Source organism: Manacus candei, unplaced genomic scaffold, assembly GCF_025592945.1.
Source record: "Manacus candei isolate 608988 ecotype Guabito, Panama unplaced genomic scaffold, ASM2559294v1 h1tg000041l, whole genome shotgun sequence".
NCBI lineage: Eukaryota > Metazoa > Chordata > Aves > Passeriformes > Pipridae > Manacus > Manacus candei.
Window position 1 is genome coordinate 3254704 of NW_026138089.1, and position 51130 is coordinate 3305833.

General features: G+C 41.2%; 1 protein-coding gene across 3 annotated transcripts; it reads left to right on the forward strand.

Moving 5' to 3' along the window:
- Positions 1-2836: 2836 nt before the first annotated feature.
- Positions 2837-33306, forward strand: APOO (apolipoprotein O). Of its 3 annotated transcripts, none has more exons than XM_051794845.1 (9): positions 2837-2914; positions 7239-7346; positions 9640-9759; positions 12430-12484; positions 13506-13601; positions 16001-16092; positions 21362-21469; positions 30051-30146; positions 32988-33306. In XM_051794845.1, exons 1-8 carry the CDS (start codon positions 2906-2908, stop codon positions 30117-30119), a joined length of 657 nt encoding a protein of 218 aa, XP_051650805.1. In that variant the 5' UTR covers positions 2837-2905; the 3' UTR covers positions 30120-30146; positions 32988-33306. The 3 variants fall into 3 exon arrangements, with proteins under 3 accessions (XP_051650805.1, XP_051650806.1, XP_051650807.1); XM_051794846.1 differs by lacking the exon at positions 32988-33306 and adding an exon at positions 32725-32973; XM_051794847.1 differs by lacking the exon at positions 32988-33306 and adding an exon at positions 31535-32135.
- Positions 33307-51130: the final 17824 nt, after the last annotated feature.

Genomic DNA, 51130 nt, shown 5'->3' on the forward strand with positions numbered 1-51130 from the left:
ATTTTTGGGACCAGAAAAAAATCATGAAGAGAAGATCTATGTTATTTTCCTGGTGCACCTGTGTGTCTCAGTTAGGAGTGTGGGCTTCTCTCCCAGTGCCAAGGAGGAGGAGGTGGTGAATGGTTGGACACAATGATCTTAAAGGTCTTTTCCAACCCAGTGGTTCTATGATAGAGTGCACTTCGAAGTGGAATTAGCTGCTGTGAACCCTCTGGTGGAGCCATGTCCAGCCCATACTGAGGCAGGAGAGGCTTCTATGAGGTTTCCATCATTAGGCAGCCTGAATCACCCCTTCACTACAAGGCCTGACGGAACAGCCCCCCAGCAGAACTGGGATGGCAAGTCTATGGCACAGCCTATGGAACCTCTGTTTTCCATACATAACAGTTAATCTAAACAGAGAATACAGACTAATGTTTGTAATTATCTTTGTGCCTTAAACTTCAAGATAGGTTTTTCACTGCTACCTAAAAATTTACAGTAGTCAGTAAAAGGAAGGCACTTGTTTGCATTGGAATGTGGGGTTATGTGACCGACATAAGTATGAAGATAAATAAATGTGAGGATAAATAACTTTTAAAATGTTAATAAGCATGTTGCATGAAGATCCATGTAACTGGTCAGAAAACAATGATATGTGAACATGAAATAAGTCACCTCTTTAGATGGACTTACTATTTTCTTGGTAATGTTTGTTGCCTTGCCATTGAGTGCTGTGTGAAATCATTAAACACAACAAAAGCTGGAAATTCCTGACCAGAAAATCAGAAGAAACAAAGAAGCAGTTTACTAGCTGGCCATATGAGAACAGATTTCCCATGATTTAAACCAGAATAGAGTATTGCCTTGGTTTATCTTATCACAGAATTGTCTAGGTTGGAAAAGACCCCTAATATCATTGTGTCCAACCTTTGGCTGATCACCACCTTGTCAACTGGACCATGGCACTAAGTGCCATGTCCAGTTGTTTCTTGAACACCTCCAGGGTTGGGGACTCCACCACCTCCCTGGGCAGTCCATTATCTGATAGGAACTTAGCACTTGTTATTTTTGATCTTCACCTCCCACTGAATAAGAAGTCAGACAGTGTGGGATGTATGCAAGACCCTTCCTCAAAGCAGATGTGAGCAAAAAAACTTGCTCCTGTTGCTCAAGTGAGCTGGGAGATGCTGCAGGGGATGCAGAGACCAAGGAGTAGAAAAACACAGAAAAAAGGGGTACTTGCTTTTATTTTTCTTTTCAATTTAATGAGATTAGAAAGGCACGGAACCCTGTTCATACACTAACCCCATTGTGCTGATTTTGGCTGGGGAAGAGTTAATTTTCTTTGCAGTGGCTGGTATGGGGCTGTGTTTTGGATTTGTGCTGGAAACTGTGCTGAGCAGTGCTTAGACAGAGCCAAGGCCTTTCCTGGTTTCCTACTGCCATGCTGGGCAGGAATCTGGGGGTGCCTAGGAGATTGGGAAGAGACACGGCTGGGACAGGTGACCCTAACTGACCAAAGAGATATTCCAGACCATATGACATGGTGCTCAGTATATAAAGGAAGAAGGAAGAAGGGCAGGGTATTTGGAGTGATGGTGTTTGTCTTCCCAAGTCACTGTTATGCCTGATGGGGCCCTGCTCTCCTGGAGGTGGCTGAACACCTGCCTGGCCATGGGAAGCAGTAAATTAATTCCTTGTTTTGCTTTGCTTGTGTGTGCAGCTTTTGCTTTTCCTGTTTAATTGTCTTTGTCTCAACCCACGACTTTTCTCACTTTCGCCCTTCTGATTACTCTGTTCCTGCTGGTGGGGAGGTAAGCAAGTGGCTGCGTGGTGCTTGGTTACCAGCTGAACTTAAAACATTAGAGTAGTTTGTATACTGAGCATGGAATATCCCTTTGGTGAGTTTAGGTCACCTGTCCTGGCAGTGTCTTCTCCCAAATTCTCATTCACCTCCAACTTTCTCGCCAGCGTGACAACGCGAAAGGCAGAAAAGGCCTTGACTTTGTTAATAATACTTGACTTTTGTCAACAATAGCAAAAACATCTCTGTATTATCAACACTGTGTTCAGCACAAATCCAAAACACGGACCCATACCAACCATTGCAAAGAAAATTAACTCTTCCCCAGCCAAAACCAACACATCCATCCAAATTACACTGGCAGTGCGACAGAAGGGCAGTGAAGCTGGTGAAGGGTCTGGAGCACAAGTCCTGTGAAGAGCAGCTGAGGGAGCTGGGGGTGTTTAGCCTGGAGAAAAAGAGGCTGAGGGGAGATCTCATCACTCTCTACAACTACTTGAAAGGAGGGTGTAGCCAAGTGAGGGTTGGTCCCTTCTCCCAGGCAACTCATTACAGGAGGAGAGGACATAGTCTTAAGCTGCACCAGGGTAGGTTTAGGTTAGACATTACAATAAAAATTTTCACAGGAAGGTTAATTATACATTGGAATGGGCTGCCCAGGGAGGTGGGGGAGTTGCTGTCCCTGGAGGTGTTTAAGGAAAGACTGGATGTGGCACTGAATGCCATGGTCTGGTTGACAGGATGCTGTTCGGACATAGCCTGGACTCGATGATCTCAGAGGTCTTTTCCAGCCTAATTGATCCCGGGATTCTGTGCTTCCGATTCTGTGATTTCTGAGTATCTGAATCTCCTTCACAAGCGCTGCGAGGTTCCATCCCGAGCCGTGCCAGCAGGTCTAAAGACTGGTGTGCACGTCCTTTCGGCCCTGGGGCACTCCACCTTCGCCCCACACGAGTCCCAAGGGACACTCCTGCCGGCAGGTACCGACGGTGCCCGCACCGGGACGTTCCGTGTCGCACCGGGCGGCGGCAGCACGCGCGCGCCGGGCGGGCCCGCCCCTCCCCGTGACGTCACGCCGCCGTGACGTCGCCGCTCCGTCCCCGCCCGCCCGGCGCCGCCATGTTCAAGGTGAGGGAATGTGGGATCACCCCCGGTCCGTCCATCTGTCCATCCATCCATCCCCCGGCCCCGCTCCGCCGGCAGCGCCCGCGGGATCCCGCGAAGGGGCCGCGCCGGGAGCGCTCGGCCCGCGGCGACGGCGGCCCCGGAGCGCGGCCGGAGCGAGACTCGGGGGGGGGCCCCCCGAACCGCCCGCGGGGTTTTGCCTCTTAACCCTTCACAGGCTCTGGGTTCTGCTCTCGCTGCAGCCGCTTAATCGTCCTTTTAACGCTTCAAACCCTCGTGCCCTCCGTGTTGCAAGGGAAGGAACCGCATTGCTTGTTTAAAGTTGCTTCTGGGGCACAGCGGCGCCGAGCTGCCTTACCGCAGAGCCTGGGTTCGTGCGTGCACAGCACATTCCGTATTTGCAATTCTTCTTTTAAAGTTGCGTCCGGCACCTCGGAGCTGTGTTACCGCAGAGTTTGGGTTCGCGCAGCTGTCGCGTCAAAGTCACTTGAATGTGACAACTCGGCCGTGAAAAGTGTCCCTTTGGTGCGTGAAGGTTGTCAGTGAAACCTGCGAAAAACAGGAGCCGGGACTTTTTGTCTCAAAGGTCTTTGCCTCCGATAAGAGGAGCCCCAGATCCTTTCAGGCCAGAAGCAAGCTGTGTGCTTCAGTCAGGTTGTTGCCACGGCCGCTCGAGAAGCAGGAGATTTTGGTTTGTTTTTTTTTTAAAAAAAAAAAAGGTGATGCTTGATTCTTTGTATTCATTCTCCTAGGTACTATTTTCTGTGTCAAATCTTGATAGTATATATCAATATACTAAATATACTAATGTAACTAAAACACAGGAAGTTCCACCTCTGCGTGAGGAAGAACCTTTTTCCACTGAGGGTGGCAGAGCACTGGAACAGGCTGCCCAGGGAGGTGGTGGAGTCTCTCTGGAGACATCCAAAACCCACCTGGACATGTTCCTGTGCCACCTGTTCGGGTGACTCTGCCTTGGCAGGGGGGTTGGACTGGGTGATCTCTGGAGGCCCCTTCCAATCCCAACAATTCTGTGATACTGATCTGCTGAGCAGACTACAACTGCTCTGCTCTTGTTGCAGCTTCTTTTTTCTTGTGATAGTTGCTGGAATTGTTTTGTGAGGATTTTATATTGGAATCATTGACAATTCCATAATTGATACTGAATTGTCATTAAAGGGGTTATGTGTGAACCTGTGGGTTTAGGCACTATGCATAATACTATTATTTTTATACATCGAAGTTAGGCAGATTTAGGTGCTTCAGGCCAACATGATTTTATACCTCTAAGAGCAAAATGGGAAGGTGGCTTTTTGGCCTTGATATTTGTGCTTCAGGGACAGGAGTGCTCAAGAGTTTGGGGTTTGGTTTTGTGTTTTTTATAGTTGGGGTTGGGAAATAGGAGGAAGAACAGAAAAAGAAGAGAAAAATGAAGTGGCTTTGTACATTAGGACAAATATCAGCCTTCTCAGAAGTATACTCAAGGTTTGGTTTTTTTTTCCTTTCTGTTTTTCCTTTCCCACCTGTTTTGACAAGGTGACAAAAGTCATAAATACATTGAGAATCCACAGACAAGAGGAAGAAAAGAAAAACGTTCTAGTTAATCTTTAGCCTTTTATACGCCTGTTTGAGAACTAATATGGGGTTTATGCTTCCCACAGACATTTTTTAGTTAAGAACTTAGAGAAAGACACTAAAGCAAGACAATAGAAAATAAAATATCACAGTCTTTCTCCCCTCCTTCTTTAGGATAGAATTTGCTTATTTTGTGTCTGAAGATAAAGTTGAATTCTTCAGCTAGAGGGAGGAGTAAACTTGGTATCTTCTTTACTTACGGTAACTGCAGAGCATTGTCAAGAGAAAAGAATGTTGGGTTTACTCTTTTGATATCAATGGAGTAAAACAGGCAGAGAAGACACATGTCAGTCAGTCAAAATGCTTTACTAAACCAGTTTAAATGGTTTAGGAATACGTGGTTAGTATAGAATTAAGAAATGAGATCCTGAAGGTAACTTTGGAAACAAAAAGTGCAGCGGTTGATCTTTCATACTCCCAAATAAATATTTTCATGTGTGTGGTACTTCAGCATCAGTTCTGTCTGTCCCATAGCTCTCTGTAGCTGATGTAGAGGACCATTGCAGTATGTCCTGAACAGCACATTCAAGGAGAGATTCAACTTGCACTTTTAGTGATTAATTTCATTTTGTTAAAACACAAAACCAGTGGAAAATGTCTGCATTTCAGTATCATGATAATATAAATGGTTGACATTTTCAGTCTGAGTAGTTCTATGATCACTGATACCTGTTTGTGAAACCAAGGTGCTTCCATTCTTGTGCTCTGCTGATTGTGTCTTTATATAAAAATCTCAAATATTTAAAACATTTGGATTTACGATTTCTACTGTTGGCAGCACCATTTACACTGTTTGAAAACATATTTCAGAATGAAAATGGATTTAGATTTTTGCCTTTTCAGTGACAGAACAATTGTGCAGTGAAAAAAGGAAAGATTGAGGAAATAATCTCTACAGTTACTAATGGTTAGTAGTGTTTGTGTTTTTGTCTTGGCCAACAGAAGTATGTGAAAAGTGTTTAAAAAAAAACACCATGAAAGTTTATTCCTGTCTTTTCTTAGCTGTGAAACAGCTCATCCAGTCATTGTGGTGTTTCGTTTGTAGTGCTGTAGTAATGCATCCATAAATTCAAATAAGGAAAAACTTCCATTTTAAGAAAGTTTTTCCATACCTTTTGACCCAACAGATCCCTTATGTCTTCCTGAAAAGCAATCCTGTGACCTAGTTCTTGTGTGCTGGTTCTCTACACATAAATGAGAAGGAAATTTGACAAATGTATAGTCCAATTTTTAATTTGAGGAGGCTCTTGGTTACATTTAATAAACATTCTATCTGCAAAGCAGTGGAAGAAAGTTAATCTGCAAATGCTTATCTGTGTACAGTAAGATGATGTGGTCTGGATAATTTTAAAGCTATTTTCTAACAGTTCTGCACTGGACAGGAAGTTTCAGAGCAATTGTCCTGTGGCAAGGCCAGTTATCATCATCACAGCATGAAGGATGTATTGGTCTGACCAAGGCTTCAGTGTCACAAGCAGCTAGGTCAGTGTAATGGACCCTTCTACTTCTGAAAAGGTAGAGGGTTTGCTGCCTTCTCCTTTTTCATCCCCTCCTCCCTGGCCACACCGTTCCTCTGGTGCTGTTTGATGTCAGGCTGTTTGATGGCCGGATTCAAGTTGCACAGCCCGCACAAAGCTCTCCGCTTCTCTTTCAGGACTGACCTTTTCCCACATTGCCGAGGTGAAATTGCTTCACGGTGGAAGCACCTGGCCAGCAGAGCTAGGGCAAGGTGAGCAGCAGGACTTCTGGAGCCTGTGCCAGAGCAGGGCCAGACGTTTCTAGTTTGGTGTTAGATCCTCTCACCTGTAACCTGACACAGCAAAACACTGGCTGTTGTAACTACACTTTCCCCTGAGCAGTAACAGGAACGTGAGATATTGAAAACTTTCCCGTCTGAACTGCCGTTTCTGGAGTTATACTTTGCTGTTAATAAGGATGTCCAGTTGTTGGGAAATGCTCACTGGGCATTCTGGATTTGCTACCCAGCTCAGGTTTTCATCTTCTGGTTTTTTTTTTAAGTTGAAGCAGACTTTCCCATTAAGAAATACAGTTTAGTGTAGGTCCTGAGTGTCAGAAGAATTATATCCACCTTCCTTGTGGTGGTTGTGTTGTGTGACTGGATTGAATCTGAAGTATTCAAAAACAGTCAAGTAATTCATGTTTCTCACAGAAAAGTTTCTCACAGAAAAGTAGAAGACATTCCTAAAATTCTTAGAAAGCAGTGATTATGCTCTGATATTTTCAGCTGTAGGTCTCAATCTTTTCTTGAATCTAGATGCAAATACTAACTAGAAGTAAAATGCTGAACGAAAAAATTGAAGTGTTATAGGTATTCACAAAGTTGCTTATAATATGAATATATTCTTAGTATTTATACTGAGAAAGTTAATAAAAATTTTGGTTTAAAATGAGAGAAAACAAGATGTTTTTTAGAGATGAAAACTGGTAAGTTTAGCATTTATATTTACTGTCTCCTTTAACCTTAGGCTTCTCCAAATACCATCTGAATAATTTAGGTGTTACCATTTGTGTGCCTGAGATTGTGTACTGCTGACCCCCTTTCTCGTAATTTCTAAGCTTATTAATATGTCACTTTCTACCATACATAGGTACTTTGTCTACATGGATGTGTTCAAACCTTACCATTTTGTTTGCACCTAGTGATGTCCTTGTCTCCCTACAATGTTTCCAGGTAATTCGGCTGGGGGCCACCCCTGTCAGCCTCAGCTTGCTCTCTGTCCAGGTTTATGCTGCTTCCTCAGAGAAGACTTCCAAAAAGGAGTTGCTGAAAATTGAGGAGGTAAGTGTGGTTAGAGCCTTAGTGCTCTTTTATCTAAAGAATTCTGAAAGACATTATATATTTAGGTGCATCTCTTCAGCTTTTGTATTCTTGCCTTTAAATTTGCTTCTCAATTTTCCATAATAGAGAGGTCTATATAGTTCTGCTTCTTTTACCTAGGGGTTGCATTTGATGTCCTTCACTTGATTAGCATCAGGCTTGTTTGTGTGTTAAGATCTTTTTCCTACATTAAAGCTTTCTGTTCTTCATTCAGAAATTACGTTTTCGTGTTTGTAGATTTACTTGTGGTTGTACTTCAAATACACAGGAATATTTTCTTTGCTTTTTGTCCAGATAACACTATTTATTTTTTACTGTAAGTGCTGTTGGGAAATTCTAATAAAATTTTGTTTATATTCTCCACTAAAACAGCAAATCAAAATGTTTTATTTCTAAAAACATCATCTTTATTTTATGACCAAAATTCTTGTCTGGCAATGTTTTGAATCTGCTATAGTAGCTTACAGAATTTGACCAGTTTTCCTTTCTTTACAGCATTTAGACCTAAGCAACAACAAATACAATAAGTCACCTTTTTATTTCTCTAAGATGCTACAAAAATCTTGGTTATATCACAAGTAGAGCTTTAAAACACCCTGTCAAACTATAGGCTCACCAGCATTGTTGCACAAACTTTAAAAAGTCTCCAACATTAAAAAAAATTAAAATAAGTAGTTCATAACTAAATACAGCTTTATATCCATGATAGTGTGTAGTTGTTAAAAAATTTCCTTGAAGTACTTCAATCTAAGTTGTTACATAAGCAGTAGAACTGAATTAAACTTACTTTTGTGTATACTTAGGCCTTTTGGAGTTGTCTGCGTGGGCAATTCACTCGTACAGTGTGGGAGGATCAATAATTGAAGTGGTCTCCTGGTTTTACCCCAGCCCAGGCTTGGGCTCACCTCATACCTCATGTCATGAGTCAGTCTTGAGGCAGCAGGGAGCACTTCCATGTGTGCTGAGTAATTGGCTTGCCTGTCACCTCCAGCAAAGCACCATGTGCAAGCCATGGAGTTTTGGCTGCCTTTCTTGCCATTCACAGAGCATTAGTTTGGATCTCTACTGTGTCAGCTGTCTAGTTGCATAAAATATATGGGAATTTCCCTGTCTCTGAGGCTTCTGTCCTTGTGCCAGACATGGCTGTTAGATTGTCCTACAGGATCCAAGTTCAACTTGTGACTAGGGTTGCAGGGATGACTAGATTTCATAGGGAAATGAGACTGGAAATACTTGTCTTTTGAAGTATTATGGGAAATCCAGCTGCATGAGCTACCAAATTATTGGCCAGATTCTATGTTGTTATATATTTTATTATGATTAACAGCTTTTTTGTTGTGATAGAGATGCAGTTCTTTTCCAGCTCATCATGAAAAAAGGGCTAGCTACACTACTTTGATGCAGCAATATTTGTAAACATCAGTTTATAATAACTACTAGGTGGAGTATAAATGTGGTATAAAATTTAAGCTCTTTATACTAAACATCAGCATAGTATTTAAACTGGTAGAAATTTTAACAGATTTTGTTTTGGTCTGAACTTTGCTGTTCATCTTCAATAGTATAGACTTTGTGTTTTGTTTTTTTTTAATGGAATACAATTTTAAATATGCTTAGGTAATCTTAATAAATGTCATGCTAAACCCCAAATAGGGTGGTTTAGTATTTATTATGTGAGGATGCCCATTGCTGGTTACAGCTCCTCTTTGCTCAGCCCCAGAGTGCTGTTAATGCTGTCAGTTGCTGATGTGGTTAATGACCACAGTGTAGGGATGTTGTACCATTTTCCTGCTCAGTAACAAACATTTGTATCAGATGATACCTTTGTTAGAAGGCTGCTCAGGCTCTTTATTGATGTCTTGTGTGAATATAGAAAATGATAGATTATGATTTCTAGTACATTTACTATGTTAAGTGGGAGCCATAAGTGCTGATTAAGGCAAGAAACATTTTTCATAATTACGTTTTGTGTTCTTATTAAACTAGTTTAATATGAATTTATAACTTGTGACTTGGATCATATAGCAGCTATGAATGAATTGCATAGCAGTTAGAAGTCATCTTCATCATAATAATGTACTGTATAATTAAACTTTGCTCATAATGGTTGTCTCACAGCTGTGTGAATTTTTATTATGCATTGTTTATGTAGTAACCAGTGTTAGATGTTCTCTGCTTAGACTGTTCGTGCCCTCAAGACCTACTTGCACAATTACACCTTTGTTATTAACCTCTTGTTTGCTAATATTCACAGCTGTCACTCTACTCCTCTCCAGCTCGTGAGACTAAATATGTGGAGACTCCACAAACGGAATTGGAGGAGGGGGTTTCACGTTTACGACATGCTATGGAGCCATATACAGCCTGGTGTCAGGTATAATGGTTTATATCACATCTGGTAGTGCCTCAGTGATAAGGGTCGAGCTGTGTGATTTTTTTTTTCTTTGTTTTTCAGAGTTGGAATTAACAGGTAGCGGCAAAGTAAAAGTTGATAGCTGTAAAAGCATTTTTCAAAAATGCTGCATTATTTAAAGTTTTCTGCATTACTTAAAATTTTCCACAGTTCAGGTCATAAATGTTTACTCCCTTCTCACACAAAACCAGTGGTTTCTTTCTGCTAATTTTTGGAATGAAACCCCTGGTTTTTTTTTCATTTTGTCTCCCTCCAAAAGAATTAAAATTAACTAAAGTGTAGAATTGTTATCTGAAATGACCTTTCTGCGTAAATATATCTAGGCATGTCTGGATTTGGTACTGTCCTGTGGCTGAGGAAGACAGGAGAATGATAATCAAATTTTCAGTTTCCATGCTCAAGGAGAAAGCCTTAAATTATCAAGAGGTGTGTGTTGGAGCGGAAATACTGAGTTACCCTCACTGCAACTGTGACAAAACAAAACTTTGCAAAAAATATATCAGTATGTGCTGAACTGGCAGTGGTAAACCTAATCCCCAGACCTTACCCCAAAACTTCCTCATACATATTTTATTAGGCAGCATGTTTGTAGTAAACAGTCATTAAATACAAAAATAGTCTCTGGAGCAGATAATGAAACCAAGATCTTTGTAATCAAGGCCTAAATTGTTGGTATTAGATTGCTAAGTCCTAGCATGGTTTTCTTGCTCTTTCCTGACACAGCAAATGTTGAGGCTTACTTAAGAAGCAAGGCCATCCTTGCCATCTGGTTGCCTTTTGGCAGCTTTAGACAATTCTCTACTTTGCCCTCTGGCTGTTGTGAATCCTCTTAAGCTGCAAACTGCCCGGTTCTCTGTAGAAAGCCAAGCTGTTCAGATCAGGGTGTCCTTTCTGCCTGGAAGTTCTGTGTGGTGGTACTCACCTCCTTTAGCAGGAATGCAACATTTTTTCAGAGGTATTCAGTGTTAGTCTAGTGTTGTGTTTCTAAAGTACCTGAGCACTGGCTGCAGTTTGGAAGCTGAAGGGGGTTTTTGCACAGGATAGTTAGAGCTCTGACCTCCTGAACACATGGGCTCTGTTTGTTGCCTGTGGTAACCTTAACCAGGGAATGAAATTTGAGAGCAGGGTAGTTGCCCACTAGGACTGAGGGCAGGTAAGCCCTGAACCTTGTTTTATGTCTCACTGGCCTGTTGTCATCCTATCTGTTTTATTTTTTTTTTGTCTGTGTGGTGATCATTTACATAAGATGTGCTCTTCTGCTCACACACAACAAGCCACTTCCTGGCAGTGGTTTACTGACTCATTTTATGAAGCGGGCATGTCAGCTTTATGTGTTTGGGATAATTTTGTTTGCTTAACTGTAGTTAGAGGTAACTTTGTTTTATACCACCCCCACCCCCACTCCCTGGTATGTTTAAGAAAATAATACTGAAGTGTGTCTTAAGTTGTCTTTAAAATTAAAAACATAACCTAGGATAATGAGAACAAAATTGGTTATGTTCGTACATCCATTTTACTTTTTCAAAATTACTTAACTGTAGTGGAAATTCAGTTCAAAACTCAGGTGTAGAAATGAGCCAGTTATGTTTCAGCTGTGACAGAAGATTAGACTTAATTAGTCTCTGGGGTCTTTAGACCAAGTTCTTTTTAAATTGGCTTTTAATAAGACCAACATCCATTTAGAGTCATGTCACATGTGACATACTAACACTTTTTTATTTTCATGACAAATTGGGGTTTTTTATGCCACTCCTGCCAGTGAGGAAATGAAAGTTCTGAAAATATTATCCCCATGCAGTATCCTAAACAAATGCTTTCACTTCTGTACAAATGCATCATAGGTGGAACTGTGAGACCATTCTCTGCTTCATCTTTGGCATGTATGTTTATGAATTTGTTACCTAATTTATAGACAGCCTTACACTGTCCCTCTGAAGGATTATTAGCATAAATAACAATTAGCAGAGTTCTTTCTATTGAGATTTTTTTTCTATTTTGGTAAAAGACAATGTGGATTCTTTTACTTACTGCATATTTTCAGTCTGAAAAAAATCTAGAACTAGTCTGTGGGGTTGGTGCAGAGTTCTTTGATTTACTTTGGACATTGTATGGACATCTCATTTTCCAAGTCACTTCAAAAATACAGTTTTGTTAGCCTAAGATAGTCTCCTGGAAAGTGGGATTTATCACCTTGCAGAGTGAATCACATATCCCTGTGAAGTGCAAGGAAGGATTTATTGCAGTGTTGGACTTCTTTTCTTTGCATCAGCTCAAGTATCTTTGCAATACCTATGTACACTGAGAAACCTGAGCTAATTCTGAGTTTCAGCTACCTGATCTTAATAAAACATTGAGATTGACTTCTTCATTTTAAAGTATTATATTTCATCTGTGTCCAAAGACTACTTTGAGACAAATCTGTAAGTTATGCCGAATGTAACATTGAGCAAGCATAGCCCTACAAGGGAAGGGTGGAAGTGGGAATACAAGGAGTTATTTTAATGACTCAGCACTTTTTTCTTTCCTGTTACAGGGTTTTTTTTCCTTTCTTTGTCAGGTCAGTTTCAGTCTATAGTTAATATTTCACTTACTTGGTATCTATTTACTGTTGTTCTCTTTTTTTTTTTTTAGGATCTTTATGCCAAAGCTATGCCCAATTTAGAAAAAGCTGTTGAGCATGGTAGAGGTAAATCAGCTGAGTTTTCTTAACTAGCAATTTAAAATGCAGGACTGTACTATAACTTCTGTTAAAAAAAATTCCAGTAAGCGTCATTATATGTATGAGTTCTACTGCATTTACTTTATTTGCACTGTGTATCTGTTTAAATTTCCTTTGTGGGTCATTTAGGACACTACATTTCTAAACAATTAAAATTTGAGACCAGCATCTATGTTTATCAATGTCACCAAAAATTAGTTATGCAGGAAAATAAAGGAAAAAAGCCTCACAATTTATTCCCAGCCAATAGTATTTACATGACTCAGCCTGGTAGCTGAAACTTCCTGTAATGATTATAATTTATTGCAAACATTAGGTCTTTTGTTTGTAATGTTTAACCTTTTCATTTTGGTTTACTTCCATGGATCTCCAAAGAATTTTGAATTAATCCAAAATAATTTGTATTTGTTTTTTATTTTTGTAAGCATCCTTTCATAATTAGGCTTACCAGGACTGAGCATGGATGCTATGTAGAGCTCAGTTCAGATACTGCACCTCTTTTCCTTAAATTTAGCAATCTCAGTCTTTTGAACTTGTTTGTATGGAAGATTTTTCATAGTTTTCCATTCCCCATCGGACTCACATCTTGGAGTGAACTTTGTTTATTCTGTGTCTTTCCATTGCTCTGTGATTTGTTTTTTGTACAGTGTTTTACTGAAACTAATTCCTGTTAACATGTAACTGTAAAATTCCACTTCGCAAAGGTTTTTATCACTAATTTGAAAAAGATATGATGGAGATGCAAAAGAGCAAAAGCTTCTATGAAAATTGGCGAATACAATATGATGTTCACTTTCATTCATGTGTCACTAGAGAACATCTCAAAGGCTTTGAATTTTATGCCAGCAAGTCTAAAATGGGCATGATAGTTAAATGTGTTTTGATAACTCTTTGTGTTTTGTAACAATTACCAGTGTCTATTGATGATTCCTTATCACAAACACACTTTCACATTACATTAAAGCACTTTGTTCTGACTTCTTTTCAGAGGGCTATGAATTTCTCCAAAAGCCGCCTGCTGGATTTTATCCAAGACTTGGTGTGATAGGTTTTGCTGGAATTATTGGATTGTTTCTTGCTAGAGGTAAGTGGGAACCTTTTGAACTGGTTATGTTATGATTTGGGAGAAGTAGTTTATTAGTGGGTTTTAAGGTACTAATTTTTAATTGTGACTACGAGATCTGACTTAAATGTACGAGCTGCACAAATGTTTCTACAATGTTCCTCCAGCTATAAGGAAATTTAATGTAAAAGGTGTGTAATAACCATCAATTACTGTTTTATGAATGCTGTATTTGTTACTGCAGTTTGTTACTTTGATATTTCCCAGTTCTAGCTTAGTATGACAAAAATGGGAAAGGATTAGTTTGGGTTTTTTTCACCTAAAAATCTTTTTAATTATTTAAGTTTTTGATCACATGTTACTGTAGACAACTACAGAGGAATGAACTATGGTAAAATACCGAGGTTCCTGAGCTATGATGTGTGTCCAATCAGTTGTATATTCAAGTTCCTTGTGTGTCCAGGCACAGAGCTGCTGCAGGTGGTGATATTCAGCAGATACCCTTGTGAACTCTGGGTGTACTATAGATACCTGCACCTTTTGCACTATAGAAAAGTGATACAGGTAATTTCATCACACTTGTTGAAGGAACGTTTATGCTTTCATAGAAAGACACATTAGTTTAAGAAATGTTAATTGCATTTTATGTTTGTGTTGAGATGTTCTTAATACAGTGAAGTGAAGTAACACAAGAAGAAAACTTGTAGGTAACAACTGTGAAATTGTAGAATTTAAATACTAGTGAGGATTTGCTTTAGATAAAAATACACCTTTGTGGGGCCTGAACGTGTTGAACAAACTGTAAGTGTGTGCTTGGCTATGCAGAAGTGGAAAGTATTCTGTGAATATATGCACTTCTCAAAATATTTAATTTTCCAGTGAAGATGGTGAAAACAATACTGTTTTTTTCCTTGCATATTTTTTTTAAATGAAGTCAAGTTCTCCAACTTTACCCTTTGAAGTTATTTCTGTTCAAATTCCTGCTTCTCAAGTTATGTGATCATGAATGTGATCAGCTTCCATTAGGACTGTAGCAAAATGGGGACAGAGGGATAAAGTGCAGTCTTGGAGCTGGAATTGAAATATTAGAGGATCCTAAGTTTATTAAAAATAAAGATACCTCATAATAAAAGTGATTAGTGAGGAGCTATAATTTAAAAACTTTTTTTCTGGTTATGCTTTACAATACTGACTGCTGTTTCTAGAAAGTATTCAAACTGTAGAAGTGCCCCTTAATTTTGATGCCACAGAAAGCTAGAACCAAATGTCCTCTTTTTTTCATCCCTTCCCCCATGGTCTCACTGGAAAAATTGTCCTCTGGAAAGGTGCAGATAAAATCCTCCAGGTCTAACCATAACACTTGAAGACACAGCTGCCCACTAAGTAGAAAATATGGTATTCAAAGTTTAATCCTATGAATATTGTGCAGTCACTCAACTTGATTTAAAATGCCATTGAAGATAATTATTTTAACCTTAATTTGCATATGGAGTGATGCACTTCACTCGTAAGAGAGAAGCAGTAATGTCTTTATTGATATAAAACAATGATTTAACAGGATTTGATGGCAAGGTACACTTGGTACTGCACAGAGTACAGGGTCAGACAGACCTATCTGGGGAGGATCCTCCTCTTGAGTCACAAGATTCAGAGATGACCTCCTTGCTTTCCAGACTCCTACTCAGAGGGGTCGAGGTGCAGCTGAGTCCAATCCTAGTCCCAGACTTGGTCAACAGTTCATGTCCGAAGGATTATATGTGCACAATCTCTCTAAGATACAATCTTAATGAAGCTTACAAAGTTTAGCAAACTATTAGTCACTTACTGAGGATTTGTTGCAGCAAGGAATCTCTCAGTATCGAGGACTAAGGGATCTCTGCAGCAGGTGTAGCCTTGAGAGTGGTCCCTCAAGGGGAGACCCTGTCGTGCAGCCAGCTACTGTGCAGGAGAGCTCAAAGGACTCTTGGGCTGCTCACTGATTACAGGGTAAGATCACAGAATCATAGTCATATTTGCATCCTGACTGCAGGTCTTAGTTTCTTTCATATTTGACTTGAAGGGAATGTCGACCAGCACTGCGCTTACTCAAATTAGCCCGTGGCTGATGTGTTGCTGCCTATCCCCCCTGAACCCACTTTGAGCTGGATGCAACCACTGACCAGAGGCATCCATGTAGTTATAGAGTAGTTTTCACTATGGAAAGATGTTAATAAAAACACTGTCTTAAAAAAGCTAAAAGAATAATTACTAGTTAGGGTAATTATGTTTTTTAAGAAAGCAGTAGGACTGAACAGAAAATATGCCAAACAGTATTTAAGAAAATTGTTTATAAATAAAATGTTAGGGTCATTCAGCTGTCTTGGTTAATGTATACTCTAATAATATTTTTGTTTGTTTGTTTGTTTTTTGTTATGGAACAGGCTCAAAAATCAAGAAGTTGGTGTACCCTGTGAGTCTCATGGGTATCGCTACCTCCATGTATTACCCTCAGCAAGCGGTTGCTATTGCAAAGGTCAGTGATTATACCTTTCTTTGGAGAAGTGTCTTTTATTTTGATTATTGGCTCCTTGCCAATAATTAATTTGCCTTCCTTTTAACTGGTAGTCCATTTTTGAAAGTCATTTCAGTGTTCTTGGCACTTAACAAAATTACAGTTATTCTGTCAAAGCACGTACAGTCTGGACTGAAAGACAGTCAGACATCCTGTTCCTTTTAGTGACATTTTTTTTCCTGACATCTGCAGTAGTCTCCTCTGTTTGAGGAATATAATTTCCTTTCTAAATCTCTAACCTCAAATAGTATTAGCGTAAATATGCTTAGTGAATACAGTTTGTGTGTTTACTTAAAATGCTAAGGAAGCCTGAAATATCTTGAAAACAGATGAAAAGAAAGAAAATCATAGAGAAATCATAGGAACGACATTTTGAGATAAACATTATTGATATTTTCTGGGTTTTGTTGATTAGGGTTTTAAGAAAGATAGCATGCACATTCTGGAAGGGGGTAAGAATGCTTCTGCATAATTATGAGATGCCATCTCTTTTTACAGATTTGTTGTTTTCGGCACATAAGAAGCATGTTAACTTACAGTTGCTTAAGTGGGTTTCCTGTAAAAGAAAGAACTGAAGAGACAAACAGTAGCCCCTACTAATGTCCAGTTATGTGCCTTGCTGTCCACACTTTGTTGTACTGGCAGATTCCTCAGTTCTCAGCACATTCTGTTTCCAATCCAGCTTTTAACCACTCACAGTGCACCTATTTTAATGTGTCAGAAATTCTTTATATTTTAGCCTTTGGTAAATTTGCCATCCAGTTATTGGCCACTTGTGAATAACTCTGAGATGTCAGAATGATAATATCACATTGTCAAGAACATATGATGTTCTTTGAAAACTAAAAGGTCATTGACTTAGGAGGAGTCAAAACTGCTGTGTTTATGCTCTGCCAGCAGGATGATACTCTGATCTTTGATGGAATCTTTTTTTAGTGCTCCCAGGATGCTCTAAACACATATAATTCTGCTGACTTATTCTCAGAGAGTGGAAATTATGCAAGTGGCAGGAAAAAAAAATCAAAATTTAAGAAGCTTAGACATTTCTGTTGAGAAGTGTGTATTAAAATTCTAGTTGCCTTCTGAACAATGAAGCGGGAAGCGATTGAACACTGTTCAAACTGATGTTATTGTTTTGAAAGAAGCTCAGTTCAGTCTTAACTATGGATTTGCTACTAACAGCTTCACAATACCATGTTTATTTTATGAGAACTTTGAAGTGCATGGTTGCTCTTTGATTAATTCACAGTTCTTAGTTTGACTGTAATGAAAAATCTGATAGGAGATTGGAATAGGTTTAGCTTTGTTGACTTGGTCAGGACACTAGACATATGAATTTGGAAACTTCTGTGAGGAGAGTGATATCCTGGATACTGTTTTGGTTCCTCTAATCTCTCTTGTGCTTTGCTTTTCTTAAAAAAGCAAAATTTTAAGTATATCAGATCTTACCATCAATAATTTTTATGCTTTAATCTGAAATTGGAAGCACTTTCCTCTCTTATTATTTTGAAATGTTTCATAGGCCTTTCAGAGAATTTCTGTAAGCCTAGAAAGGGATATCTGCAGTACAGGGCCCACTTGCCAATTTAATAAAACAGTGTGGGAAATATTCTGGAACATAAGTTTTATTTTTTAATCTATTTTTTATATTTTTATTTTTCTTCCACATTTAAGTACTTCACCACTACTTTTTTATTTCAGCCATATAATTCATTTGGTCTTGTGTTGTTTTTTATGTGGTAGATTTTTTTCCTTCCCACTTTTATTTAAGATTTTCCATTGGAGAGTTGGAAATAGACGCAGCAAAATACATTTGCAGTTGAGGTACAACACTTGGTCCATCTGGAAGTAAACCTTTTTTGTCAATTAAAGTGATGACTTGCTAGATGAAGTTACAGCAATGAGTTCATCATTGGTAATAGGTAATTTACAGACACTAATCATCTAACTGGAGGCTGAAGAAATGCATAGACTATTATTTTTTTTCCCCCTAATAAAACACAATTTCTTAAGGGATTTATTTCCTCACTGCAAGTATTACATTAATTTTTATAGCTTTGAACAAAAGGTCAGACTGTATATGTGGTAAGGAAGCTGAATTTAAGACTAAAGTTTGTTTTTTCTTTGAAACTTTAACTAATGCTTTGAAAATGTATATAATATATTCAAAATATTTTGTATTTTCTGTGGCTTATCTTTCATCTGGAAAAAATTTTCCATTATGTAGTTACTTAAATCACTCTATCATTAGAATTAAATTTTCTTCTTCTTGTTAGAATCTTTTAAATTTCCTAAAGTACTGTTTGTTATGCTTTCCTTCTTCTTGAAAGGAAAAAAAAGCTTCCTAATATGCAAGTTTTGTTTCTTCGACAACAAAGCACATTATTTCTATGTCCTTTGAACCTATACCTTGCCCAGTTCAGTCCACAAGGCATAAACAGCTGTACTGGCACAGCTGGGAGCATGACATGATTCCAGGAGCTGTGGGTTGGAAAGAAGGAGTTGGGGTTGTTTGATCCATGTTTACTGCTGAACACTTGCAGAATGACACTATGACTGCTTAGTTAACAGTGTCAGTATACAAAAACCAGTGCATTCCCAGTTTAGTTTCTCAACAGGCAATGTAGATAGAGAATGCTAATTATAATTCAGTCTGTATGTAATTCTGTATAACATACAGCATAGTCAATACTGCATGATTATGGTCCTACGTGGAATTAAAATATGGAAGCTCGTTTCCATGCACATTGGGCCTTGGAGACCACTGGTGCTACCCCAGTAGTGCCCAGTATGGGTGTTTGTGGCCCAAAGTGACTTTCAAACTTTCAGAGTCTCTATTGAGAACCCCTGCATCTGACTTTTGAACTTGTTTGTTCAAAATTTGGCATACAAACTTACGGTGTTGCACTGGACAGTGATGGTATTTCAGCATGTTGTAAGTTAACACAAACAAGCTGGAAATCATCTTCCAGAAATTAAGGATTCCAGGAGACTGAACGGAACAACTTGTCCTTCTTTGAAAGGAACTATTTGTATAGATGTTTGAATGAAGACTTTGAACAATTGAATGAACTGTTTGTTTTGTTATTGTTCCTGTTACTTTTCCTGGTTGGAAGTACCACTACCAAGAATAGTGGTGGCAACTGCAGTACTCACCTGCTTCCTCTTCAGCTGCTCCATGGGAGGTGCACAACAGAAGCCCAATGTGTGACTTGTCTTGTCCTCATGAGAGGATACATTTGGTAGTTATAAAAATGTCTTGTCAGTGTTCCTGTTGACCTTGACACTTGCACTTACAGTCTGTCTAGAACTATATTTTTCTACCCATGTGAACTGTGAAGGTGTGTACGGGTCCTGACTCTTGGCAGGTGTGCACAGTGTTTAAACATTGGTTGTCTGGGACAGAGTAAACTATCTGGGTTGCTGTACCTTGTAGTGTAGCTACTTCACTCCAGCAACATGAATGGCTGGAGTTTCTCATTTTGTGCAATTCATAAATCACTTGGTCATACGACTCCTGTAATAACAGTATTTTTAATTTTGTACTGTTAGGCATTTAGTGTGTTTTTAAGTATTTTAATGGACTACTTTTAAGCAGAAACAAAAAATAGCTTATACATAGTTCTTTTTTCTCATTTGATGTTGATAGCTGTGTCCTCAGTAACAGTGCAGACAAAAAAAACCCAAACCCTTTTTTTATTGTGGTTTTTTTTCAGTCCTGGGAGATTTGCACAAGGGATCACACCATCTTTTCAGATGAACCAACTGATTTGTTGAAGAATCCTGATACTGAAAAAGAAAATAACTATCTGTACCTGTAATGTTTGAATTGAACAATTTTAGAGATTTAGCTGGTTTAGTTGATGTGCTTTTTTCTGATGTCCTTTATCACCTTGAACTTTAGAGAAAACCCAGTGCATCCTACAGACTAAGTACAGCTATAATTGTCAAATATGGTGACAAACAGGCTACTTTTTGTTTAAAAGAGGCCAGATTTTTATTTTAGTTGTGACTTGGAAATGTAATTGCTGATTTAGGGTTTTTTTTTTAATTTTATTTATTAAATATTTTTTAAAATATATTAAATAATTTAGAACATGGTCTCTGCCCAGAATCACATCCTGTACCACTGTGGCACATAACTGGTGTGATCAATCTTGTTCAGACAAACTGCCCCACAGTAGAATCCCTTGGCACAGGGTGTTGTAGATGCTAAAAAGTTGCACTTCCCTTTGAACCCCATGCAGAAAGTTCATAGGAGAGAAATTCCTTGGGCATTGTTACACACATAGAAATCACCTCTGGCTCAGGAAATCTCTGAGCAGCAAACTGATGGAGACTGGAAGAAACTTAAAAATGTAATTCGAAAACTTTTTCAGAGACATCAAAAAACTGTTTTAGAAACATTTGCGCTTGCCCTGTTCTCATAGTTTGGGTTTTCCAGCTTTGCCTGCTGTAGGAGATAGGGCAATACCTTCTTATTTATTGAGTTCATAAGTTCTTTTTAGTTTAATAGCTGTTTATGTTGGGCAAAATGTCCATTTTGCTGTTCTTTATTTGTAAGAAAACTGATAGTGATATGAAAGGGAGTATAGACCTGAGCCTTGCAATAAAAATGTTCCATATCACATAAGGGGCGAGGGATACTTTTTATTAGACTTAGGGATTTTTCCTGTTATCAAGTACCTGATGGTGTAATATAGCACACACAGTCTTTCTTAGCTGTGTTCTGAGAGTTGACAGCTGGTTATTTATTACAGCCATCTATCAGCAAGTTCTAAACAGCAAATAAAAAGAAATAAAGGGGTACTCCTGCTGTTTGGCCAAAGCAATAAAAACATAAAATTGCAAAATAGTGACAAACTAAGTAGGGGTGGGTTTTTTTGATCTTTAAAATGAGCATGGTCAAATTAAGAAATGATTTGCATAAGTTAATTCTGTTGAATGTCAAATACTATGAAAACCAGAATTGTTTCCATGCAGCATCATTCCACTCCTCTTTGTACAGATATATTTTCAGGTAGTCTTCAAATAGTTTTTCAGCAAGTTGGTTTTTCTTATTCCTCATGTGTCATCTTTTTTCAAGATGTTTATTAATGCTGTACACCCTGGGCTTGAACAGAAAGAGTTAAACATCTTGTGTTTTTCAACTTCTTCCACTTAAACAAGAAGCAAAGTAATGTTTTTCAGATTGTTAAGTTCATGCTTTCTAAAAACTTCTGTTTCAAAGGTTGCTGGCACACAGCTGTATGATTGGAGTCTTCAAGGATATATTGCTGTAGAATCTCTTTGGAAGGATAATCCTAAGAAGAAGAAATCTGGGGAAAAAAGTGATAAGGTAAGAAGTGTGAGGAACTCGATTTCTGAATTTACCACTACCTTTTCAGACAAAAATTTTACAAATAATAGTGGGTTTTTTTCCACTGTGACTTGGCTTTTATTTCTGGATAAAAATATTTCATTCTATCTTTCTAAGCTGTGGAAAAATATTAAGCTTATTTCAAGTAAAACTTTCAGAAATGCTGTTTGTAAGTTTTCTTTAGTCTAATCTGATACAGGTAGGCAAACAGACTTCTAGGAAATATATGTACATAGCTTAGTGAAGCAGTCTCTGAGAGACTGGAGAATGTGCAAGGTGGTTAAATGTGTGCCAGAGAAAGCCTATAAGGTTTTTAGGGATTTTTTTTTTAACTGCTGCTTAAAGAAATGAAAGTTGAAGTGTGAAACATAAAGCTTCTGTGGTTTTAAATTCACTTCTAAACTCACTGCGACTTTAATTCCTGACTTCTAGGCAACTATGCTTGTTCTGTAGGTACAAACTGCTGCCCAAGCTGCAGGCTGCTTCCCATCTCTTATTGTAGTTGTTTAATGTAACCTGGCAAAACCAACAGGTGATTCAAAAACAACTTTGAACCAGCAGAAAGTCTTGGTCTCCTGCTCTGGACCCCCTGCTTGAGCCATAGCTCACAGCTGGAAACAGTTCAGGGTAACAGTGATGTACAGCTTCTGGGTTGCTGTAAACCAGAAGTCCCATCTGACCAGAACATGGTATTTTTAGCCTTGAGGCCCAAGATGTAAGGGAAATGTCCACTGGGAGAGAGATGTTTTGGAAAGACAGTTGCACTCAATAGACTGCAGATGTGGGACCAGTTCTCTAGGTAGGTCTAGGTGTAGGATTAGTTCCAAACAAGTTGGGTTGGAGAAATGCTCACGTGTCTTGGCAGTTGCTGAGTCTTCTGAAAGTGGAGACTTTCATCAGTGGATGCTCATCTTGTATTGGCCCCAGGCACTTCAGTAAATGCACTTTGAAAAAAGAAAGGTCAGTTAATCTTACTGCACCTTTCCTAAAACCTGGGCTGTCAGAAAGAATCTCAAGAAAAAGGGCAATGGTAAAATATTTCAGCATGGCAAACTGACAGCATTAGTAAAAAATAGCTGAGCTTTTCATTTTATTGTGTCTCAGCCTTTCAAAAGGGAACACGTGGTTGTTATTGGAAGGCAAAAACTTTTGACGCTTTCATCTTATTATAAGGCTTATTCAAGCACTTGCTACCTCAGCAGAAAAACAAACGACATGCAAAATTGCAGAGACCACTAAGTAAACACACTTCTTTCTCTTCCTCCTTACAGAATCTTTAAATCACACCCCTTAGTTGCTATAACATGTTACATGCACAAAGGAGCAAAATGCCATTGCTTGGTGTCCTCCTAAAATTCATCTCATTGTTCAGATGTTGTTAGTGTTAACTGTTGCCATTTAACTTGATGGATTAGACAAGATGCAGAAATCTTGTGACTCTAATGAAGAAACAGAAACAACTTGATGAAATTCCCAGTGTTTCAGATGCTCACTTACTGTGATGATCTCTTACCAGTGAGCCATACAGCAGTACTGCACATTGTCCTCTGGGGTTGTTGAAGGGAGGGTATTGTCTCCCTGGTGTGTAGAGAAGCTGAGCAGCAGTTGTAAAAAGTCACGTTTTTTGACTAGAATGTGAGCTGAGATGTGTTTCTGATGGAAGAAGTCTGCTCTGAAGTTTCCTTTGGTCTGCACTGGTGAAGCCATATAAAACACATAGTTGAGAATTTGGGTGGGTAGGGGTAGGTTTGTTTTGTTTAAGTTGTTTTGTTGTTTGTTTTTTAAGATAGCATTGTGATGTTCTGTAAGGATATGATCAGTCACAGTTAATAAAAATCTATACCATTTTTATACATGTAAGCACTGGTGTGTCCCTAATGTGAACTGTGAGATGTGAAGTCTACCCTGGAAAAACCTTTTCAGTCTGTCTCCAGTGCTGTGTGGTTATATCAGTGCAAAATAAGTAATTTTTGTTCATGTAGATGATAAGATCCACCAAATCAATATCAACTTTTCCAGCGAAAGAATTTCTGTTGAAGTTCCATTTTTATTGGAGTTTTTACTGGTACAGAAATGTCATGGAAGAAAATACTTTTAACTGTCGTGTACTTAAGTTGTCAAAGCATTCGAGGATAAATTCTGGGACTTCTGTCGTAATTTAACAGCCCTGTGGAAGACTTTGGTTGCTTTTGTATACATATTTCTTATTGTCATACTAGATTCAGCTATGACAATTCCTTAACTAATGAAGACAAGCCTAAATGTTATTCCTGAGTTGTTATTGCAGCAGATGTAACCCATTTCATGAAACTATGCCAGAGCAAAAGATGTTATTTTTTGTTTTTGTGACATTTACTCTAGCATTTTCCTGTTGCTCCACGAAGGATTCTTGCAAACAGTCAAGCAATGGGTGGCTCTTCTTGGCTTCTATTAATTTGTTACATTGCTCATAATTTGTTTGATAAGTCATAGGTACCACAGCTGTGCATAACTTCATGTTTGTGCAGCAATATGTCATTAAAAGAAGTGTGGTATGTTATTTTCTGAAGGTTTTATGAAACAAAAACCTGTGCCAAATTGAGGTCATATCAACTGAATTCTAAGTTCTGCCAAGAAAGATGAATTCCAGGACCTCCTGTGGCTACATTTCAAAATACTCTGGCTGCAGCCTCTCCATACAGCAAGTCAGTCTGATAAGTTTTTTAATACACTGTCTTGTTGAAGGATGGAGCTCTTCAGGATGTCAGGATGAAAGCCCTCTGCTAAAACGACACAAGTACCATAAGTAAAAATCAGTGTTCATACTTTTATTTCCAGAAGGATGAAACGTTTTCCCAATAAGGGACAGTGGGAGTAGTTTTTCAGCATCTGTATTCTTTATCTTGATATAAAGTGGGCAGCTTTTCTACCTCTTCCCCAAGGCAGACGAGATGGCAGGAGAAATGTAACCATTAGATGGGAGGCCCAGGTGTGTTTTAAGAGGGTTATCTTCTGAAAATCTTTTGCTTCCTGGAGTGATCTTTACTCACCAGAAGTAATTTGACAAAAAACAGTGGAACTGGTATTAGCATTTATATTACCACTTTGGGGGAAGTGATAGTAAAATGGAAGATATGTCCCTGAAATTTTGTCTATCTTAAGCTTAGTGTGCAAAATTTATAGAAAATTGTACTAATTTATGCCTTTATGCAGTTTTTTAGAATGAAGTGTTTGAAGCCATTTTGAGTAGCCTTAGGCATCAGACTTTCATTACTGGGGTTTTGAAGTTATGAAGGCTAATACTCTGCATGCCTTCAGCTAATCTTTGTGAGTCACTGGTCTCTCTGTTCTGCCCAATTCATGTAAGATCATCTTTTTCTACATTTCTTTTCTTCTGCACTTTTTCCCTTCCAGTGTGTACAGAACAACCTGAACTGTTAAGCCAGTGAATTGCAGCTTTTTTTTCCCCCTTTTTTTCTCTCCCCAGCAGTCTGTATTCAATACTGGCTGAGTTTATCAGCTTTAATGGCTTAGGTCAGAGGGATGGATAAACCCTAGCAGCTTGAGGATTTCGTGCAACAGCATAAATTTTTAGGACTGTAGTTTTCTATACAAATATATTCTAATTTATTTACAGAAAACTGCGTAAAGATAAATATTTCAGAGCAAAAGTTCAATACATCCCACCTGTGAGTTTCTAACAATTGGGCCTTGCTTGTCAGTCAGTTAATTTTGATGTTTATTTTAATGAAATGCAGCCTTTTTGCCTTTCCTCTTCTGCCTCTGTTTCAATACTTCCATAATTTGTACTGTTGTATTGTCCTGTAAGGTTTTGAGCTCTCACACTGGAATGACTTTGTCTTAAGTGACAAGGGCAGTGTTGTGGCATCAGGTCACTTAAACCCAGGTTTTGTTCCAGTCAGTGAGAAAATATGTACTGAAGCACATACAAACCCAATTTTCTTTGGTTAGTTCTCACTTTGTCTTGTCTGTATACCAGTCAAAGACTTTTGCTGTATTTTTAACAATTCTGGATTCTCTTTCTTCCCACAACACTGAATTGGGCACCCCTTGTTTTTACTGAAATGGTCAAATTGTTCAAAACCAGAGCACCACTAGAGCTCTAAAAACACTCTTCTTTTCATCCCTTGTTCCTTTCTTCTTGCATGTGCTCTTTTCCACTTTGGCCCAACTAGTAGTAAGATCTCACAGAAAACTAATTTCCCTTTCAGCTTTGGAGATTGAGAGAAATTCTTAGGGCTTATTATTTGGTTTTCATTCCTGTCTGGTCTGTTGATGGACACCACCAGTGATTTAGCAACACTAATATATAATATATATAATTTTTAACCTATATATGTTTTTATTACATGTGTAAAAGACATAAATATTAAAAATTTATCTCTATTACTACCTCTGGGGTTTTTTTTAAGTGCTAGCTGGTTACAGAGTGCTTCCAGGTGTAAGGAGGGCTCAGCTTTGGGTGCTGGTTTCCTGCACTTGCTCAGAACAAACATCAAGGAAATTGTGGACCTGAACCTTCCTCACCTGAAAGCTCTGAGGAAAGATGTGGTGTCAGTGTTTTGACTGGGGAGCTTTAACATCAGGATCACAAATTGTGACCATAGCAAACCTTAAATTGAGTTTCAAGAGAGTTTTTAAGTTACTTCTGTTTTGATTGTCTTTCAAACACAGCATAAGCAGCTGAGAGAGCTTCTTTCTACAGAAAATGCTTGTAAGGGCTTGTCTTCAGAACAGACAAGCTTCTGAACAGACAAGCAAAAGTTTGGTCACCTGAACTAAAAGATAAACATCTACTCTGGGCAGAAAATGCTGTTTCCTGTTAGATGTCCTCCTTTTATTGTTTGGTAGTAAGAACAACAAGAGTATAAAACTTGTAAAAATATTACTTCTTTTGGAATTGATCCTTAGTATGGGCAGAGGGGAATTCAGATGCATTAGAGGTGGGAAAGACAGAATCCACTCTACAAAAATTTGGGTTTTTTAAGGGCAACATTTTTGAAAGTGCCTCATATTTCTGTGAGAGTTAAGTTCAAGCTTAACTTAAAGAAAAGAAGAATGAGTAATTGATTGACTGGGGGAGGATGAATAGTGATGTTCTCTTTATTCTAAGCAATACATTGCAAACAAAGGAGGACAGAAGAAAAAAATAAATTATTAATCTGTGAGCCCAGGTGAGCCTATGTTTTTCTTTTGCAGCTGCTGGGTTTTTTTCTGGTGGCCAGACTCTCCCTTTGAAGAGTTCTCATAAGCCTGAGACATGTATACCTACCTTTGAAGTTATAATTTCTAAGAATATGTGCCAGTGTAAAAAGGCCTGGCCACCTGCAAAACTTCTTCAGAGGTAGCAACAGAAACTAACTTCTGCACCTGGCTTGGCTGTGAGGGAAAAAGGCACAGGGGGTTTGACATTAAGCTGGTTTGCTTTGGGGTGTTTTTCTTTGCATGGAAGGAAAATTTTCAGATAAATCATTGTGGGTTTTTTTAAAGTTGTTTAAAATTAAGGTCTTGATGTATCTCTGTTAGATACTGTGAGCTAAGTCAGGGTGTCTTTTAATCACTCATGTACTGAAACCATACAAAAAGCATTGTGTAATGTGAAAATGGTAGTTGTATCATTTTCAGTTTCAAATAATGATTTTTTTTTAATCCTATGGAATCCCAATGTATTGAACACTATAATGAGTGTGTTATGGAGATTTCTTGTCAGTCACTTTTCGATTAAAACCGTCAGAAGCATAAGAAGGGAAAATATTTCTCCTTTTACTGCAGGATAGAGCTCTGATGTGTGAACTCCTCTGGCCACCCAGATTTGTTATGGAGTGGTTGTGTTGAGCCAGAAAGTAGAAAGACTTTGAATATGTGCCTGCTTCTAATTATGAGAGGGAATCATGGCACAGAGGAGGTCTGTCTTCTGGGTCATGGATCTAAACACCTTTTTTGCTTCTGATTTGGTTTTGAGTGTGACTAGAGGACTTTGGCACTTTTTTGTAAAATTATGTGTGTGTATTTCCTGTGCCAGCTCAAAGGATGTCCTTTTCTGGCTAACCCATATTACTGCTTGAACAGTCTCTCTCAGGCTCATTTTGACATAGTGGGCATATGCAGTGGATGGAGTTAAAAGTACTTCTTAGTTGCTAATTCAGCAAATGAATTTTTGTGAGGAATGACAGTTTAGCAGTGGATTGGCTGAATTAAATAACTCAGGCTTAATAGATCTAGTGAAGACAAGCCCTGTATTGAGATCTGTTGAGCTCACAGAAACAAAGGAACTTAGCAAGCCCCCTGTTTCCTTACCTAGACGATAATTGCTTTTTACAAGTTAAAACAGGCAACCGGAAAAATACAGACCTCTCTGTGAACAACTTATTTTTAGTTCATTTGTTCAGGATTGAGTAAACCCTAAGGTGAGGCATCATTAGTCAGATTATTCATTATAAATTGTAATAAAACGTCATAACTTAAAAGTTCCTGTACAGGAAAATTACAGAATAGACCATTATTTTGAAATGGGTGTGGTTTGTGGCTGTGATTTCCTGTACTGTGAAATACCCAGAGTAGCAATCAAAACAAAATGGGTTTTTGAAAGAGTCACCTTTCAAAGGTCTTGCTAGGCATTTTTTGAATAAGAAAGTTAAGAATTATCTTCATAATTGAATCTTGATATATTGAGTCCATATCTCCAGCACAGAATGTACAGCGTCTCATAGACTTGGTGCCTTATTGTGTTTAGTTTGTAATGTATAAATTTGCCCCATCCTGTGAAATGTTTTCCAGTCTATTCTGGCTTCTTTTGTTACATTTTCCATCACATTTAGAATTATAGAATAACTGAATGGTTTGGGTTGGAAGGGACCTTAAAGATCATCTCGTTCCAACCCCACCGCCATGGGCAGGGACACCTTCCACTAGACCAGGTTGCTCAGAGCCCCATCCAGCCTGACCTTGAACACTTTCAGGGATGAGACATCCACAACTTCCCTGGGCAACCTGTTCCAGAGCCTCACCACTCTCACAGTAAAGAACTTCTTCCTTATATCTAGTCTAAACCTGCCCTCTTTCAGTTTAAAGCCATTTCCCCTGGTTCTATCACTGTCCAGGTCCCTTTCCTCCAGCGTGTTGACTGCACCACACAGCATGGTGGGGTCAGCAAACTTCCTGGGGGTGGATTCAATCCCACTGCCCATGTTGCTGACAGGAATGTAAGACAGAGCCAGTCCCAACACTGACCCCTGAGGATGCCACTCGTCACTGGTCTCTGCTCGGACATCAAATTGTTGACGGCAACTCTTGGAGTGTGACCATCCAGCCAATTCCTTATCCACGGAGTGGATAATCTGTCATATCCATGTCTCTCCAGTTTAGAAACAAGGATATTGTGCGAGACAGTGTCAAATGCTTTGCACAAGGTAGATGGCATCAGTCACTCTTCCCTCATCCACCACCACTGTAACTTTGTCATAGAAGGCCACCGACTTTGTCAGGCACACTTTGCTATTAGTGAAGCCATGTTGGCTGTCACCAATCATCTCCTTATTTAAATCATAATGGTAAAAATGTCTTTCTAGAATAAAAAGGATATGCCATTTAATTTTCATGTGTAGAATTAAAGAGCAATTGAGGCTGGGTGCCGTCTCTAATCATTTCACCCAGCCACCCACCATTCAAAGCAGAGAGAGCTTCAAAGTTAGATTTGGTGGCTCAGGCCTTGTGCTGAATATTTCCAAGGGTGGAGATTTAGAAAGTTCTCTAGAAAACCTGGTCCAGTGATCAGTCATGTGATACATTTATAATTTTTTGCCCTTTAGGTCTAAGAAAAATTTTCCATGCTCCTCTGTCCTTTTCTCCACGTTCTTTTGGTGTGAACCTCTGAGAAGAACCTAGCTTTTCCAAATATGTAAATGCCCATTAAGGAACTATGGATAGGAATTAGGTTCCCCCTTTGTCTGGTCTTCACCAGGCTGAACAGACCCACATCTCAGCCTGTCCTTGTATGTCGTGTGCTTCAGTCCCCAAGCCATGTGTGTGGCCTCTAAGTATTTTTTTTTATTGATATCTATTTAAAACTATAATCAAATGCCTGTTTGTTGTAGCATCTTGGCAAATAGATGGACCGGACACTGTAACAAGCTTCTCTTCATTCTTTGATTTCTATCATTTATTTTGGGGAAAGTGTGAGAACACTCACTCAAAGGATATGTGCTAAAAGAGACCTATTGTAAAAATCCACACAGAATTCAAAGAATGCAAAATAACAACTACTCTGTGGGTATTCATCCTCTGTTATTAGTGCAGGCAAAATGAGTCAATTAAAGCACTTCAGTTGAACTACTACTTCTCTCAGATCCTCTAATTGCTCAGCTAACTGCAGGAAGACCAAAGTCCAGAAAGTGTTTGAGAGATCATATTTGAGTGTATTATACTGAATTAGTCTCATCAACCACCACTTGATTTGCAAGACATTTTTGTTTCAGCTTTTGGAGAGGGTTTCTGTTTCAGTAAAAACATTGATTGTGGACTGCCTCAACTGAAATTTTGTGCACATTTTTCACTCCCCAAGGGTGATGCAGTTGGTGACAAGCCCCTGGAAGTCCATGCTGCTTCAAATAAAGAGCAAGCCCAGAAGTAAAACGCTACATCACCTGGCATCAGACAGGTAAAGGATAAAGACTGATAATAGTTTGTGGCTACAGTGGCAAAGTAACCAGGAAAAGCTGAACATTTGCAAGTTTGACTTGTTATGTTCTTCATACTGATGAGGAAAGGAGGGGACAGATAACTTTATTTCTTTTAACATTTGTCAAGAATATGCATGCTCCTTAACACTATTCAAGTTAAGGAATTTCAATTCTTTGTCTTCAGAGCATACAAAATAAATATACGTCTACTGGAAGGGTTCTGAGTTAATTGAGCAAGGCCTTGTGATTATATTGTTAGTTGGTTTTGGTCTTTTTATCTTTTTTCTTTCCTATTTCTTCCTCGCATACCAAAAACCTTTTTGTCTTCTATGTCACATTTGTGCAAGTATGAAGGAGGGAAAAGAAACCTCTTCCCTGCTGATAAGTTTTCTCTAAAGATTTGTCAGTGCCAGGGTACAGTGTTGTCTTACAGCCTGTAACAGTCAACGATGTGCCTGACCTTTCATGTTAATGCACTTCTCAAATGAGATGTTTCATCAGTTGGGAATAAATGATGGAGAAAATGGAGGCAGCATTTCCCAGTTCTCCAAGGCAGAAACTTGAGACACCCATTCTGTTTCTGACTTGGCCTCGGGGCTGCTTTCTAAACTCAAGCAAGTCCTATGGTTACAGTTTCTAGAAAAGCAAAACAAAAACATCCTCTCAACTTTTTCAAGATGGTTCAGTTTCATAGTACAAAAATTACTCTGTATTTGAGGCTAATTATTAATAATTATAATGGACATTATCTGACATCATTTAGTACAGAATGTCAGATAATGTCTGCTCTGTTATCAGTTGATAAAGGGTATCTTTTATGAACATGTTTTCTACTTGCTTGGTTTTGCCCTGTATTATTTTTACATCATGTTAAAAACTGATTTTTCATCAGAAAATGGTCCTGGGATTGTTGGGACTCCTCATTATTTTTCTATGCAGTGTCCCATTTAGTACAAAAATTCTATTTTTTTTCCCTTACTGCCAACTGTGTAAGTAGGGCCCAGATTTAGCACACTGCACCAGTTTTTTTCTTCCATGCTTTACCACCAGTCACATATGTTTGCAGGTGTGGTGGAATGCACACATCTGCTGAGCAACAGTGTTTCACTGTTACACAGCAACCTTTAAAAGCAAAATTATTTTTTGATGTTTTTTCCCTTAATGTATTTTTAATGGCTATAGCTAACTCTCACAAGGGCAAAGAGGTGTGTTGACTGGCTGATGTACTGAGCACATTAGTTTTTCCTTCAGACATTTGAATATAAATTCTTTAAGAATACATGTTTTTTAAGTATTTTGTAAAATATTCATGTGAAATAAAAATTGAAAAATAATAGGAAGAATTTTTTTTTTTTTTTGCTTAAAGATACCCAGGAGAACCAAGAGGAACAAAAGCCTCTCTGCAATTCACTGAAATATTATTGTGCTTATTGTCAACTGGGACAGAACAACTAAATGATAAAAAGCCAGGAAAATTGAACTTTTGTTTGACACACTGTACAAATATCAAGGTTCACCACAAGCAGAAATCCATAAATAGCTGTTATTTTCTTTTAGCATTCCTTACTATGAATATAATTTCTCTTAGGCCTTTATTCACTTTTTGAAATGTCAGCTTTTTGCTTCAGGCACGTTTTCTTTGTTTGGGGAAGGTTTTAAGACAGTGAAGATAAATTGCTCAGGTGCTTGAAGTATCTGGATGGTGCTGGTTTTGAGACCTACGTGCTTCACCACATATGGCTTCTGGAGGAGATATATAAAGGAAACTGATACATTTTTGACCTCAGGCAATAAATTGGTGAAAGTTCAATTCAGTATCAATTTCAGCTGTTCTGCGGGGGTGGTGATTTGTTACTTATATCCAGTTATTCAACTCCATACCCAAGTCCAGATGTTTTGTTGGATTTGTGTGTTCCCAAAGGTTGGAGAACATGGCTCTGGTCTTTGAAAAGACACTTTTTTTTTGTTGTTCTGAATGAGATCAGTCCTGAAAGTCTCACTGTATTTTCAACTGTTGGTAATATTCCTAGTTGAATGTGGTTACTAGAATAAAGACAATCTCATTTCCTCGATGATTTGCCACAGCATGGGTCTCTGAAGTGTGAGTGGTCAGCCAAGGACAAAATCACTTTGGGCCGGAGACAGCAATGTATTTCTCCATTCCAAAAACCAGCACCATTGCACCTCCTTTGTTATAGTTTGTCATCAATAATTATACATAAACTTCAGCTCAAACCACATCCCATCGTGGAAGAAGCAAGCTGTAATTTTATCCAGCTGTTGTGCAGAGGAGTTGCACAGAAGTGAGGGGGTTTTTGTATTTTTCCTTGCAGATAGCATATCCCATTTTCACTCTGTTCCAGTTCCATATTTATGTGATTCCATTTCTTTGAGTTAAATTACCCTGGTCTTACACCAGAGTAAGTAAGATAAGGAAGACATGCATTTGATGAGAATTTAAAAGAATTCTTTTTGAGAAAGTTGGTTAGTTACACCAGATTCCAGTTGGTGTTTGTTTGCTATGAAGTGTTCTTTCCCTTTTGTATTTCCACATAGGTCAGCTATGGGAATCGAGTCCTCTAGAACAGACATGATCATTAGTGCTCTGATGTCAGTAATATGAAGAGTTAAATATCTCTACTGCAACTGAGTTGGTATTGAGAATGTTTCTCAAAAAGATTTTGATCAAGTTGCCACATCAAAGGAAAAAAGTTTTAATGTCACTTTGACATTGAAAAGAAAAGGCCTATGGTATTTAATTCTGCTTTGTCCCTCTTTTCCTCTCCCCCATGACCTCTGTCCCCTTTCTTTGGCTATAGGTGAAGAAAAAAAATATAGATATAAGCAACAATTTCCCAAGAAAAAGATGAAAACCCATCTGAATCCATTTTGAATGTGACTAATCTGCCTTCTGCCTCGGGACAGTCTGACTGTGTGCTGCTCGGGCTTCTGGTATGGATTCTGTGAAAGGACATTACGTGGTTTGGGTCAGTCTGGAGACCTCGTCCTCCGTTCTGCAGTGGGACTGAAGTCTGCCCATGCTTGTCCCATTGCAGGATCAACATTGCAAGTAGCAAGTCTCTAAATCCCTGAGTCTCTTATTATTTATATATAAAATAAAATTCCAGATACACAAAATGGTCCAGTTTTTTCCCTCCTCCTAACTTCTTTAAAGTCGTGGATGCGATGTTTGCTCAATCTGTGGAAGGTTCTAGAGATGTTGTTGACAGTGCCTGTATTTTTTTTTACCAGTGAGGGGAAGCTGGAAGTAGCATGATGTTTTGGCTGACACAGGCTCATAGAATTAGGAATGGGAACAATTACAATGACTCTTGTGTTTTGTTGGAGTCTCCCCCTCCTTTCTATACGAGTCTTCTGCCTCATCAGTGCCAGCAGGAGGTATATAATGAAGCATCTGTGAGTTCCTGTCTCGTAGATGGATGGGAATGGAGCTGTTAATGCTTGTTCTTGTTTTTGTTTGAATGCACAGCACAATGGGAACCAGAATGTTGTGGTGGTGGGAACCAGCTATAGAATAACTTGGCTGTTTCCTTATTCCCAGCCAGGGGAGGGGAGGAAAAAGCGAAGTGAAGAGAAATACAAAAGGATTTCCAGCATTTTGAAATCTTTGCACAATAAAACCCTTTCATCATTTGTTGCCATTTCCGTGAGTCTCTCTTTTGGGGCATGATGCTTCACAAGTTACTGTAATCCAAGTAGCTCAGAGCATTTAAAGCTGTGTTGGTGAGTCTTAAATGCTCCTTAATTAAACAGTGAATATGAGGAATGGGGGAAGGATGAAATGAGATATGTGCTTGTATGATACATTAACTTTCTAAAAAGAGCAGGGAGGAAAATACAAAGTAAATCATATTCAAAATTCTTTTAAACATCTTTGTTATTGCATGGTTAGATATTCCAGCTGAGCATATTCCATAAACTTTTAGAGAAAAACAAACAGACCTTGGCAATGTGAATGCCAGTCTATGTGGGCATTATAAAATGGGCCAACTCTTTTTTAATAGAGGCATAAGGCATGTGGTTGCCTCGGGCAGAAAAACAGTGTCTCCCAACATGTTCAGTGCATGTTTTTATGATTGTTTTAGGCTGGTAAAGATGTCTGTTGATATAGCAAAGGGAGCAGCGTTCTTGCAAGGGGTTTGGGAGGTATGTGTGTGTGGTTTTGTTTTTACTTTAAACTTGCCAACATGGTTCAAGCAGGCTTGGGAGGATCAAAGTAGTGTTTTTGTAAGTAGTGGAAAGGAAACTTGGGAAATATCAATCATAGCTGTAACTGCTCTGTTACACCACTCCTGCCATAAAAGCATAGATTTGTTTCTTCCATTGAAGGTAGTTCCTCACTTATGCATTCACATATCATATAGAGGATGATTACCAGGAAATTAGGAATACACCTTGAGATGCTGTATTTTTTTCAGTAATATTTGGCATATACCACATTGGCACTTAAGAACATGATTACTTGGTAATTCAGGTATTTTCACTCCTAGACTCCACCAAGGATGCTTCTCTAATTCTTATTTTTGATGCAGTTGTTAGCTGTTCTGTTTCTTTTTAGTGCCTCAAAGTCCAGTTTGTATCATTCAAATGAAACAGCTTTAATTCTTTATTTGTTTACATATGTGTGTGTGTGTGCATGTTTAAAAAATACTGGGTTAAATAAACATCACTTAAATGCTTTTCATTTGATCACCTCTTCATACTGCATATTTACACTATTGCTTACAAATGTCCCAAGTGATTGACATCAAACCAGAATGCTTTTATCTAGCAGGAAATGACTGCCTTCAAGCACCTGCATACACACAGGACAAGGAAATAGTTCCAAAATGTGAGCAAGACAGCCTTAGCTGAAATCCTTTCCTTACATCTTCTGTTTTTTTCAACTGCAGGAAATAAAAAAAAATTTCATGCTGGTAAGAGCCCAAGAGATTGTGAACATTCAGCTCTCTTGGCACAGGCTTTCCTAATGAGGAACAGGAGAGCAGTCAACCACTGTAGATATATATATATATATAAAAATATATTTGTATGTATGCACACATGCACAGCTACGTGGAACTAAATTGTGCATGCATGTGTTATCTCTTGCCAGACTTTGCCTGTGGGTATTACAATGTAAGCTAAAGATGGTGTATTCCCCAGCCAAGCTTCATGTCAACAGTTTGGTCACCCTTCCAGTTGAAGGCTCTTTGGCTTGATAACCAGAGTCTGTGCAGCTTAAATAGTGTTGTCATCTCAGCATCCTCTGCTGCAGTGGCTGCTGGCAGATACATTGGGGCCAGGTTGTAGTGCTCTCTCAAAAATAACATTATCTTTAATCTGCAGCTTGTGGAAGTTGTAGAACTGGAGGTTGTTGGTTTTGCCCTATGTTGAGATCACAATTCGTGTAGGCAGCATGTTAGTTGAGTGAAAGTGCACAGTGTAGCCTCTCCTTTTGCTAGAAGGAACATCACCAAGCTGGAGTAATCCTGTTAGTGGGATTACCTATTAGGTAAATAGGCACAATCTTCCAGCCTTGAATAAAAACACAGGATTTTGCCACAAGTGTTCCTTGCAAGATCCTGTTTTAGACTCTGTGCTCCAGCTGCAGGAGGCCCCAGACACAGACTTATTATCGGGGGTTGTAACTAAAATGTGCTGGAGCATTTGTCATTGCATCTGTCACCTTCAAGGAGACCTATTGCTGCACTGCAATAAAGAGCAGGATTGATGAGGAGGGAATTCTGTTTTACTCCTATAGAAAACAGTGGCCTGGGAGATAAAGGGAATTGCTATTGCTCTGTTTATTAGCCCTGGCAGAAAAACCTCCGTGTGAGCATATTTACTTCAGGATGAATATAAACTCCTGCTGCAAGTGTTTCTTTCTCCCTTTTTTTTCTGTTTTGTTATTTCTGTACCTTCCTATAAATTCTGAGTTACTTCTAAAGCCAGTTTCATCATAATAAACTGCTATTGACAAAGAGCATTTTGGCTCTTCAGGCTTGCTGGGGAGACCGGTGTGGCTTCCTGCTGGCCCTTCCTGGATGCGGCATCTCAAAGCAGCATTGGCTATTGCACCTGGATGGCCTGGCAGCTGGCTGGGTCAGCCCCACTGTGGAGTGGTTTTGACAGGTACAAAAGCTTCTTGTTTACAGGGAAAACCTGTGATAACAATATCATAACTACAAAGCAGAAGTTGTTTTGGCAGAAAAAATGTGTTTCTAATTGTGCAACAACCACCTGTCCTCTTAAGTCTGTACCATTAGCTGATTCTTGTGTTTTCTGACTGTGGATGGTTCTTAAATTGACCAGAGCTGGCAGCTTTCTCAGGGTCCCTCTGGAAGAAATGTTGGTATATTGATGCAATTGTGCTGTTTTCTCCTATATCATGTCAGTGAAGTTCATCCCTAGCTATCTCTGGTTAAAGACCAAAATCTGATCTGGACTTTCATCTTGTCTTGAAGTTCATGGGTTCCTCCAGTTTCTTTTGCCACGTTTTCAAGCTGGTTTTACTGGTAGCCATTGCATTGGTGTTGAAAGATGGTGAATTCAAAGGTGGGCTGAGGATGTCTCACAGCTGATTACCAATCTTCTTTCTCTGAAAGTGCCTTTCTGCATGGGAAATGGGACTACAATGCCTGCACCAAACTAAGCTGTCAGGCTCTGCATTTAAGGGTCTAAATCTGCCAACTAACACACAAAGCAAGTCAGTGTCCGTCTGGGCTGTGTCCAACTGTGGCAGGTAAATGGGATGCAATGCTCGTCACCATGCCCAGTTATGGAGGCATGATCCTCTTATGGGTGAGCTTTGCTGGATCTTCTGGAGAGAGGAAGACAGATCCCAGTTGACTTGCTTCTGTGTGCCTGGGAATAGCCTTGTTGCAGCCTGAGCTGTGCTCAGTCGTGGTGCCGGAATCTTTGTACCCACCATGAAAGCAGAGCAGTTGGGGCAGTGGGACAGCCTGGTCAGGGAACTTCTCTTTTTTTTGTAGTGTGAATAGAAACCCTCACAAGACTCTAGAATTTAATTGGACTAAAGCTAAAGGATTGCTTTATATGAAGGCTGAGTGTCTGAATCTTGCTCAGCAATGCTAACCTGAAGCTCCTGAGGCAGCCCATGAAGTAACAAGATGGGGCACAAGCTACACGCTTTCTGGCTGAGGGGACAGATGCTGTGTCAAGAAGGCTGTTGCTGCTGTTCTTTCTCAGCCTGGGTCCATCAGTCCTACCTGAGGAAGGTGGCCCACAGGGCTGTGCAGACGAGCACTGGAGGGCTGCGTGACAGCCCCTCATCTTGCTTCAGGGGCTTGCTTAGTGTGCTTTTTAAGGTAGAAGTGAGTTCAGCCACTGCATGCCTGGATAAAGAATAACCTCACACGTAGAACCGAATTTCTGCCTGCCTTGGCCGTTACGGTGTGAAGGCCACAGGACCATATCACATCCCGTACCAAAACCTTCCAAAATCAGCTGTTCCGTGTCCCACTCCACCTGAATCTTCCATGTCTTCACCTGAAGTACCTTCGCTCAACTGCAGGGCGCAGCACCCGTGCCCTCGAGGAGTAATCAGTGCCTTTGAACCGAAAGTGAGCCGCATCCAGCACTTGGCAGGGAGTGCTGAGGAGCGCTGCCGTGCCCCGTTCCGCGGGCAGCTGGCTCTGCAGGGGGAGGGAGGGGGAATGCCTCGAGCAGAGGTGTGCGATGATGCTCCCTCCTTGCCAACTCACAGCTTTACCTCAGGGATGTAGGAAAGCTCTCACTGTCCCAGCGGTGGGGGAAACACTGAAGCATGAAGCCAGAAGAGTCTTCGTGGCTGTATGCACGTACCAACTAAAGATCATAGGCAGGCAGCTGTGGAGAGAGCCCTCACCACCGCAGTTTTAGCCCCTTTAATTTCTTTTTTGTTGTTTTAAAAATTGTGTACAGAAAATAGGATTCTTCCCTTCCCCCCATCCCCTGCCCCAGATTAAGTTCACCAACGTCCTCTTTGTAAATTTAGCAAGCCTCAGACTCACTTCCTTTTGTCAGGAGACCTGAAAGAGCCATTTCCTGATTCGTACAGGGCTCTTGTATGCGCACACTAAGCGCTCATTCATGCCGTGAATCATAAAGGTAACCTCCGTTCAAAGCGCTGCGCTGATACTTCTGCGTCGGACAAAAAAAAAAAGAGTTTTGTAATTTACCAGTTTTGTAATTCAGCGCCGCGCTCTGCAAGTCGTCTTTGCATTTTCTGAGGAGCCGCACCAGTGGGGTTTTGATCGTCTGTCTTAACAGCATCATTTACAAACTGCCTAAACTAAAACGGGCTGGTGAAAGCACCAGAGCCAGCCCAAAGGAATATGTTTACTATCGTGTGCCAGGCTTGACACATTTTCCATATCCTGCCAGAGATGAGGAATGGCATCGGGATCTGGGAGTGAGTCAGCCTGGGCCCCCGGCGCGGTGCCGCGCGGGGCGGAGGAGAAGCCTCGCCGGGGCAGGCTCGGGGCTCAGCACTGCCCGTCGTGCGCTGAACTGAGTGGAGATGCTGGAGAAAACTCAGCTTCTAACAGGAGCAAAGGGCTTACTGTCCTGTCTGTGGTTCAGTGGGAGATCAGTGAGGCACGGTCTGCTGTGTTTATCCCTCCTGTACTCGGGTTCATCTGACAGTAAAAGGGATGAGCTGTTATTGGCTGAAGGAAGAAAGAAGGAAATGTGCACTGCTTGCCTCCCCCCATCCCTGCCAAGTGGGAGAGCAAGCCAATTAATACATAATATTGGAGTCCTCTGCCATTTAGCAGCTTTTGCACAGCATCCAACTGTACAAGCACACGTCCCTGGGGTCAAATAACCTTTGGCTGTACTTTTGCCTCGATGGAGTAAGATCAGGATGATCTCTCCTTGTACAGGAGAGCAAGATACACAGCTGCTAAAATCAGCAACTGTGTTTTGACCAAGAAGAAAACAGTAAAGGGGAAGAAGGCTTAGCTTGTGGAAAAAAGAGGTAATATAAATGTGAGTGCATCCTCTTTTACTACCGTGACCCTTCTCAAACTCTTTAAAAAGCCAGATATTTACCAGTTGCTTTTCAGCATTATTGTTTGTACACCATTGCCCTATTTGCAGATGAGGGTAGCCCACTAAAGGGAATCTCTTCTTGAGGAATGGTAGAGGAGCAGTGGTGTAAAAACACCCTCAGCCTGGGCTAGTCAGCCCAGAGTGACTCACGCCCAAAAGTAACTGAACTATGTGTGCAAAAAAGCCAGATGATTTTAGGCTCCCAGTAGGTAAGGGTGAAGTGCAACACAGATGTGCAGAACTCATTACATACCTCAGGCCACAAGTCTCTGAGCTAATAACGTGCTGTGCTGTGCTCGAAGCACGATTTTTATCCTGAAAGGGCACTACCATGAATAAACTCATAGCCATCTGTTGCAAGTAAACTGCCACAAATAAAATCATAACTCCTAAGGAGGTGTGAAGTGGTAATTTTAATTAGTAGTCCTGCAGGACTTCCTGTATGTTTGTGTTTTCCTTGTGGAGTGAAAGGTATAAGGGGAGCGGTTTTACCTGCACACGAGTTCTCCCCTCTTTGCCTGCAGCTGAAAAACAACTCTGCCTGCAGCAAGGTTGAGGAGCATCGAGTGACCCGTCTGGCTCACCTGCCAGCCCCAGAGGGATGCTTCTGGAGCATGGGAGAGCTCAGCACCACCTCTCCCAACTGGAAAAGTGGGACTCTTTCTGCTCATGTCTGCAGCAACTGAGCGCTGGGGTCCCAAGGCAGAAGATCCTGTGATGTTTTCATACTTGATCATTGACTTAATTCTCTGCACCAACTTGCTTCCTCTCAGCTTTCTCCTTTTGCTGCATTTGTGATCCCTCTCTCTGGTGGACTTTCCTGGCTTTGCCCAGAGCACCTCCCTGGCCTGGGGATCCTGCTGAGGTCTTCCCTACATTTTTCTCTCACCTCAGTAATTTTCTTAAGGAATTCTGACACCTCATCATTCCTGCTTGCAAGGTTTCTCATATAGAGATTCCTCAAGCTCCTTCTCAGGTAAGGTAGCAGCTTTCATCACTGATTTTGGGACAGTATTTCCACTTTTCAAAGCTGGAGAACAGTAAGCTCAGTCTTTTTTAAAATGTAATTTATTTTAAACATCAGGGTTTTGAGCTGGGTTAATTTTTAGTGGTGGTGGCTGTGCTGGCCACATGGCCTCACCTGAGGTGAGGTACAGGGGACCTCAGCTCTGCAGCAGCACGTCTGGAGGACTCCTGGTGCTCCCAGAGCCCTTATTCCTACAGACATGGTGTGTGGGGCCGTGGGACATCGCGCAGTGCCAACGTGGGTATGCACAGGTTGTCTCCCCAGCAGCCGCCTCTCCTGCCTCGTTGGAGAGGCTGCAGATCCAGGTGGCTGTCCCTAAAAGCCTGGCAACAGCAGCTCTGCAGCACTTCTGGTGACCAGCAGCCCTGAAAGGGTGTTACAGCGTGCCTTGCATAACAGGGACATATTGGAAGGTTATGAGTGTTTATTTATGAAGAGGTTGGCGTTGTGTTTGTTTTTCTAGGGTTCAGTTTCCTGCTCATGTGAGGGCAGTTTCAAGGGACAGCTGTCCTGACTAGCGGGACATACGTGCTGGTACCCTTGGCCAGGTAAGGTCTTCAGACCTGACCTTCCCTCCGTGGTGAGTGTGGGGATGAGGACAAAAGGAAAAAAGAAACATCAAAGCAAGAGAGAGCAAAAGTGTTCACTGTGGTTTGAAAAGGGCACAGTGAAATCCTGCAAAGAAACTGTAGTAGATATTTTTATGCATGCTCTCCACTGTAGATTTTCTTCCCCCACTAGTAAGGATTGGTTTCTCATCTAATCCCTTTCTCCTTTCTCCCCTTTTCTACTACCAGCATTAATGTTGGAGGGGGCCACATGCTCCTCCCCAGGTTAAAGCTTAAGGGATATTTTTGTGGGTGACTTCAGCTGTGTAAGAGGAAGACTTGTTTCTCTAGGATGCACAAGGCTGGAGATGGGCAAACACCCAGGGACATGGCCTTTCCAACTCTGATTTCACTCAAGGTGCTACAGTAGCCCCAAAGTCTTGTTATTATATTTCATAATGAGTTTTCTTTTGATTGCTCTAGGTGATATACTCTTTAAACATTTTGATGTTTAAACATTTAGACTTTAGGAAAAGGAAATTACTATGAGATTTTAAAAAAAATTTCATAGAGAACAATTTATTGTAGCAAGGCAATCAGAAGATCTCCTTGTTTCTCCTGGGATGGAGATTTAGGCACTGATTTATTAATCTGATCTATTTCATTTGTCCTAAAAAAGAAAGAAAGGGAAAAGACAAGCAAAAGTGTGTTTATAACAAAGAAGCTAAATGGGCCTCTCCAAGCGTGCCTGTGCTATTATAGTGCCCTAAATCTCTTTATAGATTAATATAAATTGAGCCTGTTAATCTTTATTGATTAACAAACCACTGTTATTTTACTGAAAACATAACTAGACACCCTGAAGTAATATGTAATATGATAATCCCAGTCCAGTGGTGGTTTTGGATTGATAAATGTTACCAACAGTTTGTTGGAAAACTGCACCAGATGTTTTTTCTGGTGCATTCTTGAAGGTTACCTTTGATCAGCCACAGCAGAGAGGTGGGTTTCCTGCTGAGTGCCAAGTTACTTGGGCATTATGTACCTTCAGATGAGTCAGTGGAATGAGGGATTGTCACAGGGCAGGAAAGAACAGATGAAACCGAGTGTCGCAGGGCCTCTGACTAAAAACAAACTGGCAGGTGTTGGGTGCCCGACCGGTATTTTTAGGGCTCCCTTGCAGGAAGCTGGAATTCCTGGCAGTGCTGGTGTGAGCTCATGGTGTCAGGCTGCACTGAGGCCTCTCCTGAGGTGATGGCCCAAGGAAGGTGATCCTGAAATGATGCTGAGACCCCACATATCAGGCAACACAGCCCAGAGGCTTACCACAGGACCTCCTGCCCTTTTTACAAAGCAAAAGGCATGAAAAGAAGCCCAAATGCTACCCAGCCACTGCCTTCCAGGAAAAGAAGGGAGACTGGCTCACTGTAAGCAAACAGGATTGCACTGGAGATGTGGCTTGGCCATTAGTCAGCCCTGCCACAGGGCTCAGTGGGATGTGGGCTCTCCTCCCCTGCCAGAAAACCCCATAACACTTCTGGGGAGGCAGCTGGCAGGGGTCAGCTGGTGCTGGGGCACTCTGGGGCTGCTGGTCCTTGCTGTGGGGACCAGGTCCTCGCCCTGCTGGCACACACTGGGGACTTGCTGTGGCTGCTGGGTGGAGCATGTCTTTCTTGACTGGGCAAAGGACACAAAGCATGGCTCTTGGTTGCAAGGCACAGCAATTCCCAAAACAGAGGGTATAGTACACACTTCTTACTGGTGGTTGTGATAGTCTCTTATTTAATTCTCTAAATATACAGTTGTGTGTCTCAAGAATAAAGCACTTAGGACAAATTACTTTATACATAAATTCAGTGTTTAATATCTTCAACACTTTCTGTAGATTTCCTTGTAATACAGAGTGGAACAGATTAGACCTATCTCAGTTGGGAAGGACCTACAAGGAAGATCTAGTCCAATGGCTTGACCACTTCAGGGGGACCAAAAGTCAAAGCACATTGTTAAGGGCATTGTCCAAATGCCTCTTGAATGCTCACAGTCCTGAGACATCAGCCACCTCTCCAAAGCCTGTTCCAGGGTTTGACCACCCTCTTGGTAAAGAAATGCTTCCTAATGTCCAGTCTAGACCTCCCCTGGTGATGCAGCTTTGAACTGTTCCCATGTATCCCATCACTGGGTCCCAGGGAGATTAGCACCTCCCTCTCCACTTCCCCTCCTCAGGAAGCTGTAGAGAGCAATGAGGTTGCCCCTCAGCCTCTTTTTCTCCAAACTAGACAGCCCCAACAGTTCTGTCCATTGAACGGGACTGGCCCTAGAAATGAGCCCTGAGGAGCACCAGTGCTGACCAGCCACCAGGCAGATGTAGCCCCATTCGCTGCAACCCTTTGAGCCCTGCCCTTCAGCCAGTTCTTCACCCAGTGCACTGTAAATCCACTCATCCCACAGTCTGATATGGGCATTAGCAGTTCACTGTTATTCCTTTAATGGAAACTACACAAAAAAGTGTATCATAATCAGATGCAACTTATATACTATTTATGCACATTATCACTCAGGTACTGAGTGTATTTGCTGTGAATGAAGTAAAATTCCACTATATCTCTGCGGAGAAAATCTTTTAGCTGTAGCTTTAATGGGGCAAAAGAAGAGGCACTCACGTGTGTGCTCACTCACACATGATGCGAGTCACACATGAGACCATGGGACTAAATAAACTGCACTGAAGAAAAGGAGGATTCAGTTAATGGTGGCAGCTCTGCCAGATGTCCATGGATGTTGTTCCCAGGTTGAGGGCTGATTTGAGGTCAGCCCTGGACATCATCCTGGCTGTACTTGCCCGGCCTGGGGTGGTGGCTGAGTTTGCAGAGTTTTGGTAAAAGAGATTCTCTGGAAAAAATATTGGTGTTTCGTGCCAGCTGTGTTGCAGAAAGCTGGTTTTGGGAACACTTGTTTCACTGCAGGGAACTGTATTTCTTCACTTATAAAACTGAGTGTATGTTTCACCCAGTGTGCCGGGAAGCAGCCTGTGAGACAGGCAGCCAAGTGTGCACCCACGGAGCCATAACACACCCTTTGCCTGTCACGTTCAAGTCTGAAAGCCTCTTCAGACAAGACATTTCCCTATCTGAAGAAGTGTGAGCTTCCTCTTCCTGTGATGTAAAATAGCTGCTGAGGGGGCCTGGCAGCAGAGCAAACCCACTGTCAGCCCTCCCCTGCCCTCAGCATGCCCAAAAGCCTGAGGAGGGATGAACTCACACCCGCTCCCCACATCTGCCCGTGTTTACCTCAGTGGGTTTCTCCTCCATCACGCTCCCACCACAGAGAGTACAGTGAGCCCATGTACATCACTCTGGCTGTGGTGCCCTGGCAGGCACTAAATCTCAGCTGCCACAGCTCACTCACTGCAGAGAAGTTGTCTCAGACAAACCCAGGCTCTTCTCAAATACTGTTTGCCATGTCATGAGGCTCAGCCTCACTGGAAAAGGATGCTGTTTCAGCTCCAACTAGCATGGTGTGCATCCGTGTGGTGTGTTGGCAGGTGCTGATCCTGCAGATGTTCCCCGTGCTGCAGCCAGGCAGGTTTTGCTGGCTGCAGTGTCACTAGAGGTGACTCTATGAGAATTTGACACTTGGAGTTGTTTGTGGGGAATGTCTTCTGCAGGTCACCTGAGGGACTGGGGCTGCACCCTGGCGAGAGGTGAAGGCTGGCCCGGCCCAGCACAGCCCACAGTGCACTTGTGTTTCTAACCTTTTATTGCAAGCTGCACATGCTTGAGGTGGATTTACATCTGGTTTACATCCTTTACTTCTGCAAACAGGAGCACCTGATGCTTTATATCTTAAATCAAAAGACCATCAATTCTTGGATCCAAAAGGCTCAACAGCTTCTCTAGGATCAAACAGGAGAAAATGTCACATCCTCCTCTACACCTTTTCTTGATTTTAGATCTGTGTTAAAAGGACTTTTCACTTTTGCAGTGCTGTGTTTATTTCAGAAATAAACACAGCTAGAGAAATAAACTAGCTGAGAAACCAGATGTGTGTGCAAGCAAAACACCAGCTGCCCAAACTGTGCTGGAGAGGCACATGGCTATGGGGACCTAGAGGCAAACATGGTCCTGCCTGGGAGTGAAGCAGGGATGTCTGACTATGCTGAGCTGTAGGAGTGAAAAGTGCTTTGGCTTTTAACAGCAGAAAATAATAGCTTGTTGACACCAAGGCCAAATGGCAAGAAAAGGAGCTCTGGGGTTCTGGGTCCCTGCAGGACTTCTGTAATCAAATTTCAGTCAAATCATGGTTATGGCAAACCCAGCATGGAAATACAAAATAATTTTATTACTTCTCTGTGCAGAGAAGGTAGTCAAGTCATGCCTATAAATCCCAAGTATTTGCTTATGTAAATTATTTTTGTTTTCCTTTGGGATTCTTTAACCTTGTCCTCACTTCACTGTCATTTGTACCAGCTGTACTTTGTAATGTGGTGGACTTTGGTTTATCACCCTTTTTTACAGTCTGACAGCTTTACAGCTTTCAGAGATATGTGGTTACATAAAATGGGTGTGCTTCCTTGCCTGGCTAAGGAACAGCATACACTGATGGCCACTATCCCTTGAATTTTCAGCTGGGTTTGGTTTTGTTTAAAACTGGATTAATAAGGTGTTCTTTCTTTGATACTAGCACTTGCTACTGCCTCTCTCTGCCAGTTCTGCCAGTTGCTGTTCAGCACTAATTCCTGCTCCTACACCACGAAATCCAGTGCTTGCTAATGCATTGAGTTATGGCTAATGAGATCAATAGGCAGTAAAAGTAATGCAGAAATTATTAATGTATACCAGGAATTTACCTCTGAGACTTCTGAATTTGTGAAATAAGAGTCTTCTAGTTTCTTTTGACTACATTATCTGGAAGGAGTAAAGCCTACACTGTTTCCCTTGATGCCTCCTCCATCGGATACGTGGCTTCCTGTGGCAGGCTGTGGTCAGCCCCTGCACCTGGCCTCCTTCAGCACTGCAAACCTCTCCTCCCGCCGCCTTTTTAAGTTACATTTTCTGCCCCAATGGCAAAGCTACAGCTTTATACAGGGGTTATTACCTCTAGGAGCAGTGAATGCAGATTTTGATCCGTCCCTCTATGTTAACTCTGAAAAAAAAAGACCCCTGTGCCTGCGACTGTAGCTAAAACACATTCAGGCTGTGGTGGGAAATCCTCTTGTACATTTTTGCTACTCCATGGTAGGAAGTTGGCTGGGGAAGAAACCCAAACTCTGTCACGTGAACTGATTGCAAAAGGCACGAGACTATGAGTCTTTTGTTTGCTCCTGTGCAAGCTGTGGGGTGGTGTTTGTATGTCAGTGTTTCAGAAAGTTCAGCGAGGTCATGGAGAGCCCAGACTGGAGTTTGCTCCTCATAAGAGCAATAAAGAAAGACTGTTCAACGGTACCTTTGCTGTGGTATCTGGGTGCCTAATTATAGTAACCAGCTTTGAAAAATCTCACCCTGCACTTTTATCAGTGCATTTTGAAAACAACACTGCAATATTCAGTTACTTGGAAACACTGATGGGCTTTCATGTGGAAATCTACCATCTCTCTCATGTTTTTTTCTCATATGGAGGAGGGTTTCTAGTAGGAATTTCAGGGGTTCATGTCCCATCCCTGCTCAGTGGGTTCCCAGGAGGTGATGTGAAGATGTTAAGCCACCTCATCATGCTGTAAAGCAAACTTTCAGGAGAGGATGGGCACCTGGTTTCATCTTACCAAGGCACGTTCTTTTTAATCTGTTTTGATGGAGAAGGGAAACAGAGTTCAAGAAAATGGAGGTTCCTTTTCCCTTTGAGTGGATGTGACCAGCTGACATCTGCTATATGAACAATCAAAATATGCAAAGTTCAAAACACAAACGAAACTACTTACCTGAGAGCAGTTTCTGAACAGGGTGTTTGTTTTCCACCCTCATGAACTAATTATCTCCTGGGGCTTTTTATCTCCTGCTTTGGCCTGGAGTAAATCTGTGAAATAAAACCAAAACAGGTTTGAAGATGGAATTGCTCCCCATCCCTCCCTATTTTCAGTTAATAAACCTGTGGTTTATTCTGTTATCAACCATGGGGAGTGTTTCTGATTGCAGAAAAAGTCAGAGCGTGGTAGGGAGAGGCCTGAGGGTCAGGAGATGAACATCTTGCAGGGCTGCAGTGGTGGTGGGCTGTGCTCCTACCCCAGAGCCCACATCACCGTCCTCAGCCTTACACCCTCTCCTCCAAGTGCTCCCTATTGAGACTAGTCTGAGCTCCTGATGGATTCTGAAGCCCTCCATCAAGATTGCATTTACCAAAAACCTTCTGGACAGCAAAACCGGTTAGCCAGGTTGGGGGGGAGGGCGGGGGAAGGAAGAGCCTTGGGAGGGAGTCGCGACTGGATGGTGAAGTTAGAGCCTGCTCTGAGTTTGCAGTGAGATTAAACATTAGCAGCTGGCATGCTGCTGCTGTGCTGCTTTGTTTCAGACAGCAGCCGATGCATTTATTTAAATAGCGGCCACTTCTCTGAAACATGAGTTCCTAAAAAGAAAAAAAAAAAGAAAAAAAAGGTGTTTAAGCAATCCTGCCCAAGCAAGGAAAACAACTGGGCAAAGCCGAGTCTGTTACGTGAGGTGAATTATTTAAACCCAGGCGGGTTTCCTCGGCGCTGCCATCAGTCAGCCTGTTCCCAGTGCCTGTGTGTGTGTGCATTCCAGCTGCTCAGCTTTTGCTCCCGCGAGGGATGTAGCGGGGGAGCCCAAGGGAGCGAGCGCTGTGAAGAGGAAACTTGTGCAAACTGAAGGAAATAAACCTTCTGGTCAACTCAAAGGGAGGGAGGCGTGACGCACACCTCTGGGCTGGCCTCCAGCCCGAGGTAGCGCCGTGTGGCGGGGAATTATGCAGAGCTTTCCTGAATCCCTCTCCATACGTAGCTGGTGTTTTCCCTGCAGCTGAGACTTTCGCATTCAGCGGGCCAGGCTCCAGGATGGCGAGTCTCTCAAGACAAAACACCGCATGCAGGAATGCATTGAAGCCCCCCTATGCTCTTTGGAGGAAAAGTTTGCATTGGCTTTTTGAATTACGTTGACAGCAAAGGCTCTTTACAAGAAGAGGGGAGGGGGAAGGGTTGTTTTTCTCGCATATATTCTGTTTTAACTTAAATTATGTAGACAAAAAAAGCCTCCTTCCATGCCGTCGCTATGGCTACGGCTCAGATCATTATGCAGAAGCCTGTGAACAGGAAAAGGCCAAGTGGAGAGGGGGCGGCGAGCCCGGCGCTCCTTCTTGCAGTCGGGTACGGTCCTCTGACGCATCCTCCGGCCGCAAGTTTGTCCAAGGCCACCTTTCTGACCCCACTCGACGGGAGCGTGGAAACACTGCGATTGCGAAATCTTCTGCTGGCTTGCTCAGCGTTAGGAGAACTTACTGGGTCATGAGTTTGAGAGCGAGAGCTAGGAGGAGCTTCGCACCTCACCGCCCTGGAGATGTTATCAGCGCTGTCATTAACACCGCCTCTCTAACTCTTCCCTTGAGGCAGGCAAGGGAATAGGGTGACGCTGACACACCTGCAGGCCACCCGCAAGCCCTGTGCCCCTGCTGTGATGGGATCCCACTGGTGTGATACCAGTGAGTAGCTCAAAGCCATTGCTTAGCCCCCATCATACGCTCGCACTGCAGTTCGGTGGTGTGATCGCGCTCCTGGGGCCGAAAAAAGGCACACCAGGTGAGGTTTCTCCAGCGTCTAAAGCCACAGGAAATACTCTGCTGCATGTCTCAGTTGTAGTACCAGAGTCACTTTGGTGTCCTGGTAGCTTGAGAAAGTTATTGAGGGAATTTAAAATTGGTCTTGACCCATGGCATTACCATATCACTGTTGGAGACTGTTACCAAAACTGTGAGACTATTTCTGCTGGTTTTAAAAACCCTACTGCTTAATAGGATCTCAACACAAGTCACATCTGAAAGGTTAGTGTCAGTCTTTCCTTTCATATATGAATGTTTAAAATTATCACCAGTGGCTAGAAAAGGTCTTCTCATTTAGAACTGCCTCGCTTGTTTACTGTGACTTCCAGAGAATCTCTTTCATCAAAATCTGTTTAGAAAATGCAATGATAGAAGATGAACAAAATACGATAAACAATTCTAAATTGATTGAAAATTTGACTAAGCTGCTTACTTTCCTAATTATAATGCCTAATTAGTTGGCTCGTTCCATTCAGTCATGCAGCTTTGATAGCTTTATTGTGCTCTAGAAGTCTGGGGCCTGAGATTGAAGCACGTCTGGCCTAGATATCTAATGAACTGTTAATTTCAAAATAAAAACATTCTTAAACTGCTCTACTAGCAATCACCTTCTGGTCTGATACACGGAGCCAGAAGCACAGCTTAAAATAACCAAAACAGATTGCACTAGGACTGATATGCACAAGTAGGTTAATGTAGCTGACAGAGTAACCAGTGAAGTTACTGCAGCTTCACCAAGGAGAAGAGACAACACCCTGGTGCTCAGCAAGAGCTGTTGGAGGCCATCTCATCCTTCCCATTCCACCTCCATCACCTTCTACTGGGCTGTTCACTGGGTGGGCTTACTCTCGCTTCCTTTGGCTTGCTTAATTGCAGAAGACTACAGGCTGAGCAAGAGCAAGTAGGGAGGTTTGTAGCCTGGCATTTAATCTTTGGCCAAGCGAGAAACAGATTTCTGTTCCCCTTGGGTAGGAGAGGGATTTGAATCTCAGGCTCCTGTGCATGGTATGAATTCTCTCACAGCAGCTGAGGTGCTGCACAGCCATGGGCAGTGTCTGGAAACGATTGTTTCTTATGCAGAAATTTACCTGCTCAATCAGGGTAATTTTGTGACAGATTCTGTGATGACAACTGGAATTTGTCCAGACAACCATTTGGATATATCACAGAATCATAGAAGGGTTTGGGTTGGAAGGGACCTTACAGACCATCTAGTTCCAATCCCCTACCCTGGTCAGGGATGCCACCCGCTAGACCAGGTTGCTCAGCCCCCCATCCAGCCTGGCTTTGAACACTTACAGGGATGAGACATCCACAGGGCGACCTGTTCCAGTGCCTCAGCACCCTCACAGTGAAGTATTTCTTAACAGCCAATCTAAACGTGCCCTTCTACAGCTTAAAGCCATTTCTCCTTGTCCTGTCAATACATGCTCTTGTGAAAAGTCCCTCTCCAGCTTTCCTGTAGCCCCTTTAGGTACTGGAAGGCTGCTAGAAGGTCTCCCAGAGCCTTCTTCAGGCTGAACAGTCCCAACTCTCTCAGCTTGACTTCATAGGTAAAGTGTTCCAGCGCTCTGATCATCTTTGTGGCCTCCACTGGACTCGCTCCAGTAGGTCTGTGCCCTTCTTGTGGTGGGGACCCCAGAACTAGACACGGTACTGCAGGTGGGGTCTCACAAGAGCAGAACAGAAGGGCAGAATCCTTTCCCTCGACCTGCTGGCCACGCTGCTTTTGATGCAGCCCAGGACGTGGTTGGTTTTCTGGGGTGAGCACATGTTGCCAAGACAATGTCGAGCTTCTCATCCACTGATGCCCCCAAGGAAGAGCTACCTTCTGCTCTCTTTCAAGAGCTCATGTATTTTTTTATTAGTCTTCTTATTCTTGAGGCAACAATTGAAGCCACACGTCACACCTGGGCAGAACTGGCACACTGCTGATTACACCTCAGCTAAAAACAGAAACAAAACAGAAAATAAGGATAGTTTCATGCTAAATGCCCTGCACAGCTTGCTGTTGGCCCCAGGCAATGATACCTTATTCTTAAAATTAGTTCAGGATTACCCATAGTTGAAGCAGTCACTGCCCTCTACTCTCTAGGATGAGGACATATCTTCCAAGTGATATGTGATTTATGCAGTGACCAAAAGGTTTAAAACTTTGTTTTATTTAAACCAGTTAATGTTATAAGGCAGATAAGTCTCTTCCCTTCCTTTGAAGCAAAAGCAGTGCTGGCCAAAAGAAACTTTTTATTGCAGGGTTACCACAGAGCAAGAGGGGAACAGTGCAAATCTTGCATGCACCCGCTTTCACCATCAATTTAAGAGAAGGGCCAACACAGTACTGCAAAATTAACTTGTTTCAAAGGCAACTAAAAAATTGCTGAGCAGCATTGTTTTCACCTACTGCTGTGCAAAGGCTTAAATACACAGTATCTGTTTTCTGTTAAGTGCTTAACATAGCATTTAATTTCAGGCAGCTCAGCACCACTGACTACGTGGCACCGAGGCACAGGCAGAAAGGCTGAACCTTATCTGAAATCATGTACAGAAACTGAGGTCACCAGAAACATTCAAG

Excerpts from the sequence above, each read along its gene's own strand:
- APOO (XM_051794845.1), top strand. Across the intron at positions 13,602-16,000 it reads TGGATTGTTTCTTGCTAGAG|GCTCAAAAATCAAGAAGTTG; the intron begins GTAAGTGGGAAC and ends GTTATGGAACAG. Across the intron at positions 21,470-30,050 it reads CTGGGGAAAAAAGTGATAAG|GGTGATGCAGTTGGTGACAA; the intron begins GTAAGAAGTGTG and ends TCACTCCCCAAG.